Below are 72089 nucleotides of genomic sequence, written 5' to 3' on the forward strand. Positions count from 1 at the left end.
CATTAGTTATTAATATTATATATATTTGAATGTGAATACATTATAATCTTCTTTGGTTTCATAATGTAATTATAATATTTATTATTATCTATTTTTAATTATTCTTAATTATTATCATTATATAATATGTTATTCAAATATTCATATATCCTTAAATTTGGGGTCATGACAAGTCTGCCCCTCTCGAATTTGCTTGTCCTCAAGCAATAATCATTTTCATATTTGTTTCACCTTATATAACAAAATTGACTACTAGATCCCATTCAAATTTTTACTTATAAGATTACTTCATTCTATTCTATAAAGAGTCACACATGTAGTATGCATTTGAATGCAAAGTATACATATGAATGTATGAAGACACGAAGAAAACACGAAGCATACACATTGATGCATGAAGACATGAAGTAGACACGATGTAGACACATCATACATAACCTTAATTAGATCTTAAAATTAATAATGCACAACGATTATACATCTTCATTAATCTTATAAACCTTGCAACCATAGAATAAACATCAGTACATGCATATATATAAACTTCAAAGAAATTTGAATGATAATAAGTTATTCCAAGCCAAATCCATGCTAAGCCCAAGAGCGAAACTTTTGGCCCCCTTGGCCCCGGTGGTAGGTGTTAGGCATCCACATGAGCTGGTCTACTTAGTGGATTTATTATTTGGCTAGAAAGGTTCTTGTGAAAAGGAGTCATTACTATCTTTCCCTTAACTAGCACTACAATAGGGTGTCCTAACCGCTCTCCCTTGATTGCAAACTCCATAGGAAAGTTGATAGGATGCCCTTACTATCTTCCCCTTAACTAGTACTACAATAGGGTGTTCTCCCCTAATTGCAGACTCCATAGGAAAGTGGTAGGATTCCCTTACTATATTCCCCTTAACTAGTACTGCAATAGGGTATCATAGCAGCTCTTCCCTGATTGTAGACTCCATAGGAAGGATAGATGCCCTTATAGTCTTTCCCTTAACTAGTACTACAATAAGGTGTCTTAACAAACCTTCCTTAATTGTAGACTCCATAGGAAAGTTAAATATGGCCTTTCCCTTAACTGATACTACAATAAGGTGTCTTAACAGACCTCCCTTAATTGTAGACCCCATAGGAAAGTTAAATATGGCCTTTCCCTTAACTGATACTACAATAAGGTGTCTTAACAAACCTTTCTTAATTGCAGACCCCATAGGAAACTTAAATATGGCCTTTTCCTTAACTGATACTACAATAAGGTGTCTTAATAGACCTCCCTTAATTGTAGACCCCATAGGAAAGTTAAATATAGTAGGTTTTCTATATAGTCTTTCCCTTAACTAGTACTACAATGAGGCATCTTATAGACCTTCCTTGATTATACACTCTATAGGAAAGCTACTTGAAATCCTTAAATCATTTCTCAAATAATCAATTTTACACTTTTATGATTACATTAATTAAGAAAACTTACAATTTCATATTTTAACTATGGTTGAACTTCCTCAAAGCTCCCTCTGAATCTTAATCTCTGTCTTTTCCTGCAAGAAATTTCTCGAAGAAAAGATCAAGGCACATAATTTTAATAGAAAATAAAGAATAAGAGAAAGACTATAATGAATAGATTATACTCAAAGGATAATATATACTTATTTTCATATCAACAAACTTTTATTTTATGCTTCATTTCTTTCGACGTTAATATTGTAATTGAAAATAATTGTCTATTAATTAATTCCATTAAACTATATTGATATTGACTAACATATATCTAATATTTAAAATTATATAAAATATACTTAAATCTATTAAAAATTCATAAAAACTAATATAAATGGAAAAAATGGTAATAATACATACCTTATACTATTTTCCTTTGGCATACCTTCTTTTATTTAAAACTTGCCTCTTTATCATTTTATTTTATTGGGATCTTTTCCCCATATATATCTCCTCCGTCTTACCTTATTTCTCCCTATAATGTTTTATGATTTTCTCTATCTATTTTAAAGGCAATGTCCCATTTTGCTATGGTATGGAAAACTCTACTTGACGATCTTGTTTGTCCCATGCTAAATCAGGTAACTTCTCACAACAAACTTTTTAGATATTCTATTTATATATTTTTGGCTTTTATTAGTTTTGATTTTCTCATGGCACAAGAGTCTTAAAAACTTAATAAAACAGCAAAAAAAACAAAACAATGACATGTATGTTAGAAAGATCAATATATTTCTATTTTTTTGTATTGCTTGAGGTATAAGTCAAGCCCCAGAACAATCCCAACTTGATAAAACAACTTGAAGTTCCATGGGATAATCTAAAAATAGCTAATTGTTTGCCCTGTGTATATATAGACTACGTAATTATAATTCATACAAATTAATTTTAGTTTCTTGAGTTTGAAGTGCACATATAGAGCAAAGATAATCAAGCATGGTAGGAATTGAGGTAGGAATCCTTGACTAGCAGCAAAAATAGTCGTCTAAATATGATAATAATGCAAATGGTGAGAAGAGGAGTTGGGAGTAGTTTTGGGACATTTACTTGTTGTCCTTTAATTTGTATAAGTTTTTAATATTTTCTTCTGTTGGGCTGGAAGGAGGCCATGGTTTATTTTTATTTTATTTTTTTGTCTCTAATCTTGGCAGGGTGAACAACAACACGGATCCTCCTATTTATTAGGACTGCGGGATCTTGGGATTTTGCATTGGAAAGGTTCGAAGGCCTCGTACTAGATTTCTATCCATGTTTTATTGACTTGTCCATGTCCATCCCGATGCATGAAGCCAAAAGGGAAAAAAAAGAAAAAATTATAATTGCCGATACAATGAGAAAAGCTTCTCTTTCAATTCGGGAAAATTTGATACCTATTGAAGGCAAACTCAAGCTGAACTCTAAGTAGATTGTTTCAGATCTTGTAAGCAAATGTTATTAAAAAATTACTACAGGCTTTATGAGCAAAAATTATCAAGGAAAGGATGTCGATAAAGCACTCACGAGTAGATTGACCCCTAAGATATATATATATATATATATATATATATATATATATATATATATATATATATATATATATATATATATATATATATGTATATGTATGTATACATCTATATGTATATGTATATGTATGTATACATCTATATGTATATGTATATGTATATGTATATACATATACATATACATATACATATACATATACATATAGATGTATACATACATATACATATATATATATATGAGCAACCAACAAAAATTCAGGTAGCTAGAGCAGCAAAGGAAAGAGCATGTATTCAGATTGGAAAAGATCATTGTAATCAGCAGTATGAACCAAGACCAATTCTAGAATAACTATGTCGGATAGCTTATAGCATTAATGACAATAAGATCAGATCCTGAATTATTATACCAGATAGCTAGTAGCACTAATGATTATCTTTGTGGGTAAATTCTAGGTTCAATCTAAAAGAGGACAAAACCATAGAGATTTATAATGACCCTCTTGATTTCACACAAATATTACCATTAAGGTTGAGAATTTTTTTTTATTTTTATTTTTCTTTATTTATTATTATTTTTTTTTTTGGGAGATTGCGAGTACTTTACAATATATTCTATATTATCGCTATATTGCCTTTCGTAACATTACAATACCTCACCATTTCTGGTATAACGAGAACCAAGGCACACATATTTCTGATCAAGGGTAAGCTATTTGAGATACTAATGCACTTCTCTTAGAAATTCTCTCCTTAATTTGTGATAAGGATCCTATGAAATTTGTAATGGAAAACATTGAAGTTCATGAGTGTTGTGTTGGTCACAAACAAAACTTTTGCAGCAACAAGCTTCATCTGAGCATTCTCCACTTCATTTATTTGCTTCACATTTGTAACCCAGTCTTTCATACATTTGGTGTTTTTCATTAATTACTCTTCACAGGCTGGCAGGACATTAGGCTCTGATACCAATTGTAATGTCCCCTTTTGGACATTAGATAATTTCTTCTTGAAATTTATAAATTTGATAATTATCCGTTCTCTTCTTTAGTAATTTGCACTTTGCTTATGGAAGAAGAACCAAATGAAATGGTCTACGATGTATTCAATGTTTTCAATACCCTTGACTTCGCTATATTTCCATCCATGCCTTCGTACTTCTGTCCTTACCTTCCTAAATAGGCTGAATCGGTTTTGGAGAGTTATGAATGAAAGGATGCAAATTATGTTTTTTATTATTATTTTTGATTTGTTATTGAATTTGTTATTTATCGCATATATGTATTTTGAAAGAGGTGTTTGCAGTATAATTATATAAGAGTTATATTTAAGAGTATTTGTAGTTGATATATATATATATATATATATAATAAGATATAAGTATTAAATATGTTATATAACATTGTATGTTTATAATAACATATTCAAATATATGTTATTATAAATATAATATCATATGGTATTATTGTTTATATTAATTCTTGTATTATTAATATACATTGTATTGATTAGTCTATTAATCAATTTATTATTATTATCATTAGTTACTAATATTATATATATTCAAATGTGAATACATTATAATCTTCTTTGGTTTCATAATGTAATTATAATATTTATTATTATCTATTTTTAATTATTCTTAATTATTATCATTATATAATATGTTATTCAAATATTCATATATCCTTAAATTTGGGGTCATGACATAGTCTAGATATAATTTGATGCTGATAGTTTAAGAATACTTTTGACAATGTGGTTCTGATAGTATGCTTGAATAGTTAGTATTGAACAGTTAGTGGTTTTTAAATAAGTAAACATTTTTTCAAACATTTATATATTAATTTCTATATGCAGACATAATAGGTTGACTTAATTTGATGGGTAAGTCCACTTGTATATCAAACTAGTACTTGTACCTTTAAAGGGTGCAAGGGTTATACTGATAGTCCAGATACTTCTGATAATGTGTTTGAAAAATTATTATTCTGATGATAAGTCAATATATTTTTAAATATTTACATATTAATTTTTATATGTAGACATAATCGTGAGACTTTGTTTGACGGGCAAGTCCTCTTTTTTTGTATAATTTTGTGTAGGTTACTTTTCATTTTGGAGTATCTATCAAAGGTACCAAAGCATATCTATTGATTTCACACTCTAAACATAGCTATAAAAGTAGGACTTTGTTGCTTGATTGGACTAATATCCATTGTTATTGTTATTTTTTTAGCATAAGCCCTTGAGACTTGTGTATAGTGATAGCCCATGACATTGTGATTGACAATTATCTTTGGCTACATAGAGTGACTAGCACTATTGAAACACATTTAGGATTCTCATGGTTCCATGGTGGCCCATTGTAATTCTTGAAACATGCAATAACATACATGGGCACATCTACTGGCTTACTACCTAACCCATAATTGATATCAGTAATCTCACTAAGAGCTCCATTAACAAGGTTGTGCTTTACTCAGTTGTTTTATGTAAGGATTATCCATTTCCTTGGCACAATACCACATGTTTCTCAAATTGTTCATCATACATCAGGTTGTCTTTGCTTGCAAAATTTATTATTGTACTTATTTCAATTGTCCAATTTAATTATTTTAATATCTTATTGTTATATAGTATTGCTACATCATTAGTAGCTAATAAATTTATAGACCTACCAAATTCTTTGTTGTCATCTTCATAGTCATGTTGTGTTGGGTTCACATCTCATATATTATAAAAAAGTTGGCAAAACTTTACTTGTGTGTTATTCTCACCTTCTTGGAAATTGTTTGTAATGTAACAATTCTTGTAATCTTCTCTAAAGTAGCTTGGCATTGGAATGCAATGTATAAATTGACTTGTTCATAACAAGGGGAAATTGTGCCAGGTCACCAAAAAATTGCAATTGACACTCCACCAAAGCATACATGTTTTTTATTGGGAAAGTCCTCTCGAAGGTGAGTATCAATTTTAAGGAGGATCTTTGAACCTATCAAGCTCATCCCATTAATAAGGATGTAGATGTCATAATTTAATTCCTCTTGGAATGCTATTAATACTTGGCCTCCTAATCATTGTATTTCTTTGATAGGGGTCCTGAGCTTTGAATGTATTATTGTTGTTGTTGAAAAAAATTATACAATTATATGTTGTCTTAACATTAAGCCTTTACTGAGTAATCAGTGTAAGTTGAGCTCACTTAGGCATTGAAGGTAGTTTTTAATGTATGATGAGTGTTTAGTGATAACCAAGTTTAAAGAGAGTATTGACCAAGCTAGGTTGGTTAATGAAGAAAATTTTATATTGACCAAGTTCAATTGGTTACCAATAGAAAGTTAACATGGAGTCAATATTAATTGAATTGGGTCGGTTAACCTTAGAATTCCTATTCTAACTAAGTTGGGTCAGTTAATGAAGGATTCTTAGTGTTGACCGAGTGCTCATTTTTTTACTAGCTGACTATCAATACATTAAGTTTGATAAATTTATTGTTTAATGCAACCTGACTTAAGGTTTAATATTTGATTTTTTAAAAGAATATTCAAGATGACTTGGCAAGGTGAATCATATATATGAAAGGTCAAGTTGAGGATTGAGTATGGAATTGAAGAAGATGAATAATGAACATGAATGTGATGGATATATGTAAAGGGCAAAGCATTCGAGTTGACCAAGCTACAAAGCACATACTAATCAAGGATGATCAAGTAAAGTCAAGTCATTATTATTCTCTAATAATTATAGCAATGAATTAAATCTATTAATAGAGTTAGCCTAATAATTATTTTGTAAATCATTTAACAAGGTGGTATTTCTAGATTGAAGTGTTTGAAGACCTCTAACAAGGTCACTCCTAAAAAGGTGAATTAAATCCTCTAATAGAGTCACACCTAATAGTACATTTTGTAATTTTAATGGGGCTAGTTCCTACTAGGGCTCGCTTTAGAAGAGTGAAAAATAGTAACTAGATGCAGTTGGTGGTTTTCCCAAATTGGCTTTCCATGTTAAATCTTGGTGTCTTTTGTGTTTAAGTTATTTTCTTTATGTTTCTACAACTTAGTTAATAAAGTCTAATCACACTAATATCTTAAGATCCATGTTCTAACTAAATGATAATAATATATTCAATCTTAACCAAGTTATAGTGAAATATTCAGTGCTAATAGAGTTACAACAAGTTATTGTTTTTTTTATTGTGTTGACATCTTAAAGGGACTTTTGGATTTGTTTTTGTAGTAAATGATTCACCCTTCTCTTCTTAGTTACTTGTTTCCATTTCCAAAAATTGGTATTGAAGCATTTGGTGCTTATAAATAAGGTTTTAAGGACCTAAGCTAAAGATCAAGATGCCTTATAGAAGGGAGAATCCTAAGCTGAACAAAGATAACTTTCAAGCATGATAGTAACTCATTAAGCTACATTTGGGAACCATTGGAGATACAAGCCTAAAATATCTGGATAAAAAATATGTGGTACATGCTAGACCTTTATCTTTGGGTCAAATTGTGGAAAATAATAATCACAACATAATGATGAATGACATTGCCTCTACTCTCAATTATGCTAAATTTGATGAAGTCAAAGATTGTTCTACTACTCATGAAATGTGAAACAAGATAAAAGTATCTATGGAGGAGATGAAAATGTGAGGAGGGCTAAGGAAGAAAGTCTAAGAGGTCAATTTGATCAGATGAAGATGAGAGAAGACAAAAAATTGCACAATATAGTGAAATAATCAAAGAAAGTGTAAGTGCAATTAGATCCTCATGAGGGAAAATAGATGATGTGATAGTGGTTAAAAAGGTACTTAGAACTGTTCTTCCTATTTATGCAATTAGAGTGTCATCTATTCAAGATAAGAGATGCTATCCTAAAAATGATATAACTTTGGATGCACTAGTGGGAAGGTTTATAGCCTTTGAGTTATATAACTTTGATAAAAATCTGGTAGCATTGAGTTTGCATTCAAGCTAAACTATCACTCGAAAACAAAGGTCAAAAATATAAAAGAAAAAAATTTGATAGTGAAGATGAAGATAATTATGATGATGAACATGAAGTAATTAAAGCCCTACTTGTAAGAAGGTTCCCTAAAGGAAAAGTAAAGTACAAAGGTTACCTCTAATCTATTTTTATTGTGAACAAGTTGGTCACATTGTGACAAGGTGTACAAACAAAGAAGGAAATAAAGGAAAGAAAGATTTCAAAAGCTACAAAGACTACAAGGATAAAGGTAACAAATCTTGTTACATGGCTAAAGAATCTACTATTAGTGATGAAGAAAAAATGGTTTACCTTGTAAAAAATGAATCAGCTCATAAAAATCATAACATGACCTTCATTTATCATATTAGCAAGAATGAAACAAGGATTATTGATAGTGGTCGTTCCCACCACATGACTAGTGATAAATCTAAATTTGAGCACTTGGAATACTGTGATGGTGGGAGTGTCAAATTTGGAAATGATGAAACTTGTTATGTAGAAGGAAAATGTTGCATTAAATTGATGGATGAACTTAGACGTGACAATGCTTACTAGGTTAAAGGACTGACTTAGTGTGGCATAGTTGAACAACATTAGATTCATGGTAGAATTCATGACTAGTAACACCAAGCTACTAGACGGGAAAGGAAATATAGCTAGGACTAGTAATCAAACAAAAGGTAATGATCATTTCTTTCCAGATCTAACTAAAAGTTCACGTTTTCTAGCTCAAGTAGAGGAAAGATAGTTATGGCATAAAAGTTTGTGTCATGCGAATTTCGATAACCTGGTCAACATAAGCAAGAACAAAAGAGTAAGAGGCATTCCTAGTCTAAAGAAACTCGATATGGGCATGTGAAATTTTTTTTGGATTGGAAAAATGGGAAAGAAAAGTTTTGAGAGTAAGAACTATCACTCTGAAGAAGTTCTAGAGCTAGTTCATACATATCTTTGTGGACCCATTGGCATAGAAAGCTACTAGGGAGATAAGTACTTTATTTTATTTGTTGATAATTATTCTAGGATGATAACAATTATGTACCTAAAAGATAAATCTAAAACCTTTCAAAAATTCAAGTGGTATCTGGCTAGAGTGGAGAAAGAAATAGGAAAGAACCTAAAAGGTCTAAAGTCATCTTTCTTGAATGAAATCCTAGAAGAAGAAGTCTACATTGAGACCTTGAAGGTTTCATAGATAATAATAAAAGGGATGTGGTTTGCAAATTACACAATGCTTTATATGGTCTCAAACAAGCCCCTAGAGCATAGTATGAATGATTGTACATTCATCTGCTAAATATTGGTTTTCAAAGGACACATGACAATAGCAACCTATACATCAAGGAAGGACCATATAAGAGGACGATAATGGAATTTTTTTTTGTAGATGATACATTATTCACTAGACATGATGTTTTATGCAATTCTTTTTTTGAGAAAATGGGCAAAGAATTTGAAATGTCAATGTTTAGAAAGATTAAATTCTTTGTTGGCTTGCAAATTCAAAAGAAGGAAGATGGTGGGTATGTTTAGGATCATGGTGTGCCAAAAAGTGGCGATCTGAAAAATATGTAGTTCTGAAATGCCTCAAAGAATTTCAAAATCTATTCCCACTTTTTTCCCACCCATCCTGATACTAAATGAAAACAATTAATACCTTTATAATTCCTACTATATCTTTCAATACCAACCTTATATATTCATCTTTAAAACATCCCAAAAATGTGTTTTTGGCATGTTCTTATGTGTTTTTTACTTCAAGCATGTAGCTGACGACTTTTTTTTAACTAAAATTTGATGTAATGAAAAGGGTTTCTTAAGAATGTTCTTAGCTTTTCATAAATATAAGTTTTGTCAAATTATGAGTTCAGTAAGTAATTATTACTTATTTTCTAATGGAGTTAGCTACAAAGTGCTGATTGACATACTGGTTGAAAAATAGCTATAACTTTCAAACCGTATAAGATTTGTGAAATCCAAAAGATGTGTCACATTCTATGCTTCGACTAGTATAAGAAAAAAACAAAAAAAACTTAATTTTGATTTTTTTAGAACTAGTTAAGGTGGTCAGACACGGGAGTTTTTTAATTTTGAAAATAGTATAGTAGAAAATTCATAATTAATTATTTATTTGGAATAAAAATTGCCAAAAATATGCGTCACATCCAGGTATGAGTCTACTTTTTATATCTAAAATTATATTTAAAAATATTATCATTTGATTATGATTAAGGTGGTCAGACATACACCTACTTTTTGTTTTCGCCCTGAAATTTTTGTAGTACTACATTAAAATCCAAACTTTTGACCAATCAAATAATTTTTTCTCTAGATAAGGCCTTGTAGTTTAGAAACTAGATTCAATTTCCTATAGATTATTTTCATACAACTTTTTGATATAAAGTCCATAACCACTTTAAAATTATGTGTCAAGTTGACATAACCCTGATTTGCTGGTTTTTCACTGCCACTTAAGGCCATAGTTTGGTACACCATGATCCTGCACATACCCTAGGATCTATATTTCTCAATCAAAGTACATCAAGGAGATATTGAAGAAATCTGGAATGGAAGATTCCAAACTAGTTGGAACATCTATTTTTACGAGACATAAGCTTTCCAAAAATGATGACTCCAAAGAAGTAGATCATACTACATATAGATCAATGATTGGAAAACTTTAGCATGTAGTTTATACAAGACCTAATATTGCATTAGTAGTTGGTATGTTGGAAAGATTCTTTGCTAATACAAAAGAAAACCATATGATGGAAATAAAAAGAATCATGAGGTATCTAAAAGATATTGAAGATTATGGTTTGTGGTATAAGAAAGGAGGAAAATTTGAATTGAAAGCCTTCATTGATGCTGGTTGGGTAGGAAGTATTGATGATAGGAAAATCACTAGTAGTGAAGCATTACTTCTTGGAAAGAGGCTAGTGTCTTGGACAAGAAACAAACAAAATTACATCTGTCACTCTACAACAGGAGCATAATATGTTGTAGTAGTAGTTAATTGTTCCAACGTCATTTGGTTCAAACAACTATAGGTAGGTATGAAGGAAGAAATTAAGGATCTAATAGTTATCATCTGTGATAACACCAATGCAATTAACATATCCAAGAATCTAGTGATGCATACCAAGACAAAAAACATTGCAATAAAGTACCATTTTTTGAGAGAATTAATGCAAGAAAAAGAGGTGACATTGGAATATGTGAATACAAAAGAACAAATTGTAGACATATTCACCAAGCCATTACCTAAGGATGCATATTTGTATCTAAGAGGTAAGCTAGGGGTCATTCCCCTTTCTGAAGCGAACTAATCAAATTTCAGTAGTGCATCAACCAAGCATTTTGAAGATTATACAAGTTAATGTAGTATTATTAGAGAAGATTGCGTATAAATTAGTAAATTAGGTACATGAAAAATACACTGAATGTCATCTTTGGCATGAGATGTCAAAGAGGGAGAGTTCACTATCATATTAGAGAAATTTTTTTTATCAAAGAAATTTTGTAGAAAGGGAGAGTTTTTTGGGAGAGTTTTCTATCTTCAACAAGTTCACATCACAGAAAATCATTCCAGAGCGAGAGGTTGATATTAGAGGGAGTTCTCACTGATAGAGGGAGTTCTCATGGATGAAAATTAGAATGAAGCTAAGGATATTATCCTTACTTCTATTTTTCTCTAAATTTTTTTTATAATATGACATTTTTTATTGCCATCAATGCCAAAGAGGGAGATCATTGAATATAATTATGCAAATATATGTAGTCTTTGATGTTACACAAAATATCAAGCCTTTACCAAGAAATCAGTGTTATTTGAGCTCACTTTGGCATTGAAGGAAATTTCCTATATATGTTGAGCATTCAATGATAACCAAGTTCAAAGATAGGATTGACTGAGCTCAGTTGGTTAATGAAGTAGAACCTATTTTGATCGAGTTCACTTGGTTACAAAGGAAAGTTAGCATGGAGTTAGTATTAACTGAGTTGGGTTGGTTAACATTTGAACTCCTATTCTAATTGAGTTGGGTCAGTTAATGAAGGATTCTGAGTATTAACTGAATACTCATTTTTGTATTAGTCAACTGTCAATATACTAAGTTTGATAAATTTATTGGTTAATACAAGCCAAATTAAGGGTTAATATTTGATTCATTAAAAGAGTATTCAAGAAAACATGAAAAGGTGAGTCATATATATAAAAGATCAAGTTGAGGATTGAGTATGGAATGAAGAAGATGAGTAAAGAAAGAAAATTTGAAGGATATCTGTAAAGGGTAGAGAATCCATGTCGACTGAGCTGCAAAGAACATTCTGATCAAGGAGGATCAAGTAATCAACCCAAAACCAAGATCTGAATCAATAAAGAAAGTTGAATAAGAAATTAGGTCAAATCATTGTTACTCTAATAATTGTAGCAGTAAATCAAATCTCTTAATAGAGTTAGCCTAACAACTATTTTGTAAATCCTCTAACAAGGTGGCATTTTTAGATTGAAGTGTCTAAAGACCAACAAGGACACTCCTAATAGGGTGAATTAAATCCTCTAATAACGTCACACTTAAAAAATAATATTATGTAGCCTTTAATACAGTTGTCTCTTAATAGGGCTTACTTCAAAAGAGTAAAATATAGTAACTAGTTGCAATTGGTGGTTTTTCCAAATTAGGTTTCCATGTTAAATTGTGGTGTTTTTTGTGTTCTTGTTATTTCCTTTATGTTTTTGCAAGTTAATAAAGGATAATCACATTAATATCTTAGATCCCTATGCTAACTGAGTAACAATAATATATTTAGTGTTTTGCAAGTTACAACAAAATATTCAATGTTAACCAAGTTACATCAAGTTATTGGTTTTATATTGTGTTGACATCTTAAAGGGGCTTTTGGATTTGTTTTTTCAATAACTAATTCACATCTCCCCTCTTAGTTATTCTTTTCTATTTCCAATAGTTGCATGTATGTTGAATACAACAATCCCAGTGGGGATGAGTATTAGTAGTTGCCCTTTCTATTGAGGTCCCTTACTATTAAGTATCTCTTTAAAGGATGAAATTAAATAAATTTTTCATGTACCTGCTCTACCTTGTACAATCATGTGTAGTGGTTTATGTTACCAAGATTGGTTGTGTTCAATAATTATATGTAATGTTATCTTTTTCTCTAGGAATAATATAATGAGATCAACTATAGAACATATGTATGGTGTTATTACAACAACTAATTTTCTTTATATAAATTGTGTAACATTCTCATATAAATGTGGTGGAATACTAATATTATCCCATTTGTTTCTTGTGTCAAAGTCATTCTTTCCAAGGATATTCAACTCATCAAGCACTACAGTACTTAAATGCTTCCATTTGTGATAAGAGTTCCCTTTCGCAAGTGCCTATTACTCCATGAATGCTTTGATCAATTGTATTTTCCTCTTCATTTTCATCTTCCTCCTTAGTGTTATTATTCTTTATCAGTAGTTCAATTAATATCCCAAATGTCATATCCATTGGTGTTCTTTTGTGAGGCCTATCTTTGTTCCTATATTATGAAAATATTTTTATAAAAGTAGTTTGCCCCAAAAAAATGTTTCAAAGTGTTCTAATTCAAGATTTGGGATTTTATAAAATCTTGGATAAATATTGACATTAGCTACCTTTGGTTATTCTTTCGATTTGTATCCCTTATGATTTGGATAAAGATATTGCAAATTCAAGTAAACTCGTTGTTTCAAGTTCAACATGATGAATCATGTAAGAGTGGAGATATCTAGGTTGGATCTAAGTGTCACCTATTTTTTTATTATTCAATGAAGAAATTTTCTTCCAACATCCAAAGATATAAAAGCTTGACTACCAAAAAGTTTTAGTTTTTGTAACATATGGCATGCCTCCTCGGCTCTTATGTCATGTCCAATAATAAATCCAAACAAGAATTTATGATATACGGAAAGGGCTTCGCCATCTTTCTTTGTGGAGTAGATATTCTTTTCAACATTTTAGTATATGTTTTTGATCAATTTTTTGCTTTTGTTGCATATTTTGCAATGTATTTCAATGTTCGAGAGAGAACATGTTGGTAAGCTATGTTGTCCCTACAAATTGAAAGCATCATTAGATTATATATATTTAACCTATTTCTATTTCTTGCATGCTCATATTTTATTTTCCCAACAGCATTAGATGACAATGTATATACTGCATGTTCTTTCTAAGGGGCTTTATATCTACTTAATACCTAAGGATTTTGTATTGTATATCGACCATAAAGCTTTGCAAAATTTTAGAAGTCAAAATAAGTTAATAAGAGACATATGAATTGGTTGAGTTTTTACAAAAAAATTCTTTTTCATTGAAGCATAAAAGTAGACAGTTAAACAAATTTGCTAATGTTTTGAGCAAAATAAGGAATTTATTGATCGAGATGAGAGTTGAGGTACTTGGTTTGATGACTTAAAGTGTTTATATGAGACCGATATTGATTTTGTAGAACCCTAGAAAGCTTATAGAGAACAAATAGCAAGTGATAAGTGGATTGAGTATTTCAATCAAGAGGATATGTTATTTAAAGGAGTTTAGTTATGAATATCTAGGATATCTATGAGAGAGAATATAATGAAGGAAAAAACATCATGGTGGACTTACTAGATAGTTTGGGATTGATAAGACCGTGAAAATAATTTTAGAAAGATAGTTTTGTGATATTAATATTAGGATTTAATTGTGTGATTTTGAGTCAAACTCATTGACCCATGTTTCATGAGTAGTGATTCAATATGAATCCATCTCTCATGAGAATAAATGGAACACTTAGCACTCATTGGATCTAGGTGATGCTCACAAGGGTGAAGCATCAGGAATTCTCAAGAGGTCACCCATCCCAGTACTACTCCAGCTTAAGCGTGCTTAACTACAAAGTTTCCTCCATGGTTAAACCAAAAGCTTGAAACCAAATTTGCAAAACCTTCACCAAGTGTTGTGCCTTATGAACCATTCATTAGAAAGCCCCTTAAGCTCATCAATTGATAAGTAGGAGATAATTTCCACAGCATGTGAAATTGTGATATTAATATCAGGATTTAATTGTGTGATTTTGAGTCAAACTCATTGATCCATGTTTCATGAGTAGTGATTCAACATTAATCCATCTCTCATAAGAATAAATGGAACACTTAGTACTCATTGGATCTAGGTGATGCTCATAGGGGTGAAGCATTGGGACTTCCTGAGAGGTCACCGATCCCAGTACTACTCTAGCCTGAGCATGCTTAACTACAAAGTTTCCTCCATGGTTAAACTCAAAGCTTGCAACCCCATTTGCAAAACCTTCACCAAGTGGTGTGCCTTTTGAAACATTCATTAGAAAGCCCCTTAAGCTCATCAATTGATAAGTAGGAGATAATTACCACAGCATGTCAAATTGTGATATTAATATTAGGATTTAACTGTGTGATTTTGAGACAAACTCATTGACCCATGTTTCATAGTAGTGGTTCAACATGAATCCATCTCTCATGAGAATAAATGGAACACTTAGCATTCATTGGAACTAGGTGACTCTCATAGGGGTGAAGCACCGAGACTTCCTAGGAGGTCACCCATCCTAGTGCTACTCTAGCCTAAGCGCGCTTAACTAGGAAGTTTCCTCCATGGTTAAACCCAAAGCTTGCAATCCCATTTGCAAAACCTTCACCAAGTGCTGTGCGTTATGAACCATTCATTAGGAAGCCCCTTAAGATCATCAATAGATAAGTAGGAGATAATTTCCACAACATGTCAAATTGTTATATTAATATCAGGATTTAACTGTGTGATTTTGAGTCAAACTCATTGACCCATGTTTAATAAGTAGTGATTAAACATGAATCCATCACCCATGAGAATAAATGGAACACTTAGCACTCATTGGATCTAGGTGATGCTCACAGTGGTGAAGCACCGGGACTTCCTGGGAGGTCACCCATCCTAGTACTACTCCAGCCTGAGCGCGCTTAACTAAGAAGTTTCCTCCATGGTTAAACCCAAAGCTTGAAACCCCATTTGCAAAACCTTCACCAAGTGTTGTGCCTTATGAACCATTCATTAGAAAGGCCCTTAATCTCATCAATTGATAAGTAGGAGGTAATTTGCACAGCATGTCAAATTGTGATATTAATATCAGGATTTAACTATGTGATTTTGAGTCAAACTCATTGACACATATTTCATGAATAGTGATTCGACATGAATCAATCTCTCATGAGAATAAATGGAACACTTAGCACTCATTGGATCAAGGTGATGCTCACAGGGGTGCAGCATCAGGACTTCCCGGGAGGTCACCCATCCCAATACCACTCCAGCCTGAGCATGCTTAACTACGCAGTTTCCTCCATGGGTAAACCAAAAGCTTGCAACCCCATTTGCAAAACCTTCACCGAGTATTGTGCCTTATGAATCATTAATTAGAAAGCCCCTTAAGCTCATCAATTAATAAGTAGGATATAATTTCCACATGTCAAATTGCGATATTAATATCAGGATTTAACTGTGTGATTTTGAGTCAAACTCATTGACCCATGTTTCATGAGTAGTGATTCGACATGAATCCATCTCCCATGAGAATAAATGGAACACTTAGCGCTCATTGGATCTAGGTGATGCTCATAGGGGTGAAGCAATGGGACTTCCCGGGAGGTCACCCATCCTAGTACTATTCCAGCCTGCGTGCACTAAACTATGAAGTTTCCTCCATGATTAAACCCAAAGCTTGCAACCCCATTTGCAAAACCTTCACCAAGTGTTTTTCCCTATGAACCATTCATTAGAAAACCCCTTAAGCTCATCAACTGATAAGTAGGTGATAATTTTCATAGCATGTAAAATTGTGATATTAATATCAAGATTTAACTGTGTGATTTTGAGTCAAACTCATTGACCCATGTTCTATGAATAGTGATTCAACATGAATCCATCTCTCATGAGAATAAATGGAACACTTAGCACTCATTAGATCTAGGTGAAGCATCAACACTTCCCGGGAGGTCACCCATCCTAGTTCTACTCCAGCCTGAGTGCGCTTAACTACAAAGTTTCCTCCATGGTTAAACCAAAAGCTTGCAACCCCATTTGCAAAACGTTCCCCAAGTGTTGTGCCTTATGAACCATTCATTAGAAAGCCCCTTAAGCTCATAAATTGATAAGTAGGAGATAATTTCCACAACATGTCAGATTGTGATATTAATATCAGGATTTGACTGTGTGATTTTGAGTCAAACTCATTGACCCATGTTTCATGAGTAGTGATTCAACATGAATCCATCTCTCATGAGAATAAATGGAATAGTTAGCACTCATTGGATCTAGGTGATGCTCATAGGGGTGAAGCACTGAGACTTCCCGGGAGGTCACCCATCCAAGTACTACTCAAGCTTGAGCGCACTTAACTACCTAGTTTCCTCCATGTTAAACACAAAGCTTGCAACCCCATTTGCAAAACCTTCACCAAGTGATGTGCCTTATGAACCATTCATTAGAAATCCCCTTAAGCTCACCAATTGATAAGTAGGAGATAATTTCCACAGCATGTGAAATTGTGATATTAAAATCAGGATTTAACTGTGTGATTTTGAGTCAAACTCATTGACCCATGTTTTATGTTTAGTGATTCAACATGAATCCATCTCTTATGAGAATAAATGGAACACTTAGCACTCATTGGATCTAGGTGATACTCACAGGGGTGAAGCACCGGGACATCCCGAGAGGTCACCCATCCCAGTACTACTCCAGCCTAAGCGTGCTTAACTACGAAGTTTCCTCCATGGTTAAACCCAAAGCTTGCAACCCCATTTGCAAAACCTTCACCAAGTGTTGTGCCTTATGAACCATTCATTAGAAAACCCTTTAAGCTTATCAATTGATAAGTAGGATATAATTTCCACAACATGTCAAATTATGATATTAATATCAGGATTTAACTGTGTCATTTTTAGTCAAACTCATTGACCCATGTTTCATGAGTAGTGATTCACCTTGAATCCATCTCTCATGAGAATAAATGGAACACTTAGAACTTATTGGATCTAGGTGATGCTGTTAATCATGAAACATGGGTCAATGAGTTTGACTCAAAATCACACAGTTAAATCTTGATATTAATATCACAATTCGACATGCTGTGGAAATTATCTCCTAGTTATCAAGATAGTTTTGGCCAAAGAATTATAAGAATGTGAAGAGAATGGTTAGATTTTACAAAATTTGTCAGACAATAAAAGGAACTAGTTAGAATTTGAGATTGTATTCACCTTTTCCTACGCCTAATAAGGCTCGAGAAGATTTTAGTATTGATTTTGTTCTTGGTTTAGCTAGAACTTATAATGGTAATGCTTCTATTTTGGTATTAGTTGACATATTTTCAAAAATTCCTCATTTCATACCTTGGAAAAAGACATATGATGCATTACATGTAGCTGAATTAGTTTTCAAGAAAGTGGTAAGATTGCATGGTATGCCTAAGACTATTGTTTCAGATAGAGATACTAAGTTTACTTGTTAGTTTTGGAAGAAAATTTGGAAAAAAATTTATATAGATTTGAAATTTAATTTTACATTTTACCTTGGACAAATGGACAAATTGAAGTTGTGAATAAAAGCTTGCATAATTTGTTGAGATTTTTAGTTGGAGATAGTTTAGTTTTGACATAAGCAGATTTTTCATACAATAATTTTGTGGATAGAAACACTAAGAAAACACCATTTGAGATTGTTACTGGATCTCATCCTAAAGAAACCATAGAGGTAAGAGATTTTTATATGAAGACAAGAAGAAGTGATGAAGTTGAAGATTTTGCAATTTTCATGGAAACTTTACATGATGAAGTAAAAGAAACCTTGGAGAACAAAAATTTGAAATGTAAACAAGAAGCTAATAAAAGGAAGAGACATAAATCTTCTAATGTTAGAGATGAGGTTATGATTCATTTGAAGAAGAATAGATTTCTAGATGGTACCTAAAATAAATGGAAAATGAAGAAATTTCAACGTTGTAAGATTCTTAAGAGTTTTGATAGTAGAAATGCTTATGAGGTGGAATTACTAGAAGACATGGATATGTCACCTATATTCAACATTGTAGATATCTTTGAATACTTTGAATAATATGATGAGATTGAAGATAACCTTGATTATCCTTAGAAATAGATAAACAACATTGAGAAAATCCTAAATAGTAGAATAAGAAAAAGTACAAGAGGAAAGGACTGCATGGAATACCTAGTTCAGTTTAAAGAAAAACTAGTTGAAGATAGTTCATGGATTACACAAGATGAGTTTGATCTTTATGATTTAGGTAAGAAAATGAGCAATGCCTAATGCAGACATCAGTTCTTTATTAACCCTAGGTGCTTGATGCAGGAGCATCTTGGGCCTTGGACAAATCTTAGACCAACCAAAAATATTTCTTGTTTTCTATACCAGTCTATTGTTCATAAAGTAGTCATTGCTGCTTGTAGTTTTGTTCTATGCACAATTAATATCATGCAAAGGACCTATCTTGATCCTCCTCCTAAGTATGCAATCCTTATTCATTGGTTTTGTTTGATTTCTATACCATTCCTTTTTCCTATGATGATTTTCTTTGGTGTGGTTTCATATGTTGACTTGGCATGTTGTGAAGTTAGTAGTCAATTTCCAAGATGCATGTGAACCTTCCATTAAGTTCGCATCAATTCATGTTCCTATTTTCTTGGGTTTTGGTTTGCACCTGCAAGGTTGGACTTATAATATAATTAAATGCTTGACTAGATGACTTATGGCTTAGCTTGCTATATTACAGGTATGATTAGATGAGTAAACATAATAGTGGATGTATAGAAGAACAGGAGAAGCATAGACTCTAATTTCAAATTTTCATTGTATATGGTTGTAACCAAGAAGGCCTCACAACTGAGCATATGTTATGATCTTTAATAATTACATTTGCATAAAATCTAGAATCTAGTCTCATGTAAACTGTGTTTTAATTAATTTGAATTTCTTCTCTGTGTGACTTTCAGCTAGGGATGTTTGCAGACTTAAGTTGAAGGTGATTCTTCTTAAGTTTTCCCTCTCCTTGTGTTAGGCCCACTTGGAGAGAAGGGATTAGGGGAGTAGCTAGAAAGGGGGTGAGATGTCGTAAGAAGAGGGTTGGATTTATAAGGTTTGAAACTAAATTGGCTAAGGCAACCTCGTTAGCAAAATTAACCATCTTAAAGTGACACATGATATACAAGTGTCCAAACCTTTTACAGTTGGCACAAAACATATCTCATTCTTTTCATATTCAATAGGTTGGACATAAGATCCTAGCTTTGAGTATAACATGACAAAGTTAGGGAAGTCCTTATTCACAATAACACTAACACAAATCCGCACAAAGAGTAGTCATGATTTAGACTACGTGATCTTATCCACTAACAAAAGTGTACCGAGAGCTTCTTCTATTCCCATGAAAAACCTCATTGTTCAAAAATTCCATAGGTGATCTTGGTAGCCTGACCCAGATGGGGACAAGTGCACCAAGACCAACAACTAGGTCCATTCTAGGTTAATTCTTTGAATTTGTCCCCAAAGACTAAGGTCCATTAGTGAGAACAAACATAAGGTCCTCATTATTACAAAACAAGAATAGGGACATACCAACAACTAGGGCATTGATTTTGACACTTCCTTTCAGAACCCAGCTAGAGATAGCCCAATTCTTTAGTTGGTAAAAAGAAGGTTTTAAAAGGAGGAACCTCTATATGAAAGTAAGGCCCATATCTTTAACAAATTCCTCCAAAACATCGTCTTCAAACACTAATGGTAGTAACCTTAATTGAGCAAGAACCCTTAGCCTTAGGGTTTGAAGCTAGAGAGTTGGACATCTCAGCAACACTTTAGTGGGTAATGAAACTCCTTTCTTAATAGAAGACATCTGTAAAGTATTACCTTTAAGAACTATCTTGTTGGAACCAAGAGACTGAAGGGAGATTTCAAAGGAAAGGGATTTGTCCTTGGTTACAAAGCTACAAACAGCCTCAACAGGCCTAGACTAGACCTTGGGAAACAAATTTGAGGTTGGAGTAGAGCTTAGAGCAAAGATTGGGATTGCAAACCCTCCATCAATACCACTCAGAGTAGGCATGGATGGAAAGAACAATGAGTGAATCAAGTAGAGCACAAAGCCAAGCTCACAAGTTGCAAGGTGGGAAGAAAAAAACTATTTGAATGTTATCTTCTAAGAATCTCCAAACTTGTTTGGCTAGAAGAGAAAACCTAAGATGTCTTTGAAAAATAATATAACAATATATCTCTAGAATAGCTTACTTGAAAATATCAAATAAAATTAATAAATTATTAATCACAATCAATTTTATCCAAATTTTATTAATACCATTTATGATACACTCTTATTGATTTTTTATTTTTATTTATTCATTTGATAATTCATTTAATTTTCATATTTTAATTATCAATTAAAATTTAAATAATTCAATTAAAACAAACTATAAATCAATACACATTAACTTTAGTTATATGATTCTTTAACTAAATTCATATGATATATAGTTATCTATAATTTTTGAAATAAAAAGAAAATATTAATCAAGAGAATGATTAATTAATTAGTACAAGATTTATATAGTCCATAAATATTAGTGAATACTATTTTTGTTAAAGTTATGTATTTTTTGTCATCATAATCTGTCGTTAGCAAAAACAATAATTGAACAGGTAAAATTTTAAAAGCTTTGCATCTTACTAATATGAAGATACTAAAAACAAAATATATAAGACTATTCACACAATACAATATTCATCTATATCAACATCATCAACTCCGACACTAATAAGGAACCAAAAAAAAAACCTTATATTCGCTCCGCGTCAATATAAAATCAAAACGTGACATCCATAGATACCATACAATATTTATTTACTGTTCTCCTAAAACATTAGGAGCTTACATAAACTGCTAAAAGTCAATCACCAGAAACAGCAGGGAACTTGCAGAAACATCAAACACTGGACCGGATCACAAGACCAGACGGGAGAGTTCATATCCAAAACATAAAAACTTGCACTAGCAAAACGGTACGTAGATATTGTTTCGAATTCAAGGGCAGGTTGGCATTCTGAGTGTAGGCCGAGCGAGGATGTTGACACTCCTGGGCATGGCGGCTCCAAAGACTTCCGTCATATCCACATCCCCTTCCACGCTCCATTCAAAACAATGAACAAGCTGAGCCAACAGAATATTCATGTTCGCAACTGCCATGCCTGTACCCGGGCATCCTCTCCTTCCTGCCCCAAACGGCAACATATCAAAATAGTCCTTGTCCTTCACAAGATCAACATTTTTACCCATAAATCTCTCTGGCCTGAACTCTAGAGGATCTTCCCACAATGACGGGTCTCTTCCTATAGCCCAAGCATTAACAAGCAGCCTGCTTCTCGCAGGAATGAAGTACCCACCGACTGTACAATCTTGTGTCGATTCGTGTGGTAACAGCAAAGGTACCGTTGTGTACAACCTCAGCGCCTCCTTTATAACACAATGCAAGTATTCCATGCTTCCTATATCACTCTCAAACACAGTCCTCTCTCTGCCTACCACTGACTCTATTTCGTCTTGCATTTTCTTGGCCACAAGAGGGTATTTCAGAACCGCACTCATCGTCCATTCTGATGCCGTAGCCGTCGTTTCAACTCCAGCGATGAAAATATCCTGTAAAAACGTATCAGTAATATTAGATTTCTACAATTCATATCAATGTATTATTTCTTCTGTAAGATTATTTTTAATATCAATATTTGGTATCATACAATCTGATCTATTATCATCTTTCAAAAAAAACAATTTTGACTATTTAATACTTTTAGTATAGAAATCAAGCCTTAGTATGTGATGTTCAAACTGTGAGAACACAAAAAGGAAATTTTCTTTTCCTTCACACCTGAATGATTGATTAAATTGATATTAAAAACTATCACACATTCAATCCCCCAAAAATAGAGAAATATATTGTGAATCAAAAGTAGACATATATAACGTACAAAAACGATGGCTTTGATGTTTTCATCTTCGATTGGCACTCCATCGAGGCTCTCCATCTCCAAGAGAAAGTCAATGATGTCTTTTGTATCAGACTGCCGCTGCCCCTTCTGTTGCTGGTGCTCCTCTATTATTTTACTCACCACTTTATCGAAGGACTTGTGCACCTTTTTCATGCGCCCCTTCACTCCTTGTAAGTCCATCCAGTCTAACCATGGAATGAAGTCCCCAATATTCACAGCTCCTGCCATAACCACGACCTCTGTAGCCATCATCTTTAACTCTTCAGCATGACCACCCTCGCTGGTGTCACTGTCAAGAGATATTCTCGTACCCGCCAAGATCCGCCACATGACTGCCTGGGTAAACGATGCAAACAATCGGGTGAGATTAACCGGCTTCCTCCCCTGCTCAGACTTTTCCCACACTGAACGAACAAGGAGAAGCATTTCTTCCTCTCTTATACATCTGAACGACTCGATCCTCTTCGCATTCAGCAATTCTACCACGCACAGCTTTCTCATGTGTCTCCAATAAGGCCCGTAAGTAGCAAATATCACATCCTTGTCATTGTAAAAGAGGTATTTTGCTGCAGCAGTTGGAGGTCGGCTTGCAAAAACTACATCATGGGTTTTCAAGAACTCTTTTGCCATGGCAGAAGAAGAGACAACAATAGTGGGAACAGAACCAAATTTCAACAGCATGATGGGTCCATATTTATTCGCAAGTTCGTGAAGGTCACGATGAGGAAGCTTTCTCAGTTGGTTCAGATTTCCAATAATGGGCCATGCAAACGGTCCCGGGGGTAATCTCTGCCTCAACCCTTCATTTTTTCTCTGCACAGTAAATCTATACACAACCCACAAGAAAACAACGAATGCACATACCGTAGTTGTTGTTGGAAATTCAGAATAAGAAGCCATATTAAACCAAGATGGAAGAAACTCAGAGAAAGAAAGCATACTGAACAGAGATGCAAAATACTTTCTCTCTCTCTCTCATCTCTTTATGCTAAGTATGTGATGGTGTTGCTATCATTTTGTTTGTTTGATTCAAGATAGATGCCACAGTATCAGTAAAATGAAGTCTAGCTTGTAGTTTTCTTATGAATGCGCTAGTTTTAATATATTTGTTGACAATATAATTTGCTGTACAGTATGCATGCTATACAATATGTCCAGTGATTTGATTCCAAAACGAATCCGGTAGCTCTTTAATTTAGTTGGATTAGGTTAGATAGCTTGATTCCTCTGTGGACCACTGTAATTATATAGAAAATAAAATAGATATAGTTAGAATTTAATATGGTGGCGAGGGAATTGTGATTTAAGAAATTAGGCCCATGTCGCCGTCACATGATTAATGGCTTGGTTTTAGTATACTTTATTTACAGTATAATTCGCTGTTCAGTTTGTCCGATATTGAACGTTTCTAGGTAATTGCAAAGCGATTCTCATAGATTGATTCTTTTGGATGGTTTGGATTATGTGATCACAATAATTTAGTTTATATTAGTAATCACATTTTAGTGTGCAATGGATATGGGTATGTCGAAAATGAGTGGAAGTTAAAACAACTATTTATTCTTTTGTTCTTATCTCTGTTTCATCTTTTCTAAATCTCCTCACCTCTCTATCAATCAATCTCACCATCTATATCTCTTCTTATCTCATTCTCTTCTCTTTATATATTAATATCTTCCATCATCATCTCTATCTACCCCAGCAACCTCAATTATGGAGTCTAGCTTATCACATGATCAACACATAATAACCCAATAGTTCTATGAAAGTTGTACAATATTGATGATGGGTTATATTTGAACATATTGGTACGAAGTTCTTGTCACAATGAGTGAATTTCATAAAGGAGTGGCCATTTTCATGGTTAATCTCCAACCAAAAAATACCAAATCTTGACAAAATAAAGTCAAACTTTTTTTTTGTTCAAATTCACAAACATGTACTCTTTTTTTTTTCAATTTTTTTGTTGTTTTTGACTACAAATTATGCAGATCATGAAGATCAAATGCTGAAATTTTTTTAAAAATCCATGATATTTTTTATCTTTTGAAAATTGGTCAACTGTACATTTTTGTGAGAGGATAGCTGCGTCCATTCTTGTCCAGAAGATTGATCCTTTCCTGATTTGATGGAAGTGTTGTACCATTTAAAAAAAAATTGTCACTTCTTCTAAAAGTTTTCATAAATATTGGAATAGTCAAGTGTCCATCAAATCAATCTATGGTTTAAAATACTTCAATGGTATTCTTTCTTTCTCAACAATTTTCCATGGTTGGAAGAAAATTTTAGCTCCTCCTATTCAAATAAGGAAACACCTATGGTGTAAAAATAAAAGTTGCTATAATTTTTAATAAAGTTAGGCATTATGAGAACATGATTTGTGGTTGGGAATGCATTATAGGGTCATACTAATATATTTATTTGTAATTGTTTATGTGATCACAATATTAGATGTTAATAAAATAAAAATAATATAAATATAAATGATATGTGATTAATCAAAAAATACTATCAATTGGATAGATAATATAATACATCGTCATGTGAATTAAGTTATCAATATACAATTTTAGTAGACAACACTAACAAAAGTATTAATGATACCTAATTTTTAAATACTAACATCAGCAATAATGTCAAGTCAAAAGTGATGAGTTACATCCATCCAAGACATTATTAGTACAACTTTAAATGAGGAATGAAGAAAATAGTAGAGTTTTCAAATAATCATGAAGGAAATCCAAGCAATAGATACATGGAGATTAAATTACTAGTCAAGTGGAATAAAATAAGTATAAATGTCAATATAGCTATGATATAGGAAGATCTCCATAATACAATTTTATTTACACATGTCCCAATAGGTGTCTATGTGTTTCAATAAACAATGATCCACAAAGATATAATTAGAGTTTATATATTTAAATCATCTTCCGTACTCTTGGGTGAAGGGTCTGAAACTAAGGCCTTCCCTCCTATTATAAAACTACAGAATGAACACCTAGGTGAAAACATATTTACAAGGCATTATGGCTTATAACTACCAAGGGTAAGTAAATAATAATAAGATTTTTTTATTTTTTATTTTTGTGTGTGTGTGTGTGTGAATATTATATGTGAAACATGTGCATTTGAATAAAATGACTAATGTGTTTGTGTATATTAATGAATGTACCCTTGTAACTAAGGATGACTAATGTATACATATCTTTATATACATTAATAATATTGAAATTATAATTGTATATTGTTATTTTATAGTTTTAATTATGTAAAAATAGGTTTTAAAGGACCTAAAGCCTTTTAAAAAGTATCATAGAAGTAATATTGTTATTTTATAGTTACAAGCATATCGATACCTGAGTTATCACCATATTTAGACTACTTCTTAATCTCTCACTACTATCCTAGGAGTGGATAAATGGTGTTGTGTAGGAAAAGAAAAGTAAATCTAGAGATTCTACTAGTGTCAAGTTCCCTATGAAAAGCAACTACACACTTTCCTTATGGTTGAGTTAAGAAGAGAAGTAACGACTTGATAATTAAACATGTTAACTGATATATGCATTATGAATTTGGATGCTTATCTAGAAGTACTAGTCTAACATATATTTTTGATATAAATATATAATAATATATACTAAGCTAATTCATTAATTACTTATTAATATAAATAAGTAGATAGGGAGTTTTCACTAGAGAAGGAGTAGTTTGATCACTTTGGCAAAAAAGAGTCCTAATACAGGCAAGAACCATGAGGGAGAATGAAGTGGTTTTCTTCTATAGTTGAGAAACAATAATTATCCCATTTTCCTTATGCTTGGTAGTTAGGAAAGGATTAAGAAATTGAATATTAAGTATTTATTATTACTAAATATGATGACATGCACGATAATTATTTATAATTGACATTCTCTTGACTTGAAACAATACAAATTACCATCACTAAAAATTATTCATACTCTAAAACGGGAATTATACAAAAAATCAAGTAAGACCCTATAAGGGTTATTACATCCATAGCCTCTTTACATGAAGGCCTTTTTATAAAAATTTACCTTTCTTTTAACAATAAGGTTTCTCACTTTAGAGGGAAAGGGGCTGGTTTTAATAATATTAATATGAATCAAGATTTGAGAAGTTTCAAAATATTCACTAGGGCTACCAAGGTAGGTTATTTTGTAGATTCAATGGGGAGAGTGGTCAAACTCATAGTGATAGAGGGAAATGATTAATCCATGATGAGAAGGAAGGAAAGCTCCTTTACTTAAATTGGCTTCCAAAGATTAAAAACATATAGAAAGTAATATCTATCTTCTCACCATAATACATATATATAAGACTATGGAGGGGATACATGTGGATAGTGGCTTAATTCCCTTCTAAAGTAAAATATTCTATAGCATGGATGCTTACAATACCAAAAAGGACAATCATTCCAAAAATTTCTATCATCACAAACAATCATAGAGAAACTAATACCAATTAATTCATTGTTATTCTTATTTAATTTTAAAGGGTCATCCTCAAAAAAGAGAAGATGAATATCATCAATGATGTAAACCAAATAATCAATATAGGACTCCACAAATAAACCTTCTATTTTTATCAAGTAGTCATCCCAATTAGTTGTAACTGGAAGATAAGGAATGTCATGTTGAACTAAATCACCTTAGGTAATGGGTGCTTGAATGCAAGTATCATCATGAACACAATAGATGTGATATCAAGTGGAGACATAGGAAAAATAACTTTTGAATTCCAATCATCAAAATTCTTTTTGAATACAAGGTTGTGATGAACTCTAACTTAGGGATTATTATTGGCATCATTAGGTGGAATGATACAATATGCAACTAGATCAACTAGCACTAGATGGATATCTTAATCTCCAAAATGTTCCCGAATAAGATTCCACCCTTAGAGAGGGAAACCATTATTCAAGATCATATAGGTAGGCTATATGATATCTCTAGAAAGTGAGACTCCTATAGATTGAACCTCTAATATGTTAATTTTTAGCATGTCATGCTTCTCTCTTCCAATATATATTAGGCTAAATAATGAGTCCATAAATATGAAGCAAGATATTAAGCCATCTACAATGTGTGATGGTGCATTTTCCCCATAATGAATTTTTATCCCTAGTTAACTATATGATAGTAGGACGTGGTCTTGCCAAGATTATATCAATAATAGACATCCAAAAAGTAATAAAATAATGATCCCCCCCCCCCCCCCCCCCCCTAAATACATGATTTTGGTACCAAAGTGATTATGATTATGATTATTACAACATTAAATATGAAGCAATAAAAAGACTAAATACAATGAGGAAAAAATATTACTAAAGTATCTACAAAGTGTAAGCATCCAATATGCGAAAATAGACCAAATTCCAAAAGTAAAATTTTCATCCAAATAAGCATGTTCTATGATAGAAAATATGGATTACTCTCCTAAATTTTTTTTTTTTTTAAATGAAACCTAAAAATGTGTTCATACAAACCCGAATAAAGCCTCTAAAGTTCTAAAATCAAGGATTGGACATGAATAGTCACCAAAATCTGCACTTTTTAGAAAATTTGATTACCTAAATTAGAGAATACTAAACCATTGAATATTTTAGAAAATTTAGGTGGAAATAAAAAATTATTGCAGCAAATGTGAAGTACATATGACCAAATTATGCTTGTGCAAAGTTTTATTACCAAATGGAAAAGGAAAATAGTGAGGGGGCTAATTTGTACAAGTATGATAGTGTTAGTAGATCCACTTTTCTAAATTTCATAGTCATGATAAAATTAAAGTTCCAGAATTTGGCAGTAGAATGACCTTCAAATTAAATATCAATGATAGATGATGCAAGCATTTGGTAAAATTTGGCTATCTTCCTCCTCTCAGATCAAAACAATAAACATGGCCCAATATCACTTAAATTCCCTTCCATTTTAGAGCCATCAAAATGGGCAAAACTGCAACCAAATTGAAATAATTACCAATCTAGGGCTCATAGATGTGACATCCACATGGGAAGGTTCTTGGGGAAGTTGATATCTATAAGATTGAAGCCTTACTAAGAAATTTCCACATCATCAAATTACATAAAGTGTGGAAAATGAAAGAGAGAAACCCTAGTTGAATAGTCAACCATTAACCATAATCAGGATTGACAAGTAGTTATTCATGTCATTAACTAAAATTTGAGATAAATAATAATAATTATTAATTAAGATATTAAAATTTTAATTCAATGATGTTGACCTACACATCATACATCTATGCCATAATAATAAAATTTATATGTTTGATTGTTAAATATCCAAATGGATGCATTGGTCCATAATTACATCCCATCAAATGATTAATTACATCAATGACATCATATAAGATAATTTGATGCATTACACCACATGAAGAGTTTATAATAAGTTGCCTCAAACATGTGTCCATCTACAAGTCCTAGTTTCCACTACTATCAGACATTATCCATCTTCCATTTGAGGCCAGAGTGTGACCTAAGCACTTCTACCATGCCAACCATAGAGCTCCTCTAGGGTGATTCCTGACACAAGGAGAAACCATATTGTGGCACGAGAAGCCTAGCAACTTAGAAAAAGAGGATCAAATGGATCCAATGTAGCTATGAAACATACTACTTTCCATGTTTGTCTAAGTAGCCTAATCATGGAATGTGACAAGGAAAACAACATAACAACATCTCTACACATATGTAGTAAAATATATGAATTTTGCCTTAGCACTTTGATCTATATTTAACTAATAGAAGGAAATAGAACATAATGTATCCATTTCTAATTAGAACCAATAGATAGGAAAAAAACATAATGTATCCATTTCTATCTCTCCCCATTGTCTACATTACACCCATCCTATAATGAAGTTTTAATGCATAATATCTATGGGGAATTTACATAATGCACCACAAAGCACAATAGATACAAGGATAGTAATTTTATCTTTAGAATATTACTTATTACATATCATGTTTAAGGACAATTTCTTATGTAAATATTTCCAATCCTAATAGAGTTGTAATAACTGAATGAAATTGTAGTATATCATAAAGAGTTTACAAAAAAAGAAAAGTGGAATTAACTAAATTGGCAAAATAATGTCCTGAAGTCTACTACAACATTCTCTACTTCTCTTCTCATTATTATGTTTCAACTAAACTAGAGGCCTAGTACTTCTAATAAATACACCTTGTGGAAAATTCTATATTCTCATTTTTACAAGTAGAGACCATGATTCTTAACAAAACTATATTTGTATATTTGGTTCAATAATGATTACAAAATGGTGAAATTAAGATGCCAATGTAGAGATGTTCTCCTATATACTTTGGATACCCAAAATTGTGACTTTTATTGATAGTCAATTTAATCTTATAGTTCAAGAAGTAGAACCAACAACATTAAATTAGTAGCTCTTTCCCAAGAAATCAAATAAGAATGAGATTGGTTTGTATGAGGCATGTTATCCAATTTAAGAAAGGAACACCAAATGAGAATATTATTGTATAATCCAAATAAGTCTTAGTATGGATCTAAAAGGTAAGCTAAGAAATGTTCAATTTACCAAATGATTTGATTCAAACCAAGTCTTGCAGTTCATAAGGGTTAAAAACATATAAAAAGTAGATTAATGTCAAATAACAAGGAGTACAAAAGCACAAAATGATCATCATGTATAATCCATTTTCATATGTTGTATGTGCAACTAAAAATATTGGCATAGATTGAGATTTATTGTTATGCAATGCTACAAAAAATACTGGTAATTTTCTCGCTACAAATTCAATACCTAAAATGACTAGTTCCTAGAAGTAGGATCATTGTACATTTTTAACAATATTTAAAGGGTGGTTGAAGGCCCAAATTATACATCATAGGAAGGTATTATAACCTTAAAATGAGTGAAGAAATGGAACAAAACATAATAAAGAAGATGAAAGATAATAATACAAGTATTAATTGTGGTTTGACAAAACTTTTCCTACATACAAACTCAAGTAGGTAATTATTAATTAATCTAAAACACAACTAGATACAATACATGACTAAATAAATCCCTTCTAAATCTCCTCATATCTCTATCAATCAATCTCACCATCTAGATCTCTTCCTATATCATTATCTTTTCTTTATATATTAATATCTTCCATCCCCCTTTCTATCTGCCCCAGATACCTCAATTATGAAGTATATTTTATCACATGATCATCACATAATAATCGAATAGTTCAATTAAAGTTGTACAATATTGATGGTAGGTTATATTTGGAGGTGGAGATAAAGACATCAATGAGCACATAAATAGAGAGATTGAAGTATAGAAAGAGAGAGAAAGAGAGACATAGATAGGAAAAAATAAATGTGTAGAGAATGAGAGATAAATAGGCATGGAGATGTATAAAGATAGAGACAATATAAATGCTATATATTATTTTCTAGATATATCTTTCCCCATCTCTACCTTTATTTATTTTTTTATTTAAATAACTCATATACTAAATATGAAGTCAACAAAATACACACATTTTATTTCTTGTGCTCACTACAGCTTTACAATTTTTATCATATGGCATTGGATTGGCTAAACTAAATAAAGTTTCAAAGCTTTGTAAGGAGTGATGTTGTGTAGCATAACTAAAATTCTTCTTGGGATTCCTTCATAACAAACTTACATTGTAAGGATGTTTTAATGAAATTTCCCACCACATTTCTTAGTGAATAGAAGGTATAGAAATTGTTAAAGAAGATACTTGTCAATTGAAAATTGCCTCCATTGATTACTACCATGGCTAATCATTTTTGTCTAGGCTATGGAGGCAGTTAATATAATTAGTTAGACTAATATAAATATTTAAATCAATAAGAATTTAAATGTCAAATCTCTTTGTGCATATAAAATATCATGCAACATTATCATGTTGTTAATTTAAATTAATCTTAAATCATAAATGATTTAATTAATAGCATAAATTATGTATATTAATGTATATTGTTACAATATATGTTAATATCAATTTTATTTCTAAAATATTAAATTGACTTCTATTTAAGTCCAATATTAATATTTACTTTCCTTTTAATTCATCATGCAACTAGAGATAAAATTATATATTTAATTGAATTATTTATAATTTCTTTCATCAAGTTAAATAGTTATTAACTATGTGATTACAAAGGAAACTCCACCACAACTTCACTTAAAATATTATGAAATTATAAATATTTATTTATTAGCTTCTCTCTTGCATTAATAAATATAAAATCATTTATATGCAACTAACAGTTCAACTAGAGTTAAAAAGTCACTAATACTAACATTCACTTTATAACTAAATGAATAATAGTTATTTAGGTTTCTAAATTAATAAATTATTATTATTATTTTTCAAGAATATTTTTAATAATTTTCTTTTTAATTCTAATATTAATAATTAAACATAAAAGAAAGTTTTAAAAAATTCAATCCTTAAAATAAATTATATTTTTATAAAATAAAAATAAACATCCAATCACTATTTTTGCATTCCATTGATCTCTTAAATCATGTAACCATAATATACTTAGTTTTCTATGTTTAGTATATTGGTTTTCACATGCATGCATCAATTTAGCTACAAGGTGCTTTCCTCTTAATTAATATTTTGCTTTTACCAATAAATTTTGCAACCAAATCATTTTAGATATAAGAAAAATACTTATCTTTATTTAGAAAATTCATGATAATCACAAAATTCTAATGACAAATTTAAAGTTGAAACCATAGATGTCTAACTTCTTCTTTTCTTCCAACTTTCTATAATCTAATTTTTCTTATATTAGAAAGTGTTTTAAAAGAATACAGCCATAATAATTTTCTACAATTTTTTCTTGGTCAAGTTTTCTTGATTAATAAGTTTTCCTTTTCAAAACCTACAACATAATTCTTTTTAAAAAAATTAATACAATAAATTAATAAGCATTATGAAAGCACATAGGAAGACATGAAGTAGATTGCTCTTTCAATAAAATTCTACAATAGATTTCCAAATCCTACCTCAAAACCATAGCTAAAATCCAAGACAATCTATGAACACATGTAAATCCAAATCTTCTTAGACTTTCAACAATTCTTTTGATCCAATTCTAAATATTTCTCCTCAAAACCTATGTGTTCCTCAAATGAACTAGCAACCCCCTAATAAAGAACCATAACCCTAACTAGAGTTTTTGTTCTCTAATACTTCAAAAGCCACTAACTTTATTTAAAAATAATAAAAATTAATTGTTTAATCCTTTCATGCACACTTAAAGAAATTTCTAAATAAAATATTCTTTTATTTTCTTTTTATTTTCTTTTCCTTCACTTTATGAATTAGTGCAAACACTATTAAAAGTGTAGTTTATGATTTAAAGTAATAATACTAATCAAAGTTCATTGTTTAAATACAAATATAATTTAATTATTATTAAATAAATAATTATAATTAAATACTATTAAATTTTTAATCTTTTAATTCTTTTTTAATCCAACTTCTTAAATTAGACCTTTAAATTAAATCTTTTAAACTGAAGCACACATTTAATCAATTTTCAATTAAATAAATATCATCTTAGTTTAATTTTAATTTCTCTTTAAGCAATTTTCCAAATTAGGGTTCCATATTGAGTCTTTCACATTAAACCACATATTTACTTACTTTTTAATTAATTAAATATTCTTGTATTTTGATATTTTCTTTTTAATTAAATAATATTTCATAATTCTCAATATTATGTGATTATCCCAAATTTTATAATTAAATCATTTACAAAATACATCACATAGCCAAATCCACATAAAAGCAACATTACCAAAACTCAAATTTAAACAACACAGGCAAAGATAAACTCATGGGTTTAAAAAGGGTGGAAAGTAAAATACATGTCCTTCTCTAGATAAGTAATTAAGCTATGGCTAGGATTGGACTTGAACTTTATCTCTCCATTTTTACCATTGAGTTATTATGATAGAGCACGCTCATCCTAGCAATTTAGGGAAGTCAATGCTCGATACTTGCAATTTTTTATAAAAGATGAGCATGTACATGTGCATATACAATGTAACCCCAATATCATCAAATAATAAATCTGAATTTGACACAAGATAAGTGTTTCAGAATACCCAAGCTCTTCATTAAAAAAATTCTTCAACTCTATTCTTCCTCTACAATGAAAAAAAAATCCACTTATTACAATTTAAAAAATTACCATATTTGGTAGATTTTTTTGGAAAAATAGAAATTTCTATTTTTGATAATTTTTAAAACTCATCCTATGAATCCTAATTTTTCCCAAGAAAAGCCCCCAAGTAAGGCAAGATGAATTGCCAACTAATCAATAAAATCGAAGATATGATTTTAGATTTATTACCAAAACAAAATTCTAAAAAAATTGGAAAAAACACTAAAAGCTGATTTCAGAGGTCAAGATGGGTTTTTAGGTCTTGAAAAGATGTTGAAATGGCCACCTATCGAGCTGAGCTAGATTGGCAATCCAAATAACTCCTTCTACTGTAACTACCTATAAAATTTCAGCCAAAACCCACATCCAAGTCAAAAGTTATGACCCCCAAAAGTAAATCTTGACTAAAACCCACATCTGAGTCAACAATCTTGACCCTTGGATGCCCCTGCATCATTCTCCCTTGCTTGAAAAGAATGAAGCTCTTGTAAGTTTTGGTCCTCAAACTGCTTCCTTTTAGGCTCATCGAGCTTCTCCAACTCCCATTCTCTAATCCAAGTGCTATCTGTCAGTGCCAACCCTTCCCACTATACAAGATATTTGTTATAGTCACCCTGACGAGTCTGAATAGTCTTCTTGTCTAGAATCTGTGCAACCTTTTCTCTCTTTGTGATGGGTATGGTGTGTGTCCAATCTACCTCATCCTCTTTTTCAATAGAGGTATCATCACCATGGAAAGTATACAAATCTGAAATATTAAACACAAGAGATATATGAAGACCACTTGGGAGCTCTAGCTCATACACATTATCATTAATCTTCTTCAAAATCTTGCAAGGACCAATTTTCTTATATTTCAATTTATGATAAGTCCTAGTAGGAAACCTCTCCTTTTTGAGGTAAACCATCACTAGATCTATTGCATTAAAAACTTGATACCTTCAAGTAGCATCTGTAGAAGCTTTGTACCGCTCATTGATGTCCTTCAACTTCTATCTTACATTTTCTTGCAACTAGTGGAGCTGCTTTGCAAAGGCTTCTCCATCATCACTGACTCTATCACCCAAAGGAAGTGGAACCAAATCAAGAACACCCTGAGGGTTATGTCCATAAATAACTTGAAATAGTGACTTACCAGTGGACCTATTCATTGATTGTTATAAGAAAATTCTGCTTGAGATAATGCCAAATCCCATTGTTTGGGCTTCTCTCCAACAATACATCGCAATAGATTGCCCAAACTATGATTGACAACCTTTGTTTGTCCATCTATTTGTGGATGGTAAGCACTACTGAACTATAATTTTGTTCCCATTTTCTTCCATAACATTTGCCAAAAATGACTCGAGAACTTGGTATCTCGGTCAAAGGTGATTATTTTAGGAACCCCATGCAATTTGACTATCTTAGAAAAGAATAACTCAGCCACCATAGTAGCATCACTAGTTTTCTTACATCCTCCTTGGCTGGAATAATCATTGTCCTTCTCATCATGAGGCTTTCTTCCATATCTGGAGGTACTTCTTGTTCAGATTCATTGTCAGCCTGGGCTAGGTTCACTTTGGATGGTCCTCCTTGATTTCTATCTTGCTTGTTGAAATTGGAACACTCAAAAGCCTAGTGGCCTTCTTCTCCGCAGTGAAAGGCCTTTCTGGTTTTCCCAGCCTCTTCTGCTTTCGTAGCCTCAACCTCACTAAAACCCCCTTCCTCTTTCTTGATTTGGAGGATCCTGCCTAGCATCTATATGTTTTTTAGAGCCTTGAAAACTCTCTCCCCGGTCACTATTAAAACTCCTCGAAATGGAGTTGACGTGCCCCTTTGACCACCTCTATTCCTCTGGTTATATTTTCTATTCTACTTGTTTTTAGCCTTCAAAGCTAGTTGGTAGGCTTCCTTCATACTACTAACACAATGCATGCTTAGTTCATCTTGAATGGAGAATTTCAAGCCATTAACATAGCTAGCAGCTATTTGCTCATTATTTTCTTGATGTTCTATGTGCATGGATGGCTTGTAGAACTCATTTGTATAGTCTTGCATTGAAGACAAGTTTTGCTTCAAATTCTGGAATCTGTGAAAGAGGGTTTGTGAATAATCCATGGGTAAAACATTTTCTCTCAACTTTTTCTCCATCTTGATCCATGTCTTAATCTTCTACTTTTCATTTCTAACTCATTCCTTTTGGAGGTGATCCTTTTAACTTTTTTCACACAAACTTCATCTTCTTTTCTTCTGTCATGGGCTTCCATTAAAAAAAAATTTCCATTTCATTCAGCCAGTCTATTAGTTCTTCTAGCTTAAGACTACTAGCATAGTCTGAAACATCAATTTTTATTGCTTCAATCCTTCCTTCTAAAGCCTTGAGAACTCTATATTCATAGCTTAGTTCTCCCAGTCTCTCATCTTCATTTTCTCCCTCTTCATCTATATCATTTCCTCTTTGTATTTCTTGATTATCTAGCCACTCACTGAGTCGGTCAAGCTCCCTTTGCATATCTAGTACCAATCTTTGCATCAGTGTGATGCCTCCTCTTCCTCTTCCTCTTCCTCTCCCAACCATCTTACTGCTCTAATACCAAATGATGTAACCCCAATATCATTAAACAATAAATCTAAATTTGACACAAGATAAGTGTTTCAAAATAACCAAGCTCTTCATTAAAAAATATTCTTCAACTCTACTCTACCTCTACAATGGAAAAAAATATACTTATTACAATTTCAAAAATTACCATATTTGGCAATTTTTTAGGAAAAACATAAATTTCCATTTTTGGTAATTTTAAAAAATTATCCTATTAATCTTGATTATTCCCAAGAAAATCCCCCAACTAAGGCAAGACGAATTTCCAACTAACCAACAAAAGAAAAGATACAATTTCAGATTTATTACAAAAACAAAATTCTAAAACAACTGGAAAAAACACTAAAAGCTTATTTTAGAGGTCAAGATGAGTTTTCAAGATCTCAAAAAAAGTCAAAATAACCACCTATTGAGCTAAGTTGGATTGGCAATCCAAATAACTCCTACTGCAACTACCTATATAATTTTGGCCAAAACCCACATTCGAGTCAAAAGTTATGACCCCTAGAAGTAAATCTCGACTAAAACCCACATCTAAGTCAACAATGTTGACCCTTGGATGCCCCTACATCAATATATATCTAAGATAAACATGAAATGGTGGGGAGTGGTACATCATGTAGATCCCGACTAGTAGGTGACTATGACTACCTTCCTCAACCATATCAAGCATGTCAAACATAAATGAAAAATAAACACACAAACCATACACATGCAAGTATGGGATAAGTATAATAGTAAATCCTAAATATAAATAACATCATATTTTAACATGAATATCTAATCATCATAGGGACATATTAAACATCTTTCTAAGACACACCATATGCCATCATCATGAAAGCAATATCATTAACTAACTAACAACAATTAAAGCATCATCAATGCAAGTGGGAAATTGTTACAACCTGACGTAATCAATTACTCAACATAGATCAAAGTTTTAAAATATCAAATAAGGGCTAACACATCTATACAATATGGGTTACCAAAGGAGGGGTATTACATACCACTGAGCAAATTTTAAATTGTTCATTGTGACATCATTTTTTCAGCACTGTTAGCTCTAGATGGTCAGGTGAACCCCAATGCCATGGCTATTTCATCAATGGAGTTACTATAATGTTTAGGACCACCACACATCAAAGTGTCCACAAGGTGCACTAAGCACATTTGAGCAATGATCTTCAAGGGTCATAAATCTAAGCCCTTATTGTTTTGTTTCTTTATTGTTTATGGGGTTAGTTGGATATTAAAAAATTTGAAGCGATTATCTTTGCTTCTGGCTATTTTTTCTTAACAAGGGAATTTGGTTCTAGGTTTTCTTAAATCTTTGGAGGAGTTCAATTCTTTTCTACTATTCTGATATTGATTTCGTAAACCATGAACACGATTCTAATGAACAATACTAAAATGAATAAAATTTCATAAATCACATATAAGATTCTAAACAATTAGAATCCAATTAAGAAGATTCTAATGAACATGATTAAAATAAAAAATATTATATACACTATACAAAATACATGCATAGAAATTCACAATAAAATAATATATATCAAAATATATAATCATGTATAAATTCAATGCAAATGTATGTCAAAATTTACATCCATATATAAAACATGGTGCATTCTATCAAAATATGTCTATGAAATCAAATTTTATACAGAAAATGTGGCATATGCCATCTAAAAATGTTCCCTAAGGCATCCCTAAAAAACTACTATATCCTAGGCTACTGCAGGAGCATCAAAATGGAGCCTCTTCAATGCACTCTTTGAACTCACTAGATCTTGTATGAACCAAAAAGACCAAATCCAATTTAAACTAGTTAATTAAATGATTTTTACATATCAAATATAAATTTATTCAAATGAATATTTATCAATAATAAAGGAAACTTCATTTACCTCTGCGCATGCCTTTCTTTGCCTCTTAAGTGTCCTCACATATGTCCTCGATAAAACATGGACATCACTAAGTCTAACCTTAACATGTTTGTATGGTTGTCATATTGATCTACTACTTAAACTGCAATGTTAATAATGATAACATAATAAATTAATAACATAATAAAGAATTCAAATTATAATTTACCTCAGGTGATCTCTCATCAACAAATGTTAACTGAGTGAGCAAAGATACAAAGCCTTGCCAATCCCCCTCCATCACATCAAGTGTCTCCTATGACAATTAAAAACTTATTTGTTACAATGATGACAATCATTTCTTTATAATCTAAGAACATTAAGATAAGTAACAAATAAATGATAAATATACATACTATAGGGCTCTTATTATGAATGGAAATGCACGAGGGTCTATGATGGTGAATCTGGGTATGTGCATCATCAAAGGCCACCCCCTATAAAATAAATAATATGTTGGGTGATGCGACGCGCTCCCCTGCCCACAGGTGGTTAATTATGTGGTGTTCCATGTTCACTAATAGTCATGGCTTTTGGTGCAATGGTAAATGTGCCCTACAATTGGTATCAGAGCCTGGTTTTGGCTTGGTCATGGGTTCAAATCTCCCCAGTGCCATCCCGACCCGCGTAAGCACCTGGTATGCACGTCGAGGGGGAGATTGTTGGGTGATGCGACACGCTCCCCTGCCCACAGGTGGTTAATTATGTGGTGTTCCATGTTCACTAATAGTCATGGCTTTTGGTGCAAGTTTTGGCTTGGTCATGGGTTCAAATCTCCCCGGTGCCATCCCGACCCGCGTAAGCACCTGGTATGCGCGTCGAGGGGGAGATTGTTGGGTGATGCGACGCGCTCCCCTGCCCACAGGTGGTTAATTATGTGGTGTTCCATGTTCACTAATAGTCATGGCTTTTGGTGCAACGGTAAATGGGCCCTACATAATATAGTAACATTGCATTAGTACAAACAACTAAAAATTACATATTTATCTATATATGCATTGAATGACTTTAAAACATATAATTAGCTTCCCCTTGTCAATGGTCGGTGGTGCAACCCACTCACACTATCCCCCACTAATAGGTGGAACCTACAAGAGAAAAAGAATATGATAAATCATGTAAAATACAATATCAAATATGAAATTAATGAGTAATCAAATAATGCATATTATATAGGTCTCAAGATCAAATGAAATGGCCAAAAGTGTGACCGCATCCAAATATCTCATCTCCTCCTCTTTATCAACTAGATATAAATGAATCACACAATGATTACAAAGTTGTCATTTGTTTTTTAATATAAATATTATTTCTCAATTAATAATTCTATGATGAATTAAAAACATAGACTTAACATAAAAGAAGGATTCCATGTCTCTACCTGCCTCTTCTCCTTTTTCGCAGGAACTTTGTGTGTCTTTACAACCATGTCTATTGTATCATCATTACCAACCTCAAACTAAAACTCAAAACTAGTAATAGGACCCTAAAAATATCTTCCACATAATGTAAGTATGTGACACCTAGAAATGTGAAAAATGATAGATGTATTGGTGCCAACATTGTCAACACAAGGGCTTAACAATAAGTCTAGGTGACTAGTAGACTACTCAAATGATGAATGACTCTAATATATGTTGTACTAACTTCAGGGATGACATTAGGATTTTTCACTAGAGGAGGGACAGGGATACTATGGGGTGGGACAAATGTGGTAGCTTTCCTCCACTTTTCCCTTAGTCTATCCCATGGAGCTCCACCTCCTATGCCCATATTCTACCTCAAGCTCCAATAATTAACTTTAAGACCTTTGATAAACTCATCATATAATTTTATCTATAAATATATGAGCATCTCCAAATTTTTGTGTGGTGGTTTGTCAAAAACTATCTACTAGTGATCCTAAAAATGAGTTCTAATGGCCTCGTTAGTGCACCATTTGATTAACAATTTGGATTTTTTTAGGGTCAACTATTTTACTAGTTCTGAGGTCTATAAATAGGTCAATTAATTCCCTTTAACTAATATTACAAGTTGTAACCTCATCATAATCCAAGCCATGATCAAATTGGCAGTGCATCTCATCACTCCAAAGAAGAGTTGTATCATGTTGCTTAGTAAGGGTACAAATTTTACCCACAATAGTATTAAGGGTGGCTAGCATGAGAGATAAACTAGGGAGAGTGTTATATGTTTGTTGCACAACTCTCAACCAATTTAGATTTTCTCTAATTAGAAATTTAATTCAAGGAGGGGTTTTAGGGGGTAGTGGTGGTTGAGGATTATTTTGAGGATCATGGTTTGGTGGGGGATTGTTTGGAGGTTGATTAGGATCTACCATGCCTATCTGTAATGAAAATAAGCATAACATTAAAATTTATATCAAACTGAAAAAATTCCATTTTCATTACATAAAACATAAAACAAAAACAAAAAATGAATTGAAAAACTATAAAAATTGAACCTACCTATGGTTGGATGCAAGGTGGAGCAATCAAATGGCTATACCCGATACTAGAGATTGTTATGTTAAAGGAAATGATAAAATAATGTTTGAATTTGTTTTTACAAATTATGCACATGTATTACGTACCCAATTATATCGAGTACCTAATATGCCAAGGTAACTTATTTTAGCATTGGTATTAGGATTAGGGGAAAAAAGTCAATGCAAATTTTAAATCTCTTTTGGACATTTTTGTACTAGTTTTTTTCACATCACCAGTTTTTCTAGCCCACCATGATCCTGCATATACCCTTAAGATTTTCATTATGTACCACTAGAAAATTTAATCAATTTTAATTTCTAATCTAATTTATTGGTAAATATTACACTTTCATTTCATGTTGATGAAATTCAACTATGTTGTCAATGGAGATGAAACTTGTTGGAGGCTTGCATATTCTCAACATTTGATTTTATAATATATTTATAATCAAATAAAATATTATTACATCTACTTGCATCACTTTCATTACAACTGCTTGCATCATTTTTATTTAAAATCCTGTATAGTTGGTTGTTTAGATTATTGAGTGATGACCACTTTACATTGAGAAACAAAAGTATTATGTTCATTGAAAAGATGTGAAATTGTTTGCACTCTACATTCTATTGTCTTCCAGTTGTATATTTTTATTTTATTATATTTTTATCCCATTAATTTGGGGTTTTCCTAATGTTCCCATCTATTGCCAATTTTTTTTATCCTATAATGAAAGTCAAGCTAAACCTATAAATGGTTATTTTCTACAAATTTAAAACTATGTAACAATTTAAAATATTATAAACCATATAAACTATTAATTTTTTTCTTATTTCTTTGTCTATTTATGAAAGTAAATTATTTTAAATGGGTTTATTAAGAATTATGTCTTGTTAAGTGTAAGGCCTTAACATTTTAAAGAAATGAGCTCAAATTCATTTAAGGAAACTTTGATGAGATGAGTAATATAGAAATTTTTATTTCAAACTCACATTTAATTAAGATAATTACTATAATACATATATGAAAAAAATAGATGTGTTTCTATACTCTATAAAAACTATTATTAACAATTTGCTACTCTAAGACTTAACTCTAGCATATTCTTACATATAACATACACAATCCATTGACTAAAATAATATGGAGATAAAAAATTCAAACCAAAAGGAATTTACAAAAACTAATGCAACAAAATTCAAATAGAACCAAGAAAAAAGAAGAAGAGTGACATATATAAGTTGGGTATTCCAGTAGGTAAGCAATGAGAATGATGAAAAGAAGAAAAAAGAAGTTGTAGTATAGATGGAGGGTTATAAATCTAGATTTTCTTAAAAATAAAATAAAATTTAGTTAGGAACATGTACAATTTAATTTAGTTAGGAACATGTACATGAATCTATGAACATCTCTTAAGATACAAATAAAATAAACTTTTAATTTAAATTCATTGACCGACCTATGTTCTAGAAAATAGCCTAATTGATTAAAGAAAATATTTGAAGGCTCAAACCTTGGTGACCTTTAAAATGTTGTACAAATAAAATTTAGAGATCATAACTATAACCTAGAGAATTATATCCAACTATGTGAAGGGATGTGAAAGAGCTATTCTTAAATTGGAAATTTTTTTTATGGACAGAGTGAGACAAAGAAAAATTAGAAAAAAGCCAAAGTGCTTACTTTTTAGAACTACATGGTGTGGGAGAATGTTTGCATGTTTGGAGTGTATACCTAAGGGAAAATAAATTTAGGGGATATGAGGGAAAATTCTAGACAATCGTATAATTGTGCATGTTTCAATTTAAAAGAATGTTGCCACATCTATTTACAATATAATAATAATTAATGAAGATAAGAAGTTATTAAAGCTACAATCATATCAAAATATTTTTAAAATTGTTATCCTAATCCCAAAACATGCCAGCACTCCTGATGTAGCCAAAACCCTTCACAACAATAACTTAGAAAATCACACAACACAGAAGTTTGAGAATGCGAGATTCATCATTTCACTTTTCCAACTCCTTCTCTCCCTCTACAATGAAAGAAAACAACTACTTATTAGAATTTTCAAAATTACCATATTTGGTAGATTTTCAAAAAAAAATTAAATTTTCCATTTTTGCTAATTTTCAAAACCCATCCTATGAACCTTGATTTTTCCCAAGAAAATCTGCCAACTAAAGCAAGATGAATTTCCAACTAATCTATGAAATCAAGAATATGATTGTAGCTTTATTACAAAACCAACTTTCTAAAGAGCTAGAAAAAATAAAAAAGTCCAATGTCAAAGGTCAAGATGATATTTTAGTGTCCTAATTTTTTATTTGAAATGAACACCAATTGAGATGAGCTCATTGGAAATCAAAATAAATCCTCTTCATGCAACTACATATAAAATTTCATCCAAAACCCATATCCGAGTCAAAAGTTATGACTCCCAGAAGTTGATACATCATTCTTCCCTTCATGAAAGAAACACAACTCCTACAAGTGGCTGTCTATGAATTTCTACAATTTTATTGGATCTAGCAACATCACTACCTACTCAAGTAACCATTTACACTCCATTTTAGGTAATCCATCCCACTATATTAAGTATCGATTATGCTAGCCATGCCTTGTAGAAGTAGTCTACTTGTCAAGAATTTTGGCAATCTTTTCCTCCTTATTTGGGAGGTGATGTTGCAAATCCACTCCCTAGCCATCATTTTCAGTAGAAAAATCTCTATGGAATGCGTATAAATTGGAAACATTAAAGTAGGGGAGATGTAAAGATTTGTTGGTAAGCTAAACTCATAAGCATTATCATTAATCTTTTTGATGATTTTCAAGGCCCAATCCTTTTATACTCCAATTTATGATTTATGCATACATGAAATCATTCACACCTCAAGTAAACCATCACCAAGTCACCAGAAATAAATATTTGTTGTCTCCAAGTGGCATCTACAACAATCTTGTAACTCGCATTACTATATTGTAACTTATGTTTGACATCTTGTTGGAGCTAGTGAAGGTGTTCAACAAAGGAAAATCCATCATCACTAATTATGTCTCCAAAGGTAAAATAAACAAGTTCTAGAACACCTTGAGTCTTTCGACCATAAACAATTTGAAAGGGAGATTTTTTGATAGATCTTTTAAAAAAACTATTATATGAAAATTCTGCCTAGAGCAATGCCAAGTCCCACTATTTAGGCTTCTCCCCACAATGCAATGTAACAAATTTCCCAAACTCTGATTGACTACCTCTATTTGTTCATTAGTTTGAGGATGATAGGAACTACTAAACTGTATCATTTTTCTTAATTTCCTCTAGAGAGTCCTTGAAAAATGGCTCAAGAAGTTAGTGTCTCTATAAGAGGCAATGGTCTTTGGAAGGTCATGTAAATGAACAAATTTTGAGAAGAAAAGTTCTGCTACTCTTGTTGTATTATTGGTTTTTTTACAAGCAATAAAGAGTACCATTTTTAAAAATCAATCAAAAACCACAAAAATAGAATCATTACCTTGCCGAGAGTGTGGAGACCCAATACAAAATCCATACTCAAGTCAGTTGGTGGTTCAATGGGTACTAGTAAAGGCACATATAATCTTGTATTATGTGAATGTCCTTTAGCCACTTGATAGATTCTGCACCTTGCCACATATTTAGTGATGTCCCTCTTTATCTTGGGCCAATAATACCTATCTTCAACCAAGTTTATTTTCTTGTCCTTTCCAAACTATCCAGCTAGTCCACCACTGTGAAAATCCCTGATAATATTTTCCTGCATGAATCTGCCTAGTATACATAGTTGTTTACGCTTAAAGAGGTAACCATCCTACATAGAATAGTCACCTTTCACATGATCCAACTTACCAGAAGATGAAGCTTTTAGATGTTTTAAAATTTCCCATAAATCATCATCAATTTTATACAAGGCCTTAATATCATCAAAAATAGTGACCTACACTTCTTCAAGTTTGCAAAGAGCTTCTTCTTCCTTAAGACACTCAAGATTATCCTCAGGCATTATAAGTGTTCTTCTTTTCTTCTACTATAGATTAGAATATCATCAAAGTAAACTACAACAAACTTACCAATGTAAGGTCACAACACTATATTCATCAACAATGTAAATGTTCTTGGTACATTCAAAGAGCAAAATGAACAACCATCCATTCATACAAACTATTCCTTGTCTTAAATGTTTTCTTCCACTCATTTTCCTCTCAAATGTAGATCTAGTGGTTAGCCACTTCAGAGATCAATCTTGTTGAAGTACTTAGCCCCCATTAATTCATCTAGCATTCCCTCTATCTAAGGAATAGGAAACCATTACTTAATTTTAATCTTATTTATTGCTCTACTATTAGTCCATGTCCTCCATGTGCCATCCTTCTTTGGAGTTAACAATGCATGTACTACACATAGACTCATGCTTTTTTTGACCAAACTAGTTTGCATCAGTTCTATCACTTTTTTATTCATCTCTCCATGTTGTGTTGGATTCAACAAATAAGCTCCTTGATTAGGTAGAGTTGCTATAGGTATAAGATTAATTTGATATTGAATATCTCTTTTCGGTGGGAGACCATTAGGTAGTTCACAAGGAGCAACATCAACAAATTCCTCCACCACCTTCATTTCCTTAGGTGGCACCAATTTTTCTTTTTCTTCTCCTCCTTTTAGTACTAGTGCATAACAACAACCTATTACTTTCATTTCTTTGACAACTTCTGTTGTAGACAACATGGTTTCATAAATCTTTTCATTCTTAAGTGGTAATAAAACCACTTTAGAGTCATCCTTATAAAATGTGTAAGTATTTTTCTTCCCATAATGTATGACCTTCCTATCGTACTTCCACAGTCTTCCCAAAAACATATGGCAAGCATCCATAGGGATAACATCACACCATATCTCATCCTTAAAAAATTTTCCTATGGTAAATCAGAAAAAACATCTTTTATCATCCATTACTTTATTTCCTTCTTAAACCATGCAATATGATAAGGATGAGGATGCTTCTCACATTGTAAATTTAATTTCTCTACCATTTACTTAGATAGCTTATTCTCACAACAACCCCCATAAACAATAACTTGACATACTTTTCAACTAGAAGTGCATCTAGTTCTAAAAATGTTGGGTTGGAGCCACAAATCATCAAAGTTCTTTGTAGGTAAATCTTTTTGTGGGATGATCATTGATCTCCTTATCACGAGGATTTCTCCCACATCTGGTGAAACCTTTTGCTTCTCCTCTTCTGGTTGAACTAGGTTCAATCTAGGCTATCTTCCTTGATTTAGTTTTGGCATATTATGATTTGTGCATTCAAAGGCTCTAAGTCCTTCTTCTCCACATCTGAAATAGGTAAAGGGCCTCCATTGGTTTTTCCATCCTCTTTTGCTACCATAACCTTGTCCTCACTGAAATCCCCTTTCTTTTTCCTATTTTGTAGGATCTTGTCTAGAATCTATATTTCTTTTGAACCCTTGGGAAGATTCTCCTTAGCCATAATTAGAATCTCCTCGAAATGGTGTCGAGGGACCCCCTTCTTCCTCCTCTATTCCTCTAATTGTCCCATCAATTCTACTTTTTTTCATCCTTTAGAGCCAATTGGTAGGCTTCCTACATAATGTTAACATGGTGCATGCACAGTTAATCTTGGATTTAAAGAATTTAAGGCTACTCATATATCTAACAACCACTTGCTCATCATTTTCTTGGTGTTTTATTCTCATGGATAACTTATAGAACTGATTTGTATATTCTTGTACAAAAAACAAATTTGGCTTCAAATTCTAGAACTTATGAAATAGAGTTTTTGAGTAATCCAAGGGTAAGCAATTTTCCTAAAGCTTTTTCCTTTAATTTTCTAGTTCATTCCTTTTGGAGGTGATCCCACCATATCATTATATGTCCTTTTAATTTTTTTCAAGAAAACTTCATCTTCTTTCCCTCCACTACAGGCTTCCATTCAAAAAATTTACCCATCTCTTTTAGCTAGTCTATCAACTCTTCTAGCTTAAGACTACCAACATAGTCTAAAACTTCAATCTTGATCCCTTCATTTTTACCTTCTAAAGACCGAAGCATTCTATCTTCATAATTTAACTCTTCCAAGTGTTCTTCTTCATTTTCTTCATTTAGCACCTCTTCATTTCCCTCTTCATGTGATTCATCCTCCCCTTGTGATACCGATATTCTTTGATTATCCATTCACTCATTCATCCATTCAATCTACCTCTACATATTGAACACAAATATTTACATTGGAGTGGCACCTCCTCTTCCTCTTCCTCTCTCAACCATCTTCCCTCTTTGATACCAAAAGATGTAGCCCAAACCCTACACAACAATAACTTAGAAAATTACACAACACAAAAGTTCTAGAATGCCAGATTCAAGTCATTTGACTTTTCCAACCCCTACTCTCCCTCTACAATGAAAGGAAACAACTACCTATTACAATTTTGAAAATTACCATATTTGGTAAATTTTTAGAAAAATAGATTTTTCCATTTTTGGTAATTTTCAAAACCCATCCTATGAAACTTGATTTTTCCAAAGAAAAGCCTCGAACTAAGAGAATTTTAATTTCCAACTAATCTAAAAAATCAAGAGTATGATTTTTGATTTATTACAAAAAAAACCATTCTAAAAAACTAGAAAAAAACACAGAAGTCCAATTTTGGAGGTCAAGATGATATTTTAGGCTCCCAAAAAAATGTTGAGATGACCACCAATCGAGCTAAGCTCATTAATAATACAAATAACTCGTCCTCATGTAACTTCCAGTAAAATTTTAGCTAAAACACTTTTCCGAGTTAAAAGTTATGACTCCCATAAGTTGATGCATCAACTACCGAGTCATCCATTTGTATTGATCTCATATATAACCAACATGCTTTCGACCTATCCCTACGTAATAATCATAGGTATGTCACCTCCAAAAATTGCATGCATAAGGCATTAATAATAGTTAATACTTTTAGTTAAACCAAAATAAAATGTTTTTTAAATACTTAAAAAAATAAGAATGAAGAGATAAATAATAATTTTGATTACTATTAAACTAGGATGCTTGGCTCTCCAAAAAAACCAGTATAATCAAACCACATATCATGCTTTTGAATTCTACTAGAATAGCTCAATTCTACCAAAATAAGGGTGCTTTGGATGGCTTTTACTTAAGAACCAAATTTTAACTAGTGATCATCTTAACAAATTGAACATTTCTAATCCTTTTAACTATGTGCTCTATTTGAAAGTTATAGAAACAATAGACAACCTCCTCTTAAACGGCCCTTTTGCCCAAGATTGTTGGCATTTTGTTCTTGGTGAGCTTAATTTCCATATTCCATTACCTAATTCTCTATGGGATTTATTACAAGCATGGCCAATCTTATACTCTAAATCAATATTTTCATGTCTTTATTGAAGTGCATCCCTACATCTCTAGTATGAGCAATTTGGTGGGAAAGAAAGAAGAGAATTTTTAGACAGATGTCATCTTCATTTCCTTAATTTTTTAAAGTATTAGAGAGATCAATTGTTGAGCTTGTTAATGCTTCAATAATTAAGTATAAGGGTAAACATGTTTTTTCTCCTTGGGATGGGTATATTATTCAATGGTGGAAGGGTTTACTTTTCCCTCATCTTCCTACTCCATTGTCTCCATCCAAGATTCCTCTTATCCAAGCACAAATCCAAGTTTAATCCTCCAAGTTATTTTAAACTCAATTTTGATGGGACATATAGAGGAAATCCAAGGAACTCTAGCTATGGAATAGTCATTAGAGATTTTAAAGGTCATGTGATTGTAGAAAAATCATCTTCTCTCCCTAAGTGTACTAATAATAAAGTTGAGGCCTTGGCCTTGCTTTTTGGTTTGGAACTTGCAAAATCACATTCTATATATAAGATACATGTTGAAGGAGATTCATCAATTATTATTAATGTGTGTATTAAATGTCATGTAAATAATTGATCAATTCAATATATATTACATCAAGTATGGTCTCTTCTTGAGTCATTCTTTGAATGTTACATCATGCATACTTGTAGAGAAGACAATCTTTTAGCTAATTGTTTGGCTAATTTTGGTATTGATGGGGTTTATATTAACTCTTTACTTTCCCCACTTAACCTCCTTGATCTCCCTAGCTTGGTTAATATTATGAAAAAATAATATGTTTAGAATAAGGTTGAGTCCTCCTTTTTTATTTGATAGTAAACTATGACTTCTTTTTGATTTCACAGGTTTTTTAAATTTTATGGATCTCACTTGTTCTTTTGAGATATTATATGCAGTTTGGGGTCTTGGATTACACTTGCTTCAAATGGATTTGTAATATCATGGTCTTAATTGAAGTTTTTGATGTAGATTAGTGATGGTAATCTCTGTGACATTTTTTGCTAGGCTCTGGGTCTTGTCTATGGCACCAATATGAGTTTTGGGTTGTTTGTAATTACTATATTCTCGATCTTAGAATCTCTAGGACAAGATTCATTAGTGTTGATAGATAATCTCTCTTGATGTAGTATTTCTTCTTCTACATTCTTTTTTTGTATCAAGCAATGACTGGAGTTTTTCTTTTCTGGTTCTTTTCTCTTGGAGCTCTTTTGAACTAGTGATTATTAATATAAATATAATGTTTTTCTGAAAAAATAAATAATTTTTTGATTACTTCACACTTTAAATCTAATCAATCAGTGTGCAACATTTAGAACAAAAATGTTAAATAAAGGTACAATTTGTGCGCTTTTATGAAGTTTCATTATGAGAGGAATAGTGGACATGAATGAAACCTCTATGTACACTCTCCCTATAAAATAATATTATGTTTGAGTTTAGTTTCATTTAAATTATAGTTTAAAGATTATTATTTTTAGATTGTAGGCATGAGATGATGTTAGTCTTTGTGAATGAGGGGTAGGTTAGAGCTTTTTCATTTTGTAGAACTATTTCAATCTAATTAGATTTGTACTTAAATTAAAATTGATAAATTATTAGTGACATTTCTGGTATTGATTGCATAACATTTTTTAATTAATGTGAGAGAGTGATTTTTGATAAAAAAAAATGATACACAAATATTACTGACAACTATTATGGCTTATAGAAAACCAAAATTATTTTATGATATATATTTACAGATTAACAAATAAATGTAAAATATAGATAAACTTAATCTAAAATTATTTGTGAATAAAGTGTGTTAGAAGTTTTTTAGATCCACATATAGATGTCAAAACTTAAAAAGAATTATTCAATGACTTATCAATTATAGAAGTTTAAGAACTTGATTAGATTTAAATAGTATATAGAATAAGATAAAAATATGTCCTTCCTTTCTAATTTTATATTCTATTAATATAATTGATTATATGTTCATTAATTGAAGCATACTTAATTGATAAAATGTTTTTGTGATGTGACTATTCATTAAGAAATCTTGTTTTTTATCTATAATAAAATAATTGCATATGAATCTATAGATGTCCTTTCTCAATTGAATTTGAAATTTGACAATAATTTCTTTCTCTAAAGTGTTTTTTTAATTCTCTTTGAACAAATTTACTTCTAAATTATTTTACTAAAGGTAGATATTTTAAAGTTTTTGTACACACTCACACACACAAAATCTAATAGAAAAGTCATACTAAATTTGTGATTTTAATAAGAATATTTCCAGCTATTACCATATTTAAATTTTCCTATTAGAAAAAATAGGTAAGATGTCTTTGCTTTGACATCTACAAATATTTGGTGCAGGCTAGAATGAATAGAATGAAAAAAACCAACGAATAAAAAATGTGGGCTTAGAGTTGAAAGATATAAACAATATTCTATAGCATCATTAAACAAATAATGAAACTAAAATGTATTTATTACACCAACAATTCAAACTATCACTACTGTTGAGAATTGGCTAATCTCCAGACAAAATGTACCAAATGTTAGAATTCTTTAGAATAACTAAGAGGGGAGGTGAATTAGTTATTCAAGGTCTGATGATGTCCAATACAACCTTTTCTTCTAATCCTTAATGGCACATAACTAAAATTATCATGCATGCAATTGAACATCAGACAATCATGAATAGTAAACATGCATCACACCATAACACTAAGGATTTTGATGACCCAAAAACCCTCCAGGAATAAGAAGGTAAAACTGGGGTGAGGATGATACCTACTGAATAACTGCGCAATTGATTTCAACCACTTCTGATGGTTTGCCCTATTAAAGGCCTGCCTTGTTAAAAGCTACATCACACTATTAAATGTGACCCTATTAAAGGATTTCTACACCCTGTTAGGAGTGTTCCCTATTAAAGGACTTAAGAACATTCAACTTGGAATGTCACCCTGTTAAAGGATTTACATAAAGTTGTTAGGCTCACCCAAGTCCATGGGATTTACAGTCACCTTCTCAAAAGAATCTTTCATCCCTCTCTAAGGATCTCCTATCCTCCTCCCAAGGATCTCTTTATCCTTTTCCTAAGAATCTCTTTATCCTTCTCCAGGGATCTCTTTATCCTTTTCCTAAGGCTTATCCACCTAACTGTTAAGCTAACCTAGCAATGTAATGTTTCAATGTCTAATACAATGGTAAGAAAGTATTAGAAGGGTTTTAACCTGATATAGATTGCAACTTCAACCTTGTAGATTCCAAATCGCTCTTTAGTCCTTTTCTTTGCTTGGCTTTCCTCCCTTGCAGTGCTGACAGCTTGTTCACCCTTAAAGATCTATCTCCTTGAGTTCTTCCACTCATTATGCCAATGCATTCTATGGTCACTTGATTAACTCAGAGTCTTGATGCTCTATTCTTACTCGTTTTGGCTTCTTAGCATGAGCATACTCTATGACCAACTCCCTCTCATACATGTTCTTTTGATCTCTAACCTATAAATCCTTATAAAGAAGTTATATTCTTTATTTCCCACTCAAATCTTAATTTGATCTCGAGAAAATGATATTGTTTTCCCTCCAAATTGTTTCTTCTAGAAACTTCATGGTAAATCCATTAGCATTCGCCTTGAATTGGTTTGCATGATTTACATAAAATTCTGTGACATCTACTCATCATCTTTATCATCCAACTAATCACTGTTGATCTAGCACATCTTTGACTTAACAAATAATGCAGCAACTCAACATTATTGATTTACTGATGCCCAACTCCTTCTGTGTTTCTTGGCTTCTATTGTTATTTTACTGGCGCTCAACATCTAAAGAAATTCTATGTTACTCGACACCTGATCTTCACTCAGCACCAGAAGGCTACTCGGCACTTGAAGATCACTCAACACATGAAGGTTTCTCAGCACCTGAAGATCACTTGACACACACTAAGTTGAACTTTCTTGTCTTCAACTGAGAATCTCTTCAGCACTTACTAGCTAGCTCAGTTCTCTCTCCAATGAACTTAGTTAATCCTTACATCTTTGATGTGTCTCAGTGTGTCCATTCTCTATTTCTTAGAGTATGTCATCAATACACTATTTCATCAATGGCTTAACTGATCTTTATACTTCATTACAACATCATAACTTCAACTGTTCTCTAGGTACTTTAGTTACATCTTTTTGATTGCCACCTCCTTGATAATCAACCAATTGATAGTATTTCGGTCACTTAAGGAATTGTCATTCCTGCAAGTAGCAAGTTTAACATCAATGAAAAAATAATGATTGAAAACATTCTTTAATAGTTCTATTACTCTTCATTCATGATCTTTTCAATCATTTCCAAGAATCTCCCTCTTTAGCATTGATGGCAAACCAAACTGATCAATTGATTAACTTAATTACCACCAAAATTACATACAAACTGATACAAACTGAATCCTTTGTTCTACTTCTCCCTCTGGACTACCACATCCTTACTTTTGTAATCCTGATCCTTCATATATGCTTGCTGATTCTTATCTCTTCTGAGTCTCCTTCTGTCATCTCTCTTCTTTGATCAGTTTTCTCATATCTCTCTCTTTGACATAAATGCTAAAGATGTAGCATCTTCAACATGCTAAATATAAGCTTTTCATGTTCATGTTTTCTCTCCCTATCATCATGCTTGTGACAGATCTGGAATTTTTGTTCCTATTGTCATCTTTTACATCACTCTTTTGATATTTCAATGTTCTACTCCTATTGATGCGGGGCAGCTTCTTTGTTGCTTTAGACTACTTGAGTTAGGGGCATTACCCCCAACTTGCCTCTAAGATATTCATAATCATCCTTGGGCAATGATTTGGTGAAGATATCTACAGTTTGTTCCTTTGTGTGAATGTACTTCATCTTCACTTATTTGTCTTCCACCAATTCTCTGACATAGTGATACTTGATTGCAATATGCTTGGTTTTTGCATGCATTACTTGATTCTTGGATATGTTTATAACACTTGTATTATCACAATACAGTGTCACAGGTTTGGTTATCTCTTCTTTCATTCCTTTCAATAGATGTTTGAGCCACACAATGTTTGTACAATTGACTATTGCTGCCACATATTCTGCTTCTACAGTGGACTGACATGTGCATGTTTGTTTCTTGATAGTCCAAGTAACTAGCCTTTTACCTAAGAATAATGCTCCTCCACTTGTTCTTTTCCTATCATCAATGTTGCCTCCCCAATCTACGTCTATTTATGCATTGAGCTCAAACTTCTCATTCTTTCTATAATATAGGCCAAAATCATAAGTTCCTTTGAGATGCCTCATTATCCTTTTTACTACCATGAGATGATTTTCTCTAGGATTAGTAGAGAATCTAGCCACTATTCCAACTACTAATGCTATGTCTGGTCTACTATGTACAACATATTGTAGTTTTCCAATCATGGATCTATACATTATTTGATTGACTTCAGCTGATTCATCATTTTTAGATAGCTTATGTCTTGTTGCCATTGGTGTGCTAACAAGTTTGGAATCTTCTAATCCAAAATTCTTGAGTATCTCCTTGATGTATTTTGATTGTGTCACAAATATACCATGTTTTAGTTGATGTACTTGCAATCCTATAAAGAACTTGATTTCTCCAAACATTGACATCTCAAACTCATGTTTCATTTTGTTAGCAAAACTTTTGCAAAGTACTTATTTTCCTCCAAAGACTATGTCATCTACGAATATTTTAGATACAAGAATATTCTTACCTTCTTCTGATTTGATGTACATGTTTCTATTGTCATTAGTTCTTTCAAATAATATTTGCACTAGATGCTTGTGAAGTCTCTCATACCAAGCTCTAGGGGCTTGCTTTAATCCATATAGAGCCTTGTGTAATTTGCAAACCTTATTTTTATTTTTCTCATCAACAAAACCTTCTGGTTGCTCTATGTAGACTTCCTCTTCAAATATACCATTTAGAAATGCAAACTTTACATCCATCTGATAGACTTTAAATCCTTTGAAGGCTACATATGCCAGTAAGGTCCTTACTCCTTCCATTTTGGAAATTGGAGTAAAAGTTTCTCCATAGTCTAGTCCTTCTTCTTGTGCATACCCTTTACAAACTATTCTTTCCTTGTTCCTTTTGATTTCACCATTCTGATCTAGCTTCTTTCTGAACACCCACTTGGTTCCAATTACATTCTTGTGAGCTAGTCTTGAGACTAAGGTTCATGTCTTGTTCTTCTCAATTTGTTCTATTTCTTCTTTCATGGAATTGTACTAGTCATCATCTTTTATGGCTTCACTTACTATTTTTGGTTCCATTTTTCTAAGAAGACATATTTCACTTCTAAGTCTATTCCTTGTCATTGGTCCTACCTCTTTGTTTCCAATAATTTGATCTACAGGATGATGTCTTTTCACATACTTTGCCAGTACTGGTTCTTTCCTTGTTTACATGTTGTCTCTTTCAGAATTTGATCCCTTATGCATATTTTCATCAGGTATTTGTTCATTTTCTTCATGTTGGCTATTCTCAGAATCTGAATGAACATTCTCTGCATTCTGTAGCTTAGCTTCTGAATATGTCTATTGTTCGGCATTCACTATTTTTGACTCGACAGATGCTGGATTTTGTTGTTGATTGTCATTCTGAGTTGCAACTTCACCATTACTAGGTATACATCCATAAAAGTATACAAAGTTCTTGTATTCTTCTATTTTCTTGGTATTCTCAACACTTTAAACTTTTGCAAGCTCATCAAACTTCACATTTGTGCTTTCTACTACTTTATTAGTGTGTAGACTATAGTACTTATAGCTTCTCTCTAGTACTTGAGTGCAACATTTTTCTCCATCATTAAGGTTCTGGCATAGTCAATAACTGATCAATTTCTTCTCTTTGCTATACCATTCTGAGGTGGAGTCCTGGGGACTGATGTCTACCTTTTGATTCCTCTTTCATTGCAGAATTCTTCAAATTCTCTTGATGTGAATTCACCTCCTCTATCAGATCTGAGACATTTTAGGCTCTTTCTAGTCTCTTTCTCTACTCTCGCCAGGTACCATTTGAACATTTGGAATGCATCTAATTTTAGTTTCAAGAACATGACTGTCATCATCCTTGAATAGTCATCTACAAATAGCATAATATATATGTCTTCTTTGTAGCTTTGCACTTCAATAGGACCACACAACTAAGTATGAACTAGCTCTAATACTTCATTAGAAGTATATGTCTTACTCTTGAAGGTTGACTTGGTCATCTTTCCTAGTTGGCATTGTTTGCACATGGTGTTATCAGGCTTCTTCAACTTTGGTAGACCTTTGACTTTCTTCATCTTGCTGATGCTTATCAGATTGTCAAAATTTACATGACATAGCCTCTTGTGCCATAACCATGCATCATTAGTTTGAACAATGAGAGAAGAGGCATCTTCCATGTCTAGGTAAAACAAATTACTCTTACTTTGATCACCTTTTCCTATTAGACTTCCTTAAGAATCATAGGTCTTAGCAACTCTATTTTCAAATTCAACCTTACATTCTATGTTGCCTAACTATGAGACACTTAACAAGTTATAATTTAGGCCTTCAATATAGTATGCATTATCACATGATATCTTTTTAGTAAGCTTGATACTACCTTTCTCTTTGATCTAACATGGTGCATTGTTACCAAATCTAACACTATTTCCTTCATATTGAGTAAAGGTAATAAACTTAATTTTGTCTCCAGTCATGTGATGAGAGCATCCACTATATTTGATCCATCTATCATTCCTATTCATGTAGGTTACCAAGGCAGTCGCTTCATCTTCATCTAATTCATCTTTCATAGCCACATAGACTACTTCATCATCATTCTCGCTAGAGTTTTCTTCAATAATGTAGCATCTTTTGCCTTTACCTCAGTAGTCCTTGTTGTCCTCTTTCTTGTTCTTTAAGTTGCCTCCATCCTTGTAATTTTTATTTTGTGTGCATTTGGCTGCAATGTGACCAACTTTATTACAATTGAAATAAATGATTGTCAGCTTACCTTTGAATTTGCCTCTTCCTCCATGAAATCTTCTTGATAGTAATGCCTCCAATTGGTCCATATCATCTTCATCAGTGTTGTTGTCACTAGATACATACTTTCCTTTTCCACTCTTTTTCTTTTTTTGTATCTCCTCATTGTCTTTTAATGTCATCTTGGCTTTGAATGCAGATTCAAAGATTTTTGGCTTGTAGTTATCAAAGTTGGATAGCTCAAAGGTAGTGAGTCTTCCAATTATTCCTTCAAATGATAATGCATTTCATGGTACACACCTTAGTTCTTGGATGGCTGATACTCTTATAGCATAGATGGGAAGAAAAGTTCTCAAGTATTTGCTACATATTGTTTCTTCTGCTAGCTGTCCTCCTAGGCTTCTTATGGCACTGACTACTTCCTTCATCCTTGTGCCATATTAAGCAGTATTCTCTCCTTCTTCCATTTTCATATCATCAAATTTTCCTCTTAGGCTCTCTCTTTTGGCTCTCTTGACATTATCATCTCCTCCATAGATTCTTGATAATGTTTCCCACATTTGATGTGCAGTATCGCATCCTTTGATGTCATCATACTCAGCATAGCTTAGTGCTGAAGCAATATCTAATATTTCTTGATTGTGCTCCTTCTTCTTGCTGATGTCATCTGTAGTGAGGGGTCTGCAGGGTCTACTTGATCAACTATGATTGAGGTCTATGCATAGTCACCTATTAATCCGAGGTGTAGCTTCATCAGACTTTGCCATGCAACAAAGTTGTCTTTGTTTAGCTTGGGAACTTCTCTCTTGGACATCTTGATCTTTCTATTGCTAGTACCTTGAAACAAATCAGCAGTGAGCTCTGATACCAATTGTTAGAATTATTTAGAATAACTAAGAGGGGGGGGGTCAGTGGGCGGTGAATTTTTTATTCAAGGTCCAATTTGATGTCTAATACAACTTTTGCTTTTAATCCTTAATGACACATAACTGAAATTATCATGCATGCAATTGAACATTAGACAATCATGAAAAGTAAACATGCATCACACCATAACACTAAGGATTTTGATGACCTAGAAACCCTCCAATAATAAGAAGGTAAAACTAGGGTGGGGATGATACCCACTGAATAACTGCGTAATTGATTTCAACCATTTTTTATGGTTTTCCCTATTAAAGGCCTACCCTGTTAACGACTACAACACACTATTAAATGTGATACTATTAAAGGATTTTTACACCCAATTAGGAGTGTGCCCTATTAAAGGACATAAGAACATTCAACTTGGAATATTACCTTGTTAAAGGATTTACATAGAGCTATTAGGCTCACCCAAGTCCATGGGATCTACAATCACCTTCTCAAAAGAATCTTTCATCCCTCTCTAAGGATCTCCTATCCTCCTCCTAAGGATCTCTTATTCTTCTCCTAAGGATCTCTTTATCCTTTTCCTAAGAATCTCTTTATCCTTCTCCTAGGGATCTCTTATCCTTTTCCTGAGGCTTATCCACTTAGTTGTTAAGCTAACCTAGCAATATAGGGTTTCAATGTCTAATACAATGGTAAGAAAGTATTAGAATGGTTTTGAACTGATACAGATTGCAACTTCAACCTTGTAAATTTCAGATCGCTCTTTAGTCCTTTTCTTTTCTTAGCTTTCCTCCCTTGCAGTGCTGAGTGCTTTTTCACCCTTCAAGATCTGTCTCCTTGAGTTCTTCTACTCGTTATGCCAATGCATTCTATGGTCACTTGATCAACTCAAAGTCTTGATGCTCAATTCTTACTCCTTTTGGCTTCTTAGCATAACCATACTTTATGACCAACTCCCTCTCATACATGTGCTTTTGATCTCTGACCTGTAACTCCTTATAAAGAATTTATGTTCTTCATTTCCTACTCAAATCTTAATTTGATCTTGATAAAATGATATTGTTTTCCCTCCAAATTGTTTCTTCTAGAAACTTCATGATAGATCCATTAGCATTCACCTTGAATTGGTTTGCATGGTTTACATAAAATTCTGTGACATCTACTCATCATCCTTATCATCCAACTAATTCACAAAATTTGATGTAACAAACTTATCGCTACTGATCTGGTGAATCTTTGACTTAACAAATAATGCAACAACTCAACATTATTGATTTACTGATGCTTGACTTCTTCTATGTTACTCAGCTTCTATTGTTATTTTATTGGCGCTCGGCATCTAAAGAAATTCTGTGTTACTCATCACCTAATCTTCACTTGGCACGAGAAGGCTACTCGGCACCTGAAGATCACTTGGCACCTAAAGGTTGCTTGACACTTGAAGATCAATCAGCACACACTAAGTTGAACTTTCTCGGGTTGAATTGAGAATCTATTCAACACTTACTAGCTAGCTCAGTTCTCTCTCCAATGAACTTAGTTAATCCTTACATCTTTGATGTGTCTCAGTGTGTCCATCCTTTGTGTCTTAGATGATGTCATCAATACATTATTTCATCAATGGCTTAACTGATATTTATACTTCATTACAACATCATAACTTCAATCTTTCTCTAGGTACTTTAGTTACATCTTCTTGATTGCCACCTCCTTGATAATCAACCAATTGATAGTATTTGGATCACTTAAGCAATTGTCATTCCTGCAAGTAGCAAGTTTGACATGAATGACAAAACAATGATTGAAAACATTCTTTACTAGTTCCATTACTCATCATTGATAATCTTTTCAATCATTTCCAACACCAAATACAAAAGAAAAAATCAAACATGATTCTTTTTTAGATTCAAGGAATCGTAGCAAAATTTTCTCAAACTTTTTTTGTTTTTTTCTTAATCACAAAATATACAAATCATGAAGATCAAACACTTAAAATTTTCAAAAAAATTCATGGTGTTTTAGTTTTTTTGAAATTTAGTCAATGGTGCAATTTTTAGGGAAGATATCCTTATCCCTACTATTGGCTATAAAATAATATTAAATTCATACTTTTTTCCCATGTGCATACTTTATTGGTACAATAATTTTCCAAATATTTAACACATTATGCATTAGCAAGAGTGATGGTTGAATGTAATGTTGATCACGTTGTAGACATATTTGAAAATTTGGGGTTCAACACACCCGATAGCATTATATGGGGAAAAATGATTTTATCCTAGAGTCTAGATACTTCAAAAAGAAGTAATTTGGGATAATTTTGTTTGTCCAATTTTTTGGTAATGATGCCTTCTTATATGACTAGTACACCATGGGTGGTAATAGTTAAACCTAAAATATGTTACAGTTAAATTTATGACATTTGACCATGCCAGGTTAAGACCTAAATATGTTATTGTTCATTTTATGGCATCTGACCATGCCAATAAATCAAATGATTCCTATGGAAACTCTCATAGGAATAAGCCTATCATCTTAATAAAAGAATGAGCTATAGTTTATTATGATGAGAATGTTATATCTAACTCTAAATAATATGTTCAAGTGTTTTAAAATGAAGAGAGGAGTGGCTAAGTATTTTGATTTTTTTTGGTGATTAACAAATAATTTATTACTATTGATTAATGACTATTTTTTATAATTTATATTAAATTTTGAAGTTGATTTTCACATTTCATAAAATAACCATTTCTAAATTTAAATTTGTATATACATCAAATAACATTTTTTTTAATGGGAATTACATATAGATTAAGTCTAATTTGTATGGGATACTATCAATTAAGAAGGTAATCTAGAAACAAAGATCATAATTTAAACTATTAATTAACAAAATTATCCAAAATATTTGAAATATTAAGATCCTTGACACTACTAACTGATTAAAAGATAGATAGTAGTAAAAAAGTGAAAACTTAGTATTCATTTCCTAGATGATAGTAAGAAAGTGGAATCTTAGTCCACTATACTAGAACAAAAGATATCTATGAAAGAGACTACCATAATTGAGAAAGAAAAGGTAATCACTACACTTGTTCCTCCACAAACTTCATTCTAAGAATTGTTAGAAAGTAGCAGTTTGAGTGAAGATATTTTGCTAAACTAGTGAAAGAGGACATGGCAGAAGATGCATTCATGTAAATAGCATTGTTTGCATATTCCGAGGGAAAATGGAAATATAAGAGGAAATTAGATAAATGTGTGAGGATTCATGAGAAGGATTTGAATATATTGTAGAAAACATTACCTACTCCTACACTTGAGGGACACAATTAAGGATTTTGATTCTTATTTTACTTTTTTAGTTGGGCATTATAAAAGTTAATATCTTTCTATTAATCAATAAGTATTTTCATATAATTTTTGCTTTAGATTCTAATTTCCTTTCAATAAGATCTTTCTATGGTAGGTTTGTATCTATATATCCACTTCATTTTGATATGCCTAAATGTTATTTATGATGGTTGTATATTTTATTTACTGCAATCTTTATTCCATTCACCACTGGGGATATGTATTCCATAACTAATTAGGGAATTAAAAGAGAATTTGAATCTACACTATTCTACAAAGTATGTGAGGGCATCAAAGGATACATTGAGTAGGGTAAGAAGATCTACATTTCACATATTATATAAAATAAGTATGTAGAAGATGTTGCGAAATGTATCAAATAGGAAGAGAAGAAGCTAGAATAGGTAGAAAGTGATTTTGAGTAGAAAGATATAAGTGCTATTGAAATGGATAAGATATCTAGTTCAATCTATGATACAATTAGTGTACTTCAAAGAGATAGAGACTATATATTAGGGAGATTCAGATTGGTAGGAATCCTATTGACCCCTATATTGGACATTTTTCATAAGGAACTTGAAACGTTAGAGTTTTTTAAGGAAGAGTTAAGAGTCATTCACTCTACTACACCTAAATGGAGTATAGACAATAGCCTATGTTGTATGTTTTATTATTTAATTGGAACTATCAATGAAGAAGACATGGGATATAGAGTATGGGACTTTGAGGAGAAACTATGTAGATATATTAAGACATGTAAACTAAGAAGACTCACACTACAATTTTGATTTGTACATAGATAGCTCACCTTTGTCATTAATGTCAAAGGGGGTTAAGTAGACAGTGAAAAATATATAAAAGGAATAAGTAAATATGTACAAAGAGGGAGTAGGGAGATAGAAAAAGAACTAATAAGATATCTTAAAGGGGCCAGAGTAAGTAGCCTATGAAAAATATATAAAAGGAATAACTAAGTATCTATAAAGGGTGATTAAGGAGGTAGAAAAAGAAATAGTAAGAGTAAGTAGACAATGAGAAATATATAAAAGTAATAAGGAAGTATGTACAAAGGGGGAGTAAGGATCGATAGAAAAATAACTACCAAGAGTAAGTAGATAGTGAGAAATATATAAAAATAGTAAGTAAGTATGCACAAAGAGGGAGTAAGAAGATAGAAACAGAAATAGTAAGATATGTATAGGGAAGATAGAGTTTTTTAGATGACCAAATTTTAAAGTTTTGAAGAATGTTGACACTTACCTAATTAAAGAGAACAAATTTCCACAATCCATTATATTGTACTGATATGTTTCTAGATTCGATTGTGTTAAGATTTTTTACCATCAACATTTTGAATCACACTACGTGATCCATCATTAGGATGAAGAGCAAGAGATACAAAAAATAGTAGGTTGCAGATAATGGTTGACCTAAAAGATAAAGGGAATAGGCAAGAAAGATAACTCACACCCCAAGGTTGAAGAATGAAAAAAAAAAAAAAAAAAAAAGAAACATTAAAAGGGGGGTAGACAGAAGGACAAGGGGCCAAAAAGGGAACACACCCAAGGACAAACCAAAAAATTATTAGAGGCTAAAAAGGTGCCAATTGAATAAAGTGAAGAATTTATGAAAATTAACAAGTGAAGAAATAAAAAGTATAAAAGAAAACAATGAATAAGATATAACTAAGAGTGTGCCTCAAATTTTTACATAGACAAAATATAACAAGAATTCAAAAGAAATAGTCATATATACATAAGTAGGAGACATGAAATGGTCAAAGATGATAAATAAACGCTTGCCTATATATATATATATATATATATATATATATATATATATATATGTATGTATGTATGTATGTATGTATGTATGTATGTATGTATGCATTTAAATATATTAATGTATAAAATATGTATATATATTAATATTCAAATACATACATATTCATATATATATATATATATATATATATATATATATATATATATATATATATATATAAATACATACATATTAATACATTAATATATTTAAATACATACATATTCATATACATATATATATACAAAACTATGCACTTATATATAACTATGAGTGTGTGCGAGTATAAAAGTGTATGTGAATACATATATGAGTATCTATATAAGTATGCATAAATAAAAATATAAACCATATAAAAGTAAAAATATAAAAATAAATAAGAAATAAATATGTGCATGTGTGGATATATATATATATATATAATATGCAAATATATGCTATATATATATATATATATATATATATATATATATATAAGCACATGTCTACACAACTATATATATGAATACCCATGTAGTATGAGAGGGAACACAATAAAGAGACAAAGATGAGGCAAAGAAACAAAGAGGAAATGAAAAGATCGAAACAAACAAGAAAGAAAACACACAAACATAAGAGATTTGGACACTAGAAGAACACCCAAGCCCAAGCCAACCAAAAGGTGGTGTGTGAGAAGTGTACCCTTAGGAGCTAAAGTGGTTGCTAAGCAACCACTTGGACTAGACATCTAGAAAGACCACAATAGTATGATAATGAAGAGCCAAACCAAAAGTAAGAATGAACAAGAAAAGAAGAAACACAAAGGAGCAACTACCACCAACAAGGCGAAAGGAGAGGTGTGATCCACCTAGAGCACAAAGAGAGAAGAACAAAGAGGGAGCAGGAAACCACCTGGTAGGAAGGGGAGGAAGCAAGTAGGAGGGAGAGGGGGGGAGGAAGAGGAAGGTCAACTAGTGTGATGTTGTTCTTTATCCCACGCAGCTAGCATTGGCTGCCAAGAGGGGTTAAGGATCCAACCATCATCATGATTAAGGTTTATGGGGTGTTTGTAAATCTCAACAACATCTTTGAGTTTCCTTTCAAAGAAGTTGTCCTCCTTGGCAAGGACCTGAGTGTCTTCCAAGAAAATGTGATGCTTGGTTGAGAAGGAGTGCTCAACTAAGGCCGATTTGCATACTTTATCATGTTTAATGTTGGCAACATGCTCTTTGATCTGAGTGTGGAATGAGCAGCCCATCTTGCCAATATAAGGTGTGCCACAGAAGTAAACCATTTTGTAGACCCCTGAGTTAGAAATAGTGTCTCTAGAGTCCTTGATGGGTGGGACATGGTCTCTAAGCTTGGAGAGGGGTTTGAAGGCTACACGTAGACCTTTCTTGGTTAGGATCTTAGAGATTTTGTGGGAAAGGCCTTCCAAAAAGGGGAGAGAGGCATTCAACACCAAAGGGGGAAGAGAAGGTTTGGGAACAAAGAGGGAATGGTGGATGGACTTGGCTTGGTTGAGATCCTTGGATATTTGTCTGGGTGAATATCCATTGAGCCTAAAGACTTTGCAAAGATGGTCGAGCTCAAGGCTTAAGTAATCATTATCACAAATTCTAAAGGCTCTCAGAGAAAGGGTCTTGAAAATGCCCAATTTTTTTTTAGGATGGTGGTGGGAGGAGGAGTGAATGTACAAGTCTGTGTGAGTCACCTTTCTAAACACACGATGACCAAGGGAGCCATCAGGTTTTTTGATGAGGAGAAAATCAAGGAAAGGAAATCGATTATCAGACTCTAGCTCCTTGGTGAAGGAGATGCTAGGCGCTAAGTTATTAATGTGTTGTTGGAACTCCTCTAATCTATGAAACCCATGAGGCCAACACACATTAGTATCATCAGTAAAATGCTTCAACCACTTAGGTTGAAGAGGGAATGATCGAAGGGCCAACTCTTCAAAATGTTCCATATAAAGGTTGGCAATGATCGGGGAGAGAGGGGAACCCATGGTCGCATCATCAACTTGGTTGTATATGATCCCTTGAAAGGAGAAGAAAGTGGATCGAAGGCACAACTCAAACAAAGTTGCGATCTTTGTATTGGTCTTATGCTTCATGATTTCAATTGAATCAGGAATTGGGACCTTAGTGAAGAGAGAGACGACATTGAAACTCACCAAGACATCATTACTATCAAGATGAGCATCATTGATGAATTTGATAAAGTGGGTCAAGTCTTTAATAAAGGAATCAAATTTTTCGACCAAGAGTGAGATTAATTTGGCAAGATGGGCAGCAAGAGGGTACATAGGGGAGCCTATGGTGTCAACAATCAGTCTCAAGGGAATACCCTCCTTGTGAATTTTTGGGACACCATAGACGCGAGGGGTGACTTCTCTAGAAGGAATTAACCTCTTTTTGATGTTAGCATCAAAGGATGAGGCCAAGACACTAGCTTTGAATTTTTTCAAAATTTTGGCACAAGGGTTACGAGCCAAGGTTTTGTAGCTATGAGAATCAGCCAAAAGGTCAAGCATCTTAGCAACATAATCCTTTTTGTTCATGATGACAGTAGTATTACATTTTTCTTCTTTGGTGATTACTAATTCATTATGACGCAGAAAACTTTTGAAAGAAATGAACTCCACTTCAGAGATGTTGCACCTAGGAGGCTTGGCATGCCTTAAGCCAACTGTGCAATCCTTTCTAATTTCTTCGATGGCATCATTGGGGAGAGCACGGATAACATTCTCAATATCCACAAGAAATTAAATGTGCAGAATGGTATGAGGTGCCACCATAAAATTAAGACCCTATTTCATGAGGTTAAAAGAATGGGGGTCAAGGGTGACACTCGATAAGTTCACGATGAGTTTGTTGTCCCAATTGTGCTCCAAATTAGAAAAGTAGGAAGAAGGGTTGGGAGGGATACCCACTAAAGAAACTGAGGTAGGGGATGGGGATAAAGGAGGAGAAGTTAACTCCTTCCCAACAATTTCACTCAACGAGTGAGTGCGAGAAGGGCCCGAGGTGGGTGAAGGAATGGGGGTAGAAAAGGCAGGTAGACACTGACTAAGGTGGCTAGAAGAAACTATAGCTATTGATAGGTCAAGGGTGGTGGGTTTACATGACTTAAGGGTCACACCATCGGGTGATGCAATGCCAGGAGGGGCTCGAGGTTCACCAGCTGATTGTGAGACTACAATACTGCTATTAATGCAAGACGTGACAAACAAAATAGGGGTAGAAAGGGTAGGTAGACACTGACTAAGGTGGCTAGAAGCAACTACAACTATTGACAGGTCAAGGGTGGTGGATTTACATGGCTTAAGGGTCACACCATCGGGTGATGCAATGCCAGGAGGGGCTCGAGGTTCACTAGCTAACTGGGAGACTACAATGCTGCTATTAATGCAAGACTATAATGCTACTATAATATATATTTCACATATATTATATATGTATGTATTTATCTCATTATATATATATATATATATATGTATGTATGTATGTATGTATGTATGTATGTATATATGTATGTGTGTATGTATCTATGTATATATGTATGTATATACACATTTCACATATATTATATATGCATATATTTATATCATATAAATATATATATATACATATATACGTATATATACATATATCTATACATATATATACATATATTTATACATATATATACACATATTTATACATATATATACACATATATATACATATATATACACATATATATATACATATATATAAATATATATATACATATATGTATTTATATATATGTATATACATATATACATATATATATATATACATATATGTATTTATATATATGTATATACATATATATATATATATATATATCAATATATAGATATATATGTATATTTATATATGTACATAAATATATATATGTACATATATATGTATATATATATGTACATATATATACATATATATATATATATTTATATATACATATATATACATACATATGTACATATATATATATGTACTATATATATACACATATATATATATGTACATATGTATGTAAATATATATATATAGATATATATATATACATATATACATATATATATATATACATATATACATATATACATATATATATATATATATACATATATACATATATATATATACATATATATATATGTATATATGTATATATGTATATATACATATATACATATATATATATATATGTATATATGTATATATGTATATATACATATATACATATATATATATATATGTATATATGTATATATATATATATAAAAGCAAGCATGTATTTATCATCTTTGACCATTTCACGTCTCCTACTTATTTATATATGATTGTTTCTATTATATTCTTGTTATACTTCATCTATGTAAAAATTTGAGCCACGCTCTTAGCTATATCTTATTCATTGTTTTCTTTTATATTTTTTATTTCTTCACTTGTTAATTTTCATAAATTCTTCACTTTATTAAATTGGCACCTTTTTAGCCTCTAATCATTTTTTGGTTTGTCCTTGGGTGTGTTCCCTTTTTTGCCCCTTGTGCTTTTGTCTTACCCCCTTTTAATGTTTCTTATTTTTATTTTATTTTATTTTCATTCTTTAACCTTAGGGTGTGTGCTATCTTTCTTTCCCATTCCCTTTATCTTTTGGGCCAACCATTATTTGCAACCTACTATTTTTTGCATCTCTTTTTCTTCATCCTAACGATGGATCATGTAGTGTGATTCGACACATTGATGGTAAAAATCTTAACACAATCAAATCCATAAACATATCAGTACTTATCTAATTTTTCACTAAGTTTTTCATCAATGCCAAAGGGGGAGATTGTTGGAAAGTTTGTTAATGTGAATAGTTAGATGTTATCAATAATGGGAACACTATTATCAATTAGGATCACTCATCTTAGAGATAAATTTTTGTTATTGTATAATGCAGTTCCTACCCATAGTTTGATTTTTTGTTAAATTGTCGCATTCTTTTAGGCCAAAGTTTATGATTATGTATTATGATTTAGTGGTACTTGGTTACTTGATTGGATTAATGTTATTTAATGATTAGTTTATATATTTGATGTGCTACTCGATACTTGATTATTTCATGCGTTCAGGTTTGTTCTTTTGATGATGATGCTTTGTATGTTTCATACACCAATTTTAGTTGTTTCATGATGACAATTAGATGGATGATATAAATATACAATTTTCATGGTTTCTTACCCCATCATTACATGTTCATGGTGTACATATATGTTTTACTATATGCTTGACATTTATGATGTGGCTAAGGGAGGGAGTCGTGGTCACCTACTAGTCAAGATCTACATGATGTATCACTCACTATCATTGCCTATTTGGTTTAGATCTATATGCATATGTACATGTTTAGTTCTTATGTAGATTGCAAGTACTGGGCATTGAATTCCTTGAATTGCTGAGATGAGTGTGCCCTATCATAGTATCTCAATGGTAAAGATGGGAGATAGTTCTTCCTAAGCCAATTTTCCTACAATATTTGACAAGTATCTGAGTTATGTACCCTATTGAATTTGTCAAGTGACGTGAATTCGAGATTTTGACCCTTTGAGTTTGACTTCATACTTTGTCTTTTAAATGGGTTGTCTTATTTAGTTTGTGGGTCTATTGCAATTTTCAGTTATAATTAAATCAAATAAAGATATTATTAAATAATTTAATTTAACAAAAATTATATAAAGATAAATTAAAATTTTAATTATATTTAATTAATTGAGAAATTAATTAAATTGAGGGAATAAATTTAAAGATTATTTAAAAGTCCAAATTTGACGTAATTATATTTTTTAAATTTAATAATAATAAATTTAGAAGTTTCATTTTCATAATGAACTCTAAATATTATTATTAGTTAAATTAATAAATATACTTTCTAATTATGTCTCATTATTTACTAAGTGCAATTGAGAATAATTTAAATAAACTTTATTATAATTAAAATGTAAAAAGTATGCACAAAGAATTAAATTTATTAAAATAATAAAAAGGAAGGCTTTTGCGTGTTTTTAAAACCGAAAACCCTAAGTGGAAAAATTCCTTTATTAGGGGATTAAAGCTCATTTTCTACACACACAGGTTTTGGAGAGCAAAAGAATTGTTCAAAGTTTTGAATTGTTTGGATTTGCATGCATTCACACGTTGTCTCATATCTTACCTATTGCTTTGAGGTAGGGTTTGAAAATCCATTGTGGAATTTTATTGAAGATCTATCTACTTCGTCTCTTCTTGGGTGCTTGCATAATGCTTACTAATTTATTGTATTAATCATTGGATAACAAATTATGTTGTAGGTTTGAAAAAATGAAAACTTATTAATCAAGAAAGCCTAGCTAAGGAAAATTGTAGAAAACTATTATGACTATATTCTTATAAAACCCTTTCTAATTAGATTTTAGAAAATTAGAAGAAAACAACAAATTGAACAACTAGGGGTCGAACTTTAAATTTGTCATGTGATTATAATGAATTTTCTAAATAAAGATAAATATCCTACTTATATCTAAAATAATTTGGTTGCAAAATTTATTAAAAAATTAAAAGATTAATTGAGAGGAAAGCATGTTCTAACTAAAATTATACATGCATATGAAAATAATTATACTCAATATAGAAAACTAAGTATATTATGGTTGCATGATTTAGGAGATCAAAGGCATGTGAAAATACTAATTGAATGTTTATTTTATTTTATAAATTATAATTTAATTTTCAAATTTATTTATTTAAAAAATAAATTAAAATTAAAAAAATTGTAATGATTTATTAATTTTGAATATTTAAAAATATATTTTTAAAAATTTATGATTATTTATTTATTTCAAAATTTAAATTTATACTACTCATTTAGCTATAAAGTGGATGTTGATAGTAAAGAATCTTAAAGTTTAGTTAAACTATTAGTTGCATATAAATGAATTTATATTTATTAATGCAAGTGGAAAGTTAATAAATAAATAATTGTAATTTAGTTATATTTTAAGAGAAGTTATAGTGGAGTTCACTATATAATCATTTAGTTATGAATATTTAAATATTATGAGAAAAATTATAAATTATTTAATTTTAATTACAATTTCAAGTTTGAGTTATCTCGAGTTGCATTATGAATTAAAGGAAAAGTAAGTATTAATATTAGACTTAAATAGAAGTCAAATTAACATTTTAGAAATGAAATTGATATTAAGATTTAATCTAATAATATACATTTATGTTATTAATTAATCATTCATGATTTAATATTATTTTAATAACATGATAATATTGAATAATTGATAACCTTTATCCAATCATGAAATGAAAACTTGAATTTGATGCAAACCATTTTTTATGGAATTATATATTTTCTTTAAAAGGACTAAATAAATATGCTTGTTTTAAATGCATGTCGAGATGTCATGTTTCATTTTGTGGTGGGTTTGGAGGAAACCTAGTAGTTTGACCAAATAGGCATGTTTACAAGAGGCTTGGGAAGTGGTTATTTTTGTGTTGTTTTTATGTGATGTTGTTTTTTTATGATTATATTATTCCCAACCAATGTGTTATATCCACGTGTTTGTGTGATGTGATCGAGTTCTTTTTTGTAAGCTTATGTTGTAATTTTCTTGGTTTAACCTATGAGGTTTTTGATCTGTTATCTATTGGTGCTTTCCAATTTCTTATGTAGGACTAAGGTGAATATTGTGATTTATCTATTGGTGCTTTCTAGTTTCTTGTATAGGACTAAGCTGAATATTGTGATTTATCTATTTGTGCTTTCTAGTTGCATGTATAGGATTGAGGTGAATATTATGATTTATGAGATATACTTCAATGAGCTTAAGTTAGGTTATCTATGTGTATGCTAGGAAGTGACTTGCAATGGAGGCTGGAGCCATAAAGATGCTACCTAGGTAACCCATTGTAATTTTTATTAATAAGTGAAAACATTTCATTGAATGGGTTAAAATGAATTAACAAGAGTCAGGTTTTTACCTCACCCATGCCTTTATGGCTATTATAGGCTAGGATGGGAGTAGAGAGGATAATTGGTTGCAACCTTTCCTTGTTAGTATGCCTTGTCTATAAGAGAGATATTAATGCCACATAGAGTCACTAGGGGGAAAAGTCTCGAGAGGTTGCTAGGGTAACCTTAAAGTTGGCTCATGCGATGACACTTCTACACATGCATATCAGGTTTCCTACTTATCTTTGTTACCCATGGGATTAGATGTGACTTGTGTACCTTGTACCTTTGAGATAGATTTCTGTCAAGATTTCTTTTACCTAGATTCTTATTATAATGTCTAGATTATTATCCATTTGGGACTTGAGATTATCTCCTTAGCATGATGGGAGTGGTCCATTTAGGTTCCATGAGGTCGAGTGATAGTTTTCATTATACCATTGAGATTCGACAACTCAATGTCATTACTAGATGTACTTGTGCAATTGTTCCATTCTTCTAATCTTGTGATTTTTTCTATGGTCATATTTTGGTATATTGTACTTTGATTATTTGAGATCCTATGGGATGTTCTATCTTATCATGATGTATATTGTCTTAGCATTTCATACCTTGTGACTTGTACAAAGGATGATTATGCATTATGGTTATGCGATGTCGCATCTTATGTACTTGTATATTCTTGTAGGTGTGTTTTTATGCATGTGGTTATTCTATGACATGGACTTTGTTTACTTATCAAATTTAATCTTAATAAAACTTATGTATCCAATTCAGAATCCTTTGCATGCTTTGATATTTCATTCTATTCATAGGCTTTGCACCAGGGCACAAAAATTCAAGGGTGCCTTTAGAAGAGTAGGGCCCCCTACTAACCCAAACAACTAACTCTTTGCTTTAATTTGTAGCATAAAGTATGTTATGATAAAATATCTTAATGTAGATATGATAAAGAATAAAAAAGGATGGATGAATAATTTGAACTATACCTCTCATTTTTAATTAGAAGCTTGTGATTTTGTGTTTGATGAACCATTGAGAGATGTAACAGTTATTGTATTACTTTGTATGCATGTGCATTATTTCTTCTTCTATGTTATCTCTTAGTGTTGTTAATCTTGCAAAAAAAAATGTTTAGCAAACTTAGTGGCATTATAGGTTAATTTCTTTTGGGTTCCCTGGTGGAGCATTACACATAACATCAACATAGAAGAATTGTGAAGAATTTGTCAAAGTATAATTAGGAATAACATTAAGTAGTCACATAGTTTGCATCAAAGAGCTTCAATAGAAGTACATGAAAGGAAACAATTTCCA

At 31.9% G+C, this 72089-nt stretch overlaps 1 protein-coding gene across 1 annotated transcript; it reads right to left on the bottom strand.

Annotated features, from left to right (window-relative positions):
• Positions 1-22115: 22115 nt before the first annotated feature.
• LOC149563129 (cytochrome P450 750A1-like) lies at positions 22116-23938 on the bottom strand. Its single transcript, XM_089823967.1, has 2 exons — positions 23057-23938; positions 22116-22727 (listed from the first exon to the last, which is right to left on the bottom strand). The coding sequence occupies exons 1-2, from the start codon at positions 23756-23758 to the stop codon at positions 22116-22118; spliced, it is 1314 nt and encodes a 437-aa protein (XP_089680093.1). The 5' UTR covers positions 23759-23938.
• Positions 23939-72089: the final 48151 nt, after the last annotated feature.

Source organism: Cupressus sempervirens, chromosome 4, assembly GCF_028749045.1.
Source record: "Cupressus sempervirens isolate cs-2001-9-10 chromosome 4, ASM2874904v1, whole genome shotgun sequence".
Lineage (NCBI taxonomy): Eukaryota > Viridiplantae > Streptophyta > Pinopsida > Cupressales > Cupressaceae > Cupressus > Cupressus sempervirens.

What these genes read in the sequence shown, in the direction of transcription:
- LOC149563129 (XM_089823967.1), bottom strand. Translation starts at nt 23,758, where the DNA reads ATGCTGTTGAAATTTGGTTCTGTTCCCACTATTGTTGTCTCTTCTTCT. An exon ending in ACATCAAAGCCATCGTTTTT is followed by an intron (nt 22,728 to 23,056) that starts GTACGTTATATA and finishes ACGTTTTTACAG; the next exon opens with GATATTTTCATCGCTGGAGT.